This window comes from Lepeophtheirus salmonis, chromosome 6 (genome assembly GCF_016086655.4).
Source record: "Lepeophtheirus salmonis chromosome 6, UVic_Lsal_1.4, whole genome shotgun sequence".
Classification (NCBI taxonomy): domain Eukaryota; kingdom Metazoa; phylum Arthropoda; class Copepoda; order Siphonostomatoida; family Caligidae; genus Lepeophtheirus; species Lepeophtheirus salmonis.
Genome location: NC_052136.2, coordinates 10408192 through 10480280, shown reverse-complemented (window position 1 = coordinate 10480280; position 72089 = coordinate 10408192).

The window sequence follows — 72089 nt, the reverse complement described above, 5'->3', positions numbered from 1 at the left end:
ATTTATTATATTCCCCTTTCGTATCATATAATTTTTTTTTTTGGACAAAAATTTTGTAACAAAATATTGCTAGAAGAAAAAAATTTGGAAACACGACAGTGACTGTCTGGTACGGATTGTGACAAAGACACTACCTTTTCCACGATTGTGGAATAAATACTACGTTGATCAATGTCAATTTTGTTAATTGCCACAAAACACTTGGCTAACCACCAAAACAACAAACGCCTAAATGTGCATTTGAAGCTGTCTTAGGAACTCAAAGTTCGTTGTTAAACAAGGGCTACACACTGAAATTTTTCTTTATATTACTAGATGGTTTAGATGTAAAATGCTTTCTCAAGGTTAAAAGTATTTTTTCCCATGTTTTAATTATGAGCATTTTTATATGGGTTCAAACATACAAATATTATTTCATACATTAATAAAAATATTATCAAACAGGCTTTTTCTTAGAAAATGTTCATATTTTTGTTTTATAATTTATTTATTAAAATAATATTTTCATTATAAAATCCATGTTTTGTAAATAGGATTTTATTTTCCGGCTGTGACTTTTGTGTTATTTTTTTTCTTGAGAAATATCCCTTATTTTAGATTAAAAATATAATTACTACATTGAAATATGATTTGTCACTTTGAAATTGCATAGTTATCTTAAGGTGAAATTGAATTTTTATATAATTTACAAAAAATGGGTCAATCCAATTTTAAATAATATTCTTCTGAATCATTTAACTCTGATTTGCCATTTTATTAAATGAGTGAAATTTTATCACGATTCCTTTGTCAGTTAAATCTCAAACATTTCAAAAGTTAGTAAAATCAAATTTCCTTTGTTAACAAATGTGTTAAATCTGTGCAATTTGTGATGGATTCACCCAACGCTAACCTACACATGAATTGCTGGTATGTTCTTTTTTAGCCAACAAAAATATGCACAGGCCATCTTTTTTTGAAAAATAATATGTTTAGCTTGTAATGTAGTTTTTTTTTTAAACAAGGACATACTTTAAAATTCTATTTTTTAATAAAATAGAAATTTTGTTACGCTTTTTTCATTGGCGAAGTTTTTTCAAACTAAATTAGGTTAATATTTTTACCATAATGCTGTGAATTACGTTTTTTTAAAGGAACATAATATTATTGTTGGTTCTTTGATTAAATAACAACATTTTTTTGAAATGATATGTCAAAAAACAGAAGATACTATCATCTGTAAAAAAAAATCTGTTTACAGAATCCGCAATATTTAAGATTAAGTAACGGATCCTCAATGCCAATTCCCCTTAAAACCGTCACCGATTGAAGACATAGCTCGTTTTTCTAAGGGGGAGAGACAAATGGTATAAATATTATCACTCAAAAATAACAGGTTTTTTTTTATTTATCACATTAATTTTTAGTTTTAAAAAATAAAACATTTAAAATAAACTTTTTCAGTATAAAATATAAATCCCTTTATCTTTGGCAGATATGATTATATTGTCTGCTACGTTTACACAAGGTTTTTTTTTTCACATCTGAAAATATTGTCCAGTGGTACATCTCGGGAAATATATATTTTTTTAAATTTAAGGACCCTGTTATTAAGAAGTAGATACTGTGAAATTAATTTTTTTTATGCTATAAAAAAATAAGTACTAACATAAGATTTTCTGGGAATTTTCCGTTGGTATAAAACCTGGAAAAATCTCAAAAGAGTACCCCTAATTCACACTAATTGAATTTAATAAAAAAATGGTTTCCAGATAGAATATTTTAGTACAATTTTTTCTAAAAAGGGCAAAGAGATTTTTAACCTCTTCTAAAAATGTAAATGCTTAAAACTATATTACAAGCAACTTTTATGTTTAAGTCAACATCCTTGTAAAAAATATAATGCATTTTTTTTTTAAAGAAACTCAAATACAACTTATTATGATTTTAGTTTTTATTTAGAAAAAAGAAAAATAATTACATGACTTTTGCCTCTCTAAAAAAAATTAACTTTAGTCTTTCATGTTGAAACTTCAAATAAATGAACATTTTTTTAGAGCGTTTAATTAAAAAAGTTCTTTAACAAATAGACAAACGGAAATGCTGCACATAAATAAGCTTCAAAAACAAATATCAATAAAATTGCTTTCATGTATAACATGTGCATTTGATGCTTATATTATTTATCAAAATTTATTATGTACCCATTGGAGAGCAGTTTGATAGCTATAAAAAAACTGCAAAATTATTTTTATTGTTGCTATTAAATTTTTCAAAACCTAATTCTATTGTTTCTTCCCTTTTACAAAACGTAATTTAATTTTTAAAACTACTTTTTGAGGTTATAATTATTTTTTTTTTTCAATTTTGAATACTTATTGAATTCTTTAGAATCACAATTTTACACAATCAACATAAATAGTTTGATTAACAAGTGATAAATAGAATGCATTTAAATAATTAAGTATAATTAAATCATTAATCTAGTTCCACAACTTCAATTTTTTTTCTTTTCCCCCCTTCTCCCTTTCATAAACGATAAAAACAAGTAAATTTTCCATAAAATATTATCTTACTGTCAACAGTGTAATTAATATTTAGTATGTGGGCTTGTGACGTGATTTCAAAGGAGAAGGAGGCCATCATATTTATCAAGGTGGACACACAGCTTTGGATTATCTGTGGAATAATTTCATTAATATGCATTGCCGCGTAGAGCACCTCTAAGACCTAGAAGACAATGTTCTCTGTTTCGAGACACACATCATATGAAGGAGAGATGACAACATGGTAATCCAGCTTTGTCAGTCTCACTCTGAAGTGATTACTGTGTCCTCCACCACTCTCAACTTGGGTACAACTATTTATCCATTATTAAAACGGAATAAAATTCGCACATAGCAACGATGCCAAAATTACAACCAAACACCTGCACAATCAGAAAAAATTATCATGATGTTGGTTTTTTGAGGGGATGGGTATCCCCCTTATTGATCAGATGGAATTGCACCGATGGAAAGATATAGCTAGTTGGACAACACGATTAGGAGAAATTATTCTCTTGAAATCAATGCGTGTGTGTTAGAATCCCTGACACTCCTACAGGAGGAAATATACATGTGATATGTATATTGACTTCAATTACCCTGTCAGATGGATTAATTATAGAAATATAATGTAGAACTTGATTGAAGTATCCAATTATAGTGTATAATAAAAATTATTTTTGACTAAGGATCACATCTAGAGCCGTAAATTTTAAGTATTGCCTCGAGTACAAAAAAATCAGGAATTTGAATTGTGATTTCATTTTATGAGTATTTTCTAAAGCTATTATTATTATAATTCCATTCTTGTCGAGAATTTTTTTTACATAAATTAATTACTTTAATTAAAGTTATGCTTAGGTTTTGCAGAGGAAGGAGCTACAGTGTAAATACTTGTTTAATCAAAGTAGATATAAGTACCAACGTCAGAGTAAGTCTTGTCTTTGTTCCAGCTAGATTCGTACTAGAATTTGTATTTACTTCCTTTCTATGATACCTCTATGCAGCTAATCTAACAAAACGTAATGAGAGGTAAGCTTTGTTCTACATTCACAAAATTGTTAGGGTTACAAGTCATTTCTCTGTTGTTGTTGTTTTTTTTTTTTAACTTTCGCCAACTTCAATGCTTTTTTTATTTGCAACCTGAAAAGGGTTTTTTACTTACCAAAACTATTATCACTATTCTTTAATGTATGGGGGAGAGAACATCTAAGTTTAAAGTTTGACACATAGGATGATATCAAATTTCCAGGAAATCATGTAATATGTTCACGATATTTGTGTTTTTAATTAACTCTGTATAAAATGTGTGTATAAAAATAAATGGAATATGAAATAAATGTCAATCAAGTGATTAGCAAATAATCAGTGCATTAAATTGATAATCAATATTATATAAAAATCCATTTATATGATAAATTTCTTTTCATGTTATTATTCTAATCGTTTAAGAATACTAATATATATTTTTTAAGAGGTATTAAACTTTATTTTGATAAATTATAAGAAAGATGACATATAGAGATGTAAAAAAGGTTGAAATTCTAGTTAGCATAAAAATCATGCCTTAGAGAACGATATAATTTTTTTGATAATATTGTTAGTTGACAAATTGGCGGACAGAAATTGTTATAAACTACAGAGTTCCTTCTTTAAAGTAATAAGTTTGATTTTTCAAAATAAGGAGGAATTATAAATAAAAGAAGTAATTTTTTTCCAGAAACATACTATATATATATTCTTCCAAATTTAAACCCTTTTTACATATGTAATGATATTATTACATATAATGCATACTTTAAAGTTTATTATTAAAGAAAATATAAGCAGTTTTTTTTGTTCACTGCTTTTTGCTTTTGGTTGGGTTAGTCTTGATTGCTTTTACTCCAAATAAAATGGAAATAGAACAACATAGCTCAATGGAAAACACGCTTGGGAGAAATTATTCTCTTGAACTCAATCTTCGTAGGTTCTTACACTGTCGTTCCTAGAGAAGGAAGTATACTTCATGACTTCAAAGAAGATTCATGGTTCAGACGGAGTAAATTTAAGACTATATTATTTAGTTATATTTAATTAGTACAACTTAATCTGTCCAATGAAAGGAGCATTTAAGAAATGAACTTCATTAACCACAAGTTTTTGGCTGTGTGAGGTCAATAATATATATTTTGTTAAAATTCATTTAAATTATCATTATTTTGTGTTATTTTTTGCATTGAAATATCTAAAAAAAAGAGAAAACCATGGAATTGAGTTAATTATTATACTTATTACATAATAATGTATGTTTTTTGACTCAAATCTTTGTCATAAAGATAAAAACTCATAGTTTGTTGCAAAGTGAAGAATTTATTTTTTTATGAACAATAAAAGTTTAATGATAGGATATAGAGAATTATGTCTCAAAAGAAGAATTTTTGGGACATAAAGGTGACTTATATGTTTCTTGAGGTAAAATCAATCAACTAAATCCAGAAATAAAATTCGTTGACTAGTATATTTGTATTGCTATATGTTATAAAAGATCAATATTTTTATCATAATTTATAATCAAGATACTAAAATAATGATTAATTCTTTATGATATTATCACTTATAAAATTACTTATACTAATTGTTATTTATGGTTTTAATGTAAGACAATTACAATATTTTATATTCTTTTGTATGTTGTATATATAATTGGTTAGATTCCCTAAATATGACTTTAATTACATGAGCTATTAGATTATGTTACAGGATAATTATAGTGATTTATAATGAAATGTTGCTTCTTTATATAATTATAAGCTATTTTATTCTGATAAAAAAAGGGAACATATATTATCTAATAATTCAAATTTGCATTATTTTACTAAGCTGATTAAAATATAAGCCTCACAGAAGCTTGCATCTAGACATGATTAATAGAGGCTAGATACAAATAGGATTCAATATTTAATAATTCACTACACTTTCTGAGTAAACATTCGATTGATAACTAACTCTCAAACAACGAATAGTTGAATTAAACGAAATAGAATAGATTCCTGAAGACTCTGTCAGACAGAGAGATAGGATGATATTTGTTGGTTTCAGAGCTATATAAACTAAAAAAAAAAAAAAAAAAAAGAGGAGCTAATGGAGAATTTAAGAAGCCTATTTTATTCTTCTACAAAAAATTATAGAGTAGGATATGCCCTGAAATATACAACATCAGTATTTATACCTAAAACAAATTTTATCTAACTTGATACGTCATTTCAACAAAAAAAAATATTGTACCGTTTGAGATTATTTTATCGGTATGTTATTTTAGTAGATTGTACTTTTTTTTAATGTAATTTAAAATGTATAATGTTCTGATGTGATTGTGATATTTATTTCTACTGAAGTTAACTGATCTTAAAAGAAAACAAAGTAAAATAAGCGTTAAATACATACTATGAAGTCACTTGGTTATTTTTTATTCGATTTGCAAATAATTTTGTATATACATAGATGCTAAATTATGCCCAACATTTTATTCAAAAGGAAGGAAATCGAACGGATCGTTTGCCGCCGGAGACTCCTTCCTAGGAATATAAAAATAAATTATCTTACACTTAAGTATTTTCAATAGGAAAGAAAAAAGTCAAAGATTAATTGGAAAAAATTGCGTGAGCTTAATATTCAGCTGGGATACTTATGTTGTGACTCATAGCGATTTGGACAGCATACATGTAGATAATAATGTCTGTTTACAAATGGCCCTTATTTTGGGTTCGCTGGAAATGAAAGCCCAGGGGTTCAAGCACGATATGGATATGGTGATGCATCATTTTATACTAAAGTCTCTTTAGACATTCGCCAAAGGCTCAATCTGATGAAATGGACTTACAAAACAGAAATAGATAGATCAACCAAAGAAGTTAAGTCCATTGATATGTGGATAAAAAACCTCCAAATTTTAGAGAATGGAGAGTAAAAAGAAGTTCAAAATATCAGCAATTAATACCTTTAAAATAATAATTGAGGTTAAATTAAGGGGAAAAAATCGACCTAAATTATTACTATGGAGTTTCAAATCCGAATAATCTAGAAGCCAAAAAATGCCTTAAAACTAAAGAAAGGTATTGAAAACATTCAACTATATGTTTAAATTAGCGACTTGTGTGATACGTTTACCTCAAATTATCTCTGTAGATGGATGTCTTGTTAATCTTAAATTTCCTAGGCTGTGTCACCAGTGACATAGATGGTTTACCTTTAGTCACAATTGTCTTAATTGCACCGGAAAAAATTGGCAGATCTTCGGATATGAGTTTGTTCCCAACAAAAAGTTAGAGATAACTTGAAAATTAATGCTAATAATAATCCATCATGCTTATTTCCAAAAATATATAAACCAGTAGATGAGGAATATAATAAAGTACAAGACATTATACTTATGAAGCTCCTGAAGGACTATCCCAAAAAGACCCTCCTATTCCTGAAAAAAAATATTATATCGAAGACAAAATATCAGAAGTAAAAATGAGTTCTTCTTCAAGATCAAGATATGGATCAAATCCAAAAAGAACGAACATATTTACGCATGTACACCGTATGCTCATAAAAATCAAAAACTGATTAAGATGAAAAGGTACTATGAATACTGGATAAACTTGCCACGGTATTGCTAGACACAAAGAATCACGTGGAGTGAATCAAGCCCGATAGAAAAAATAAATGTGGCAAGTGAGAAACGTACCTTTTACATAGAATAGAATTCCAAAATTAAATATATTCTTGACTTATCTAATTCACGGCTACAGTGTCTTAAAAATGATTAAAAAAAATAAAAATCCATAAGTTTACACAGAGTGGTGAAATATCAGGTAATCCAGAATACATCTGTATGTAAATTTAAGAATATTTTACTCAAATTAAAAGAACCCTTGATTATACCAACAATATTATGTGAGCCATGTGCAGAAATGATGGACATAATTATTTTGAGGATGGGGGATGTGCACCTAAAAAATTGTTTTCAGTTTATCAGAATGATATTTTCTTTAAAGCATCATCTTAGGGGGAAAAAATATCCAATATGCAATAAACATGAATGCTGAAGCTAATAAATCACGCGGAGCATTTGGTCTTACCTTTAAATTTGATAAAAGCTTTGCTAATTTTTTAACGGCCTTTTTACTCCGATTTTATGAAGAAATAACTTTCTGGATTTTTACCTCAGGTGTATGTATTATTCTCATTCCTAAGAAAAGTAAGGATCCAAAATTGTTTAAGGAAAGCGTCCTTTGACTAAGCAAAACAGCCTACATTAAATCTTATATGTTTTAGGTAAACGGTTGAGCAAAGTTTTGAAGCAGTTATCACATCCACCCAGTTTGGTTCTATGAAAAACAAATTAATGTATACCTGTTTCTTTAATTACTATTAATTTTTTTAAAGCTTTTCATACATTCTTTTCAAATTCATAATTGAAATGTTATTTAAAAAAAGATTCTATTATCTATATGTAATTATATCGTCAGGATGACTGGAGTACTTCTAGTCGAAACGCAAACTTTAGTTTAGCATGAAAACAATCAGCTATATTTGATATAGAAGAAGTGTGCAATAATGGGACCTTTTTGATTTTGCTGCAACGACCCTTTAACCTAGTAATTTTTTCATTGGATGGAACAATAAATGGTTTTTCTGTCCTTTCGTCTAACCCAAAGTGTCTCTATATGATTTCCTTGGGGGAGTCCACAACAAACAACAAAGTCATTTAATATAGTTTTACGTCTGATAAAAAACTGAAATATTCAGCCAGCATCAAGGACTCATTGAAAAAGCATGGCCAAATTTTAACACGGCAGAAAACATCAAGTTATTAGAGTCTGGGATTGGGACTGATTGTGTTAGAAAAATCTAGAAAAAAATTAACTAAAAGATTGGGTGGGCTTATAGCTTTTTTCAAATTTCAATCTTAATACCTAGGACAAAATTCAGGCTTAGGACATGCATATAATTTCCAAAGCGATCTTTTGTAACGAATAAGTCCATATGATGAAGAAATTCCCACACAGATTCTCGTGATGGAGATAATGTTATTTTTAATTAATTAAAAAAAATTATAATTAGCGTTGGAGATAATTCATAATACTCTGAAATATGACGGCCTTTCTAATATACTTTTTATTGCTTTATGGAAATATCTTAACTTCTACTGGATAGGTTAACTTTTAGCATTTCTAGAGTGCTTATCTCACAATGTTTTTACTAAAAGATTCACAAATGAACCCTACAGAAGTTTTAAAAGGGTTCTGGAAAAGTTGACTACTTGCTTGCAAAGGATGCAAAGACCATCAAGGAGGGGTGTTGACATTTTCTGTTCTTTATAAATGTATCTTAAGTGTGAACTTCTTATTTCATGTTCTCTGTCAGTTATGAAGGTCCGGATGGGTGGAGTCAATTTTGCAGGCAAACAACAAATTCAAATGACCTCATCCACAAAAACGTCTTCCAACAATACAAATTAACTTTTGGGAATTATGTACCAGTTCCATGACTTGCATTACCAATACGTCTTCCATTATATTTACTCAGTAAGTTACATCTTAGAAAATCCAATAAAACTTTGACATGGTACCCCTTTGGTAAATATTTGAAGAAAAAGGCAATAAATTACTTTGTAGGAAGAGCTTGCAAGTTCTAAAATTTCCTTTCTATCTTAATCAGAAAAATGGATAAAGTATAAAATAATTTTCGGTACTGTAGAAGCAAGGGCGACATTATTTTACTGAGATAGACGCAAATGTGGCTTTTGACGGACCAAGGAAGTGACGATCAATCCTTTTCTCTTTAGATTGAGACTTTTTTTTTCAATATATTATGACATAGGTCAAATTTTAAAGAAGCATAATTTTTTTATAATTTGAAGATAGATACCTTTTATCCTTTTACTCTGGGAAAAAGGAGGGGATTGTAAACGCAGCTGATACAAGGACTCATCATATTTTATATGTGAAACGTGTTTCTTTGGAATTTTATATCTCCGGTGTTTTATCAGATGTGAAACTAAACACAAATGTATTTTGTGAACTAACTCTACTATTCCGTATTTTCAACAAGTCTTATTTTTGGATGATTGAAATATTGCTTATTTTGTATATTTTTTATTAAATTTCAGCACCTTTTTATTTTAGTGAAAATAAGTAAATATTTCCAATATGTGTTGATTTCAATCGTTTTATTTTTATCTTACTATTAAATTGAAATATAGATATGACTTGTTGGCCTGGAAAAAAAGTGATGCCCAACAAAGAACCAAAATGGTTTGGATGATGGAACAATAATATTTTAATTTCCTTGTTTTTTCCTTTTCTTTTTATCCCCAAATAAATAATAACCTACGTACATATATTGATATATACATTTGCTAAATATTATGCGTAATTGATTCATGGAAAATAATAAAAAGTTCCCCCAAATCAACCTCAAAATTAGCATTACCGTAGCTCATAGACAACAAGCTCGGAAAAAATATTCTCTTTAAATCAGTGTACGTAGATTCGAGCCCAAGGTAATTCGTAGAGAAAGATATATACTTTATGTTAATGGATTTTACACAAGATTTCTAGGTTAGATGGAGTAAATGTAATACTATAATGTTCAATTATACTTAAAAAATGTAAAACTAAATTGCTCTGAAAAAAAATTAAATTTTCTTTGGTTCTTCTTTCATCACCAGATAAAAAGAAATAACATTTGACTTATAAAGTATTAATATTAGTACTCACTTTATATGTATGAGTATTGAAAATAAACTGATATAAAACAAACATATCTATAAAAACAAATCATATTTTTTTTATATTCGTTCCTAAATATTCCGGAATACAATTGGCCAATAAATTAGAAACTTTTTTAATTATACAAATAGAAAACTTATCCTCGTCATAATTAGTAATAAATTTGCTAAAAAAAAGAATGAATTTTGGTATCTCACTATATTAGGTAGCATATTACTTTTGATTACGAGTCTACAATTCGTTTTTCCTGTATGAACTCAAATTTCAATCAGCTGATACATTCCATTTTTGAGATTTTTATTAATAGAGAAATTAAATCGAAAACTATTATAAATAAATGGAATCCTCCTCACTGTAGAACTGTAAATTCTATTGAAAATCCATGACCCTTTTTCGACGTCTTGAATGAGTTCCTTTCATGCGTGAAAAACATACTAAATTAAGGTGTATTCAATCCAAAATGAATACCATAAAAAAAGTTAGTAATGTATATATTTTTTTCCGAAAATGGTTGATCCCACATATACTATAATCACATAATGGAATTGAATTTTTTTTTTCTCAATTTGAGTTTTTCCACCTATAAAAGTACGTTAATGATTATTACATACATATCCATTGACAAAATACAATTATCAGAAAATGTAATTGTTAAAGAATGATAACTGATATAGTGAAAACATGGGTCAATTAAATACTTACGTCTTTCATTTTTATCTCAAACCCAGTCTCAAACCTTCATATTGCGTAATTGAGGCCAAATTGAGTTTTTAAGTCTAAATCCCTTTCTCAGTTGAGAAATGTAAACAACCAAATATTTTATAGATTTTAGATCAATTATGAGTTTTATATAGATCTATTCCATTTTCTGAGTTAGTAAGAAAAAACCATGTTATCCCAACCTTTTCATCCCTGAGCCTAACATATTTTTAATATATAGATATATTATTTATGTTTTACCAAATGTTCAATTCAATATTTTAATATAATCTTTCAGTGGCCTTGAATTGATTTTTTCTCAAATAGAGTTGCACCAATTCGGTATAATTAAACATTTTAGCACTATCTGACTGGCGAAATCTCTTAAAGGCAATCTATATAATATTAAAGAATATATAGCGACCATAATACAAAACCATGCACATTCAGTTCATGAGAATAACTTCTCTCAAACTAGTTTTTCACGTGGCTATCTTGATTCTCAAAAATGTGTGCATACATAGGAACTAGCCTAACATGGCCGTTTAGATAGATCCATCCTTTAATTTATACAACATTACTTAGCTTCTAAATAATCCTTTAAATAGAATGCATCAACATAATATGTAGCTTCACTTAGAAGTTTTTGGATTTATTGTTATATCCTTGTATGATCACTATTTTTGAAATATAATAATATGAAATTGTATTGTATAAAGGTGACATATCCAAGAGTTACGATAATAATTTTAATTTTCACTTTTGGGCCAATTAAAAGGTTTTGAATATATTGGTTTGAGATATTTAGACATTAATAGTTGATTATAAAGATTCTCGGAACACAATATATAACGAAAAAAGACAGCATTTTCCCTTATCCCATATTTTTTCTTTTATTTGTAAAATAATAAATAAGAGTAAATTAAGGGTATAATATATTGTTTTTAACATTTCTAAAATGTCAATATACGAATTTCAGTAAAGATATGTCTTTCTTACATTTTTTAAATTGTAAAATTTAATTTTTTACAATTATTTTTTACAAAATGTTGAAACAAAAACTCATTTCTTATCATGGATATTGTTGAATGTGTGTATTGTCAAAGAACTGATAAATTAAATTTTATTAAAATGCAAACTATGCAAGTTAGCAACGGTAAGTGCATTAAGTTTATAAAATAATAACTATCTAAGACTAAAATAGAAAAAGAGGAGAAAATTTTACGTTGATACACATACATGTATCTAAAATTCTGTGGTTGATGTTAGAAGGCAATTTAGAAATTGTAAAATGGTCAAATAAATTACCACATAAACAATAATATCTGAAAGTTGTGGTGACTAATCAATGCTTTAATTTGATTTGAATCACGACAAATATTTATTTTTATCCAACACTTTCACAGCTTGTTCTGAAATTTTTAATTTTGTGTGAGTTATCAATTTGTTTTGTTGAAGAGAGAGGATTTATTTGGAGCATATGTAAAATAAATATACCATTACAGCCATATTAAAACTAACCAAAATCTTTAAAATGCCCCTGGCAAGTTTTGAAGTATTTCCAGATTTAGAAAGATTTTATCTCACTGAGCATAGATTGAATTACACAAAAATTGATGATCCTATTAATTTTAATTGGCCTCTGTTTAAAAATCCAAAGTGCTCCTCCAAAAATAAAAGCTATGGAGTTTACCTTATGAAGCTGTTGGTAGCAGTGGAGCCTCTCAGATTTTAAGATATTAGAGCTATTCCGATTGACTGTGTAGTCCAATAGTTTTCCTTCTCTGTTCAGATTCCAAGGGTGTATCAGTCTTTGTGGAATTATGTAGGGTACAAGATGCACAACTACCCCTCATTTTCGAATAAAAACTTAAAATTTTTACACTGATTAAAGCACATTTATTAAAAATTTAAAAGCTATTACGGATCTACAGAATAATTATTGTCATTTATTTATACTTTTATTTTAAATGTTATTAAACAACTACTTATTCTTTTTAATTAATTTTTATAACCATATTGTGGCTTTGTTTTGTTTACTAATTTACTGTCTATTTTGTTAGATTTTCTGAAAATAAATTGATAAAAAAACATCTACTAGAACAAGATTTTAACTATTTTTGTATATAACTTCTCAAAATGAATAAAGTCAGAAAAAAAGTCTTATAGTGAGAAAAGAACTATTTTTTTATCCTTTATACTTTCAATTTGAAACTGTATATTATTTTATTTCAAAATAGTAATCACTTTAATATATTGTATGAGTAAAAACAAATGATATTGTTATAAAATAAACAAACAGTAATGAGGTTGGAAGGAGGGCAAATATAATTTACTGGATAGAAAAACCACTATTCTACTACCTTATAAATATTTACATAGTCCCCCTTTGGTTGATAGATAAAAAATATGCTTATTTGTTCATTAAAAGATGATGGATTTTATGTTTTGAATTTATATAAATATAGTTAAAATATCCAAAAGCAAAAAAAAACAACATTCTTTTGTTTCTTGAGTATATTATGTTCATAACTGTCCGTTTTGGGATTATTGTTTTTGTATTAAAAAAATGTTTTTTGGGAAGGAATTGTCAATTTCAATTATCTCGTACCGTACCAATGTGATATTATGACTGAAAAATTGCACTTCTTATGTTTTTAAGTATCCAGTTTATCATTAAAATACTGTGCACCGTATTTAAAGGGTATGAGATATGTTCAATGATTTAAGATTTCTCTAACTTATCAAAGATAAGACAAAATTACTTTACTTCTTCTTTTTAAACAACTATCACTTCAAATAAGGTTAAATTTTGATATTTTATGTTTGATAAAACAGAGAAACTACAAATAACTGAGCACATATTGAACCCCTTAAATATATGTCATAAAAAATTTAACAAATGCAAGTCAAACTTTAGAATCGACATAATACATCAAAACAGGGGAAAAAGGGATTTTTCAAAAGCCAGAGAAATCTGATTATGTTTTCAAGGAAACTTTTGGAAAATAACATTATTTCTAGTCATGATGTTAAAGGATGTTAATCCTTTCTCAAAAAAATTGCAACAAGGAGATAATCAATAATAAAAAACAAAAAAAGTTTAAAATAATGGATTTCTTTTTACTACACCCTACATTATTTAAATAAAGCCCCATAAAAAAGTTATTGTATCGTATTTAGAACAATAGTTCAAGAAGCTTAAATTTGAAATTTTGTTGTAAAAATTCTACTTTTTCTTGCAAAAAATTGTCTTTACCAAGCCAAAAACGACCTCAAAGGCCCTTAAACTTTACCAAATTCATTTTTGTTTTTAATTTTCTTAGGAGAAAAAATGTTTGTGCAACGGGAGAAGAATACTAACCCAAAAACAGAACAGTCTAATATACATTCATTCTAGTATTGTAAAAATGTAATAAAATTATTTTATATGATGTTTACATATCTACGTACATACGAATTTATGGAAAAGCATAAATGGAGATAGATATGCATGTAGTCTTTTTTATTTTATTAAAGAATAATAAAAAATATTACTAATATCTTGAGAGAGCTAATTATAGTAGTACATATTACATATTTTTATAATATCAAGTATAATGATTACAATCCTCTAAGATAAATTATATTTATGAATAGATTGGCGTACTACAAAATAAAAATAAACTTCTATGGATTGTTATACATGGTATGATAACATTCATCATTTTTCAAATACGTGGTAATCAGGCAAAAGAATTTGTAACGGGGTAAGGGGGGTTTCATTTGAGAGGCAAGATTTTAAAGTTTTCTTTGAAATACAGTCAGTCGTTATTATTATATGAAATTAAACTAAGTGCAATTTAGTTCCCGATTTTTCATTAGTTCAAAATATGAAAATCAGTTAATTGCTGTAATTTCTCAAATACACAACTTTTTTTTTTTAATTTACTTTCATAATTTGAAATTTGATTTTTTTTTTGACGCAAATAGGTCCACATATAATACTAGTAAAAATCTAAAATTTGTGGCATCAGATCTGGTGTTATTCAAGAATTCTGAAATACTGCAATTTGACCTGTTCAGGTAATTGAAAGCGATTTTATTAAGAAAAATGCAACATTTTTAAGACAAATGGGGACATGACCATTACGAAAATAGTCTAAAAAATTCTGACCAACAATATCCAAAACATTTTTTTAACTTGTTATAGAAATTTTTCAACATAGTTTTCTAATAATATTCCTTGCAATAGTTCCTTTTTCCCAAACATAAATTCACAATTATAATGAAATACAGATTATTGTAGCAAAAATCAATGTATATTGGTTGCAATAAAAATCAACTTTCACCAGTCCTTTTATTTCTTGAATAGGTCAAACCTTCGCTATTGCAAATTATATTTAGTCTAATGGTGGAAGATGGAGATTAATATAGTTTTTTAGGAGGTACACAAATTATAAAGTTCAAGAGCTGCTGTATTGTGATCATCATGATTCAAAATTGAATTACATTACAGCCTAAAAATTAGTTTAATTTAATACTAATAAGGTGATTTGTTTAGAGTGGTGCATTGACTATTTTGCAATAATAGTTTTGCAACTACACCGTGTAGTACAATAGTGCCGTACTAGCTCTGATACTAAAATTGATAAAGGTTATTTTTTAATTTAATTACCGAAGTGAACTCATGACTCTTGCTTAGAGTGGGAAGTGGCAGCCTAGCACAAAAATTTGATGGATTATTAAATAAAATGCAGTTTTCATTCTTCTTCTTATTTTTTTTTTGCAGTCAACACCCTTTGTTTATAGGTCAAAATTTCAGTGAATGTAAAATCAACAATTCATGAAATTTTTTATAAAATATGTTAAACTTATACAAACGGCATATCACTGTACCTATATAAATCTTTAAAAAAAAACTTAATGTAACATATGATACAAGTTTGTAATCTAAGCTATATTTTCATGAATTGTCACTTGAAAGTCATGTTTTTGTTCTGAATGATGTGTTGAGTTCAATCCCTCAGATTTATTTTCCAAAAAAATATTTTAGTATTTGAGAGAATGAGTTGTTTTAATTTAACTTTTTATCATTTGGGCATAAAAGCCCAAAATAATTTATAAAAATATTTGAATTTTCAACATTTATGTACTGGATGAGTATATTTAAATAAATTAATTGAAAAGAGCTGTTAGCTCGTCTCAATTTATTTATGGACTCTATAATATTTATTTAATCTATTTAACAATGTAATTTATTGAACCCTCTATATTTTGATCTACAAAATCAAAAAAAGCCTTATATTACCAATATATTTTGATCACAAATAATCAACTTTTTTTCATACAAAATTAGTGTCTTCTTTTTTGAAAATCAAACGAACTTGTTAGTCATTCTAAAGTAAAAATGGAAATTTGTTTTTTAAAACGATCACTTAATATTTAATCAAGTTGATTCTGCTCCTTCAAGTAAAAAAATTATTAATAATTTATGGGGAAATGACTTCCCCATTAATCAAAAAAAGGTTAGTTGAGAAAAAAATTGTTAAAAAACAGAGGCACAGGTATAAATAACTCTGTAACAAGTAACTTTTTTAATCCACAGTTTTTAGGAAATGATGTTATTTTTAATGTTATGAAATGTTTAACAAAAAATCTAAATAAGGTCGAATGAAAAATTATTAATTCAAATCTAAAATCAAGCTTGTACCACAATTTTTATTTGTTATAGTACGTTTTTACCAATCATTTATTTATAATATTCAGAAACCCTGGATAGAAGTTCTGTATTTACCGTGTCATCGGATTTAATCGAGTATTCTTTGAGGGTTTATTTTTCATAAACAGTGTTACATCATTTCAATATAATGTAACACTGCTTTCTCTGAATGTGAATCTCTTGAAAATTGTAACTCTTCTGGGTGTAGAACTGTTTTTCTCTATATAGTTTTTTGTTTAATTAGCTTAACCTTTTATTTATACATATATGGCATGTATTTATAAATATTTATAGTTCCATTTTCAAGAAGCTAACAATTATGCAGAGGATTGTTTGTTAGACCTTTCACGGACAAAATCATTCCTATAATTAGGTGTATTGTTCAATGTACATACGTAAACTACAGAAAATGTTCCAATACATATACCATTTTTTCCTTTTTATAATTCCAAATGCATACTGTTAATTTTTTTATGTTACTTTAATCACTTAGATGAATTTGCATTGATTAAGTATAATAAGTAAATATTATATTATGAGAATTACTCCAACTAACCTACAAATCTTGCATTAAGTCCAAATACATAGAGCATATTTCTTTTTCTAGGAATTACCTGGTTATGAACCAACACCCACTGAGTTTTTTAATCCTCTGGTCTAAAAATGTTAAATATTACAATGTCAAAAAATTGGTATTTCCTCATTTGCTTAAATTTAGAATTTTTTCCAAAAATTTAAGTCTAAAATAATGCATAAAAGATTTTTGTTTTTTCTCAATTTTTTTTGTCAAATTTTCAATTAATGAACAACGTTGAGGCCAACTTCGTATTAATAATAATACATCAGATCCCCAACTTGAAGAAATCAGAGTGACAGTTCCGCAAGCACCCCCCTCCCCCACCAATCCTTTGGGTACCCTTTATGACTTAACCATTATATAATAGCCTACTTCTTCCCACTTGTAAATACATTCTGGTTCCGGTGGAGTATGTCAATTATAGAGCTTCAACTTGAAATTTTACTTAGTGTAGAGAGGATTGGGACATTGCCATTTAGTTAATTATTCCTAAGTAAATTTATGTAAATTTGATATATAACAATTTGGTATGTCTAATTTCATTCATTACTAGTACCTGCGCCAAACATAAAAATTGAAACTGTTTATGACCTTTTAAAATTATTATAAAAAAATAAATTATCTTAAATTGATTTCATTTTTGTTATTGTGATGCTATTCCAAGGAGACTACAATTTAAAAACTATTTTACAATATGATAATTTTTTGTATTTGTGTATTTACAATTTATCAATCTTAAAATTTAAAAAAAATATCGATTTGTACAGTTAATCCAATAAAGTTTTTTCAAAGGTAAAATCAAATAGATAGAGATAACTTCAAACATTTCTTTCTTTCAAAGATTATAAGATAATTTATACATAGATGCAAGATCTATGTCTTTATAAATTTGGGGGAAGGGGTAAATCAATTCACTTTTAGCTCTTATTTTCGGATGCAAAACATCGTTTAAGCACTCAGTGAAAAAAAAATCTTTTTCAAACACCTATTGAAATGGTTGAAACACCATCGTAATGAATAATATATTTACCGCTATCGAAGTGGAACGGTGTAATTGTTCGTGAGTAAAATAAACAAAAAAAATCTTGACCGATTCTCTTAAAACTTTTTAGGAAGATGTGATATATTTATAGAATGAAACTATTAAATGTTGGGATTACAAAGTCACACAAAATATTAAAGTTGCATAATTAATCTTAACTCAATTCACTTAAATGAGCATTAACTTTTTGGGAAAATGTTTTTATACTCTACCCAGTGCACATTCTAAATTATTTATAATAATACTGTAGTGAGTCCCAAACAGCTGTTTTTTTGTTCATATAGTAGGTTATGGTTGAAGTTAGACTTACCAAATTTTGAGAGGTTAATAAAATAAAGAAACTTTTCTGATATGATATTTTTCTTTAATTAGCGTTTAAATTAAAAATGTGCCGGTTTCCATTACAGCTTTATCATAGTTTAAACAAAATTTGTTATCCTTTTTTTTTTTAAACAAATGTTATATAAGTTTAGCTGAGATCAAATGGATAAAAATTAAGGACAAAAAATTACTTACATTTTTGTAAGACACCTTAAGATACACTCTACGATTATGTAAAGCATGATTAACCATTTTTAATGAGTATAACCATTCCAAATATTCATTTATTTTAGCAGCTAAAAATTAAAATGACATAATTTTTTATTTAAACTCTGCAAAAAATACAAGTGAGTGCCCTACATTTGGATATGATTGTGCAAAAAGTATGTTAATACAAACGGTATTATTTATGTAATTTGTTAGTTTTCCTAAATACACTTAATTCAAACTCAATCCGTCCCAAATAGGTGAGTAACAAGACAAATACTAAATCACTAATGTATTGATAAATTTAACAACAACTTTTAAGTTTTTAATGTTTTAATATTGCTGATATTAATGCTCTGTTCACGAATGTGCTATGAGTTATTTATTACTTTTTCCATTTGTTTAGGCTTGATGCTTTTATTGTAACGTGTCTAATTTGATTATATCGTAAATCAATAGACATCACTAACAAAGTTGTAAGATTTGGTATAGGTAGGAGAAGTGCGTAAATCAATATAAATTTACATTTTGGAGGCAAACATATCAAATCTTCTTAGATTCTTAGTTTTAGTAAAACATTATCTTTAAAACCTTCGTCAATACTAATGCTTCTTAATATTCTCCCAATTCACTTCCACATTCTCCCCCAGACTTTTGATATCCTGCCCCACCGCCAAAGTAGTGGCAATCATCCCCAGTAACTCCACCCTATCGACTTTTGTATTTTCCACCCCGTGATCTACGACGTCTTCCTCTAAGGAAAATTTCCATCTCCACTTCCTGTCCAAGAACCGGGGTGCTTTTCAATTTGTACATGGCACTTTCTGCATCTTCAGAGTTCATCAAAGTCACAAAGACGTTGTCTTTTTCTGTTATGTGAATATTTGCCACGGGAGTGTTGCTTAAATCATCTTCTAGCACACTGAGGGGCCAAGTGTCTCGGACACTATAGACGAATCACTTTGTTCCTTCCTCAAACAGCTCATGAAACCCCTTATTTTTTATTACCCTTTATTGGTAGGATTGTTTACAGTTTAAAATACCTCATATCACGATTATATGAAAAAAATATCATTTATAGACAAATCCTGGCCTTTTTTATGTATGGAACATGTAATATATATTTTCTTTTAGAAACATAAGTGATAACTTAAAAATAAAAGTGGCTCAGCCATTATTTTCAGGCTTTTTATATAAATTCAGATTATTACTTCTTCCACGTCTACATATATTATTTATGTAATTTACCCATATATAATAATTATTTATTTTTGTCTTTTTTTTACCTGTACCAGTTTATTGTGGTGCTCAATTAATAGAAATACAAAAACAGTAAGAGAATCTTAGAAAATAGAAAAATGCAAAGACCATATTAATTTTCCAAGATCAATAAAACGACACAAAAAAAAAGAAACAAAATAAGTAAAAACTCTAGTTCGTTAAATTTTTTTTAAATAATTTCATGCAATGTTTAAAATAAATGAACCAGTTTCCATTTTATTTTCCTTCAATGCATACATACAGTACTGTAATTTTACGATTACTGCATGCAGGTTTACGTCACTTTTTGATATTAAAACAAAAAAAATCCTGTCGCTCTATTGGCCTCCCAAAAAGCACTTCAAATTCTTCTGGCAATGCATCATATATTGGCCACAGTGTTTTACATTCAAATAGAATGTGAGATGTTGTTTCTTGCTCTTCCCTACAAAAGTAGTAAAGTTTGTCGTTGTTTTAAAATGCTAACACTTCCAGGGATCCAGTGATCACACGGTAAGAAAACCATTTTTCAGAAGGAGTCAGCAATGGGTTCTGAAAAGTATTACAGGCTTGTCCTTCAGTTAGCTGTATGTTTCTTCTCTTTAAAACATTTTTAATCAGTGGTATTGATGATTCACTCCATATTTTTCTTATGGATATAACTTTTATCTTAGCGAGCTGCTGTCTTAAACAAAGCTCCTTGGTAAAATCAGAAGTATGCCCATTCTTCCCAATAACAACTCCAAGCACCTTTATCCTTAATTTCGCATGCAGGGAATATATTGAATTGATGTCATTATTATTTTATTTTAGTTTGGATTTTTCTATATTAATTTTTAAACTTATCAAAATCTCGAACCATGACAGAAGCCTATATACTTCAAAGATGGATGCCATCGTTAAAACTCTTCCAGCTGCTATGATTGCTGATGTCTCATCTGCATAAGCATAAATGGATTCACAAACACTAATCCTTGTTTTTTTCCGACACTTCGTTATCCCTCATTTGTAACAATAAGGGATCCCCAGCAACTATAAAAATAATTACTGTTATGGGATCCCCTTGCTTATATCCACGTTCTACCTGGAAAGATCTTAGTATATGTCCTGACCCATAAGTTGTATTGGAGTTTACGGGCATTGTATCAACAGCTCTTATCATGAATTCTCCAACTCATTTCCCTTTCAATGTTCTTATAATGTAAGTATACGAGAGATAGTCAAAAGCCTTTTCAAAGCCAATTGTCTATAATAGTACAATTGGCAAAATTATCGAATGCAGTCTGTAAGTTTGCAACAATATCTTCCATTCTCTGACCAGCTATAAATACACGCTGGGAATTATGTATGTTATCTTACAGTGTCTTTTTAAGTCTTTACATAATTACATATGAAAACACTTTGTACGAAGTGTTCTGAAGTGTGACTGGCCTCAAATTCTTAAAGAATCTTACATCTTTTCCTTTTTTGGGTCTTGTAATAAGTAGAGCATCGTTTATATGGGATGGACAGGAACCCATCATTAGTATCCACTCAAATAGTTCCTTTAGAATCGGGGCAAGTTCATCAGCATAAAGTTGATATATTTCAAAAACTAAAGTCAATTTCTTTCTCTGAGAAGTGTTTCTCAGTTTCCCAAACAGACAATGGTATGCATTCTGGAGGTTCAATTCGAATATAATCGGCAAAGCTGGCATTATTCAATACACACTTTTTGCATTTAATAACTAACACAAAGGCCCAGCATTTGTATAATTCTTGGTAGTACTTAACCAGTGTTTATTCCCTTAATTTAAAAATCTTCTCCGATCTTATTTATAATTTAAAATTAATTTATATCATTAATTTAACTAACCATTAGTGAAGAGGCTAAAAATAAGCTTGAAGACAAAACATTTTTAATAACATGATAAACAGTTAAACTATTATAAAATTATGCCATTCACATTTTTTATCATTTTTGGATCCATTTTGCACCCATTAATATCAATTTATTTGCAATAAGTATTTGTGTGAATATAAGACATCGATAAAAAATAAATCTTTAGTTTAAAATATTCTAAATAACATGAAAATGGGGTTTCCACAATATTTCTAAAAATTTTAAACGTATACGTTGCATATGCATTTCTTTAAAATATTCAATACTTTATTTAAATTTTGGGAATTAAATTAGTATCCATAAGTATTTGATGAGTTACGTATAATGAATAAAATAACAGTTCCAATTTTATATTTTTGAGGCAACTGTTCCATGGTTCATTTCTCACATTGAAAAGGTTCCAAACGTGTATGTAATATAAAGTAGAATTTGCTGCTCTTTGCGTTTCATTATCAAGAACATTTCCATTTGACTTTCCTGATGGTGCATACACCAACTGAACCTCTATTAAATTTCCGTGATGCAAATCTCTAATTTATTGAAAATTTAATTTTTTTATCTATTACAGGGGCGACCCTCTGTATGTATGCCCTTAATCGCCGTTGTTAAATAAACTTTATGTTCTTTACTAAAAATTTTGTACTCTATCTTACTTATTATTCTGCTAGCACAGCAGGCTACAATTTTTGGATGATCCAGCCTTCTTTGATATATGTATAAACTTTTTTACTTTTATAATATGACATTCTATTGATATTTGCACTTATAATAATAATTGTCTTTCTCATGGGTCAATTTTATTCTTGTATATAGATTGATCTTTTGTATCCTCTAGACTATTAGCTGACTTAGAACTTAGATTTATTTCTCATCGCTCTTCATCTCTTTTTTATCTTCTCCCTGAACAAAATTGCATATTATTCCAAAATATTTTGTCATGAAACTGGGATTTGGTGGTGCTACTTTCATTGTCAACTTCGGTATAAACATTCCCCAAACTGTTCACAGACTGAATACTTATGTTCCTTTCTGCACACTCATCCCTATTTTCCGACAAATGTTCATCTCATTCTCTATGATTTGTGCAGATTTAAGCTAACTCAAGTCTCCACCTCCAACAGGAAGTTGATTTTCTGTTTGTATAAAGAAATCCCGATATTTCATCTACTTTCCCATCATAGCTTAATCACTATAAATTTCCCATGATCAAATAATATGACTAATCATTGTTTTTCCTCGATGATCCAACTCCTCCAACAAGCATAAATATTTAACCAAATTAACAAACGTTTATTTGTAATGAGGAACCAATTTATTCTAATTGATCACCTCCTTCTAATAGTCTCTTCTGAACCCCGAACTGTAATCATTTGTATCCATATCCATTGTTATGGGTGCTTATTTTATCTTACATTTAATTAAAAGTTTTTTAGCTTAGAGAAACAATGCATAAGTTTGATATCTGTATAATAGGACACATCATTATTAATTTACATTTTTAAATATGTGCATGGTAATAGCTATCATATTTTTATTACTATTCTAGATACTTTAACAAACCTTTAATTGGTCAAAATAAAAAAAGGAAAGATAAAAATAATATTGAATGTTGAAATGTATAAAGTATTCGTTAAAAAAGCATATAATAACAAATAAACATAAAAATAATTAAATAAAACCTTCAAACTTAAGGCATAACAATGATTTTTAATATAATATTAAAACTAATAATAATAAATATTATCAAAAACTCAATATAACATTATTTTACAATATTTATAAATCCTTTAGTCTCTTTTTTCCATTCTATTATCATCTGGTATAACACAATCAAGATTTTACAATAAAACCACTAATTTTTCTATTATTCTTGCAATTTTAAAAAAAGTTAAAAGATCATCTCTATCAAGCTTATATGCAAAATGTATTCTCTATTATACAGAGTGGATCCTATGTATAAACTTGTATAACTTATAAAGGGGTCTAGATATTATTGTAAAAATTTCCATGGTAAAAATGTTATTCGTTATGAACAAAGTTTGTTGTGAACATTAATAATTAGTATTTGTAATTTTTAGGGGTTGTTTGATAATAGTTTTTGAATTTTTTGGAAAAAAACAAAAACTCCAAAAATTACTATTATTTGGGAAAAAAAATTAAATTAAATTTGTCTGAAAAAAGCTTTAAAAATTAAACTTTTTGCAAAAAAATTACAAAAATCTATAGTTATTACACAAAATAAATTTTTGGGAAAAAAATTCTAAAATTAAATTTCAAATATTAAATGTTCCGAGAAAAATTTAAAAATCCATAACTATTCAAAGACAATTAAATTTCTTGGAAAAAATATAAATAACTTTAAAAAAATTAAATTATTTATTATTCCAGAAAAAATTAAAAAATCCTTTATTGGGGGGGCTACAGCCATTCCATTCCTCCCTCTGCGGATGCCCTATATTTAGAAACGCTATTAGAAAATTTAAAGTACACATGATTGTTTTTGACTCCATTCTACCCTCTTGCCTTACAAAACGGAATACCTTTGAAATTGTTTCCAAAATTTCATTAAAATTGAGACATTTCCTTTAAAAACATCATAATATAAATCAATATACTTACACAGACCGTGTGAGGTTCAAATTTTGATTAATTTAATTTAAAATGAAATAAAAATATCAAGAATGAATAGAATTGATTAAAAATATATTTCGAGCAACATCAAGTATCCCAAAAATATTTATGTTTGAAATTTAATATGTGTGTCTTATACTTTATGAGATATTTGTCTTTTCCTGCAAGCCATAACTTTGTATTGAATAATTATTTCGATTCGAGATAGACTCTTGAGTAATGCCCCAGTAAATTATAGTTGTATGCTCTCCTTTTTATATATTATATCGATTAAAGTATTCCAGACAACAGATGAACATAAATTAATTAATAATTGTGATTTTAGATTGAAAAAGTCAATAAAAAAATATAATTTGCACAGTTTCAGCGAAGTTGAAAAATATTTAGAAGTAGCTGAACGGCTTCAAAATTTTTAAAAATACCTATTTTTTTTCGAAAAAAAATTACTTCTTCATTGATTATCGTGAAAACAATTTACAATACAGCATTTTATAATATTTTTAAGATGACGTAATTTACTCGATGCCATAATTCTGCAATTTTGAGAAAAAAAAATCGTTATCTGAATTATAATGCAAAATAGTTGAAGAGATAACTAATTCATATATTAATTATTGCGTGCAATGTTTTTATATTTTCCTTCTGCAAAATATGAATCTTTATTTGAATTGTATTTGGCCTTAATTTGGGATGTTAAATGACAATTTAACATCCATTTGGTATGGAACTCTACTTGTATTATATTTATACGACGAAAATATTGAGGAGGGAGAAGAACTAGGGTCTACCCAATCAAATTTAAAATAAGGAAGAAAAACTTTAATTACTCCAAAAGTTACCATCAGCTCTTGATCGCACAAAAAGTGTCAAATCGAAAAGCTGTTTTTATTTTAGCAAAATCAGTAAAGACTATGAGCAGAAACATTAATGAGTTTGCTTTCAACCAATGTACTATTCGTAGTAAGAGAATTTAATACCGATAAAAAAATTAAAAAACATCAAGAAAAATTTTCGATGTATAATTGTGATGGAATTTTACAACATGTAATTTTTCTTAAGGTTGGATAAAAATTAATAATTATGTCCATTTCTAAAAAGTATAATGTGGGTTTATTGTAAGACTTGTTGTATCTCGAACTTCAATGTTACTTACTTTTCAAGTAAATACAAAATATGTTATGCATGTTACAACAAAAAATAAAGAGATACAATGTTATTTCATGTCTCAACATTAAATTTCATTTTATAATTATATTTAAAAGTATTAATATTATACCTTTTTTTCTGATAATGATGGATAAACATTTTAAATAAATTACAAGGCTTCTATATTTTTGCCATGGTGCCTTAGTGGTTTGGGGGTTCTAGCCTGTAGAAAATACAAATTTCAAGAACATAAGAAAAGTCGTATTCATAATAATAATTTGAAGCTTTATTTAATTAATATAACTGATTCAGTTTGTAATGCTTATAATTTGATGTTGGATATGATGAAGGTACATGACTCCTACAATGTTCCACTCCATATTTAGATTAATGCAAATATTCAAATTTTATGGAACTTTCTACTAGTAAAGTCCTTTCTTTTCTCTATGCTATCAGAATATTAATGGAGTCCCAAAGTAAAGCAGTGAATTGCCAAAGATTAAAAACTTGTAAGATATGATAATCTTCTTATCTTAGACAAAAATACAATCAATTATTTCAGTGTTGAATGGTCCCTCCATGGTTATTGTTAGATTGCCCGTATTCAATAAATTTGGAACATATTAAGACAACTGACACAGAAAAATTAGAAATATTGAAGTTATAAGTCATACGAATGTTTTTGGCTCCAATTTCATTTTCAATGTATTTTATTATAAAATGAGCCCAAACCCTTAAACAACATTTTCCATTGACGTCTGTCACTTATTTTGTTCATGGTTTCAACTGAATAGGAAGGCATTGTTCTTACTACTTCGAAAATACCGAACTCTTATCTATGAAGAAAAAAATTCGTTTATTGATTATTTTTTTAATTGATTGATTAATACGCCAAGCACTTCAATTTAGTTTTAAAGGTAAAACAGTGATACATTCAATAAATCAACACTGATAGCATTAGGCAACAAAGTTCAGGTCTTGGAATAACTGCGGACTAAAACTCACATTTATTATTGTTGTTTGAGTCAAAGGAAAAGCAAATAAACGCTAATGACTTACATCCAATTATTATATCAGACTGTACCAAAATGACAAAAGTTGGAAATTTGGTATAGCCAAATATTTATTATTTTGGATTTTATTCTTCTAAACAAGAAATTGACCATGAGACGTCCAAAAAAAATGGTCCTCAATATCTGCGTTTTGATTTGAAAATTTGAAAAATATATTTAAAAAAAAAAACGAAATTTGAGGTAGTTTCTTTACAACTATCGGTTTGAATCAAGTTACATGATTTTTATTAAGCCAACTATTATAGCTTAAAAATATATTTTTAAATAATATTTCAACAAATTTTCTCTAACATCCTCTAGTTATGAGTATTTTAGTTTCAAATATGTTACCAATAAGCTTTTATACATCATTTCTTTATTTCTAGTGGTGATTTATTTTTATTTATGTATTGTTTTATTTTTATCTTCTATAAGTTTAATGTTTTTCATTTGTTATGAATATTTAATTCTTTTATTTTTCGATAACTTTTTAAAAAGAAACTATGAATCAATAATTGCATTTAATTATTTTTTTGTTTCATTATGGGAAAAATTAAACACAATTTTTATTCTGCTCTGATATACCCTCTCTTATCCACAAATTTGAGCTGAAGCGTTGGTTACCTCTTTTTTAACACATTCACAACTTCGTATATGGCATGATATTCTGAAAAGTCGAAGCAGTGGAGAGACAAAACTAATCAGTTGACTTTGAGGAATGACCGTAATGAAAGATCCTGTGGCGTTGTTCCAATCCTGGATATTAATAATTGAAATAACATCCTATTTGAGGTGAGGTGAACAGTATGGCCTTCCACTGTTATCTCCCAAATCACAGTCATCTATTATATCTCTTATTTTTGATATCCTGAATTGTCTATCTTTTTACTTAGAACTTCTCAAATTTTATAGCAACACTTTTTTTTTTAAGTCTATATTTTTTTCATTTTGTGAATTAACTGTGATTGACGTAACGTTATGTGATGCACCCCATAAAGTATTTAAATCTTTTTTAATTTTGAAGTACATATGGGTGTAAAAATTTACAATGAACTCGATTATAACGCGACTATCGACTATAATGTGAAACAATGACAATTTCCAATTTATATTGTTATTCATCTGCAATTCCTAAGATAATCATTTTTGTTATGTGATAAGCATACAATTGATCATGAGACAAATCATCAACGACACTTTAAATATTTCACACAGGGGTAAACTTGTATATATAGTTAAATTTGAAGTTTTGAATGTTACTACAAATAATTTTCCCAAGTTTTCCTATTTATAATACATAAACGCATGATAAAATTATATATTTATATAATTTAGGAAAACTGAAAACGAGTTAGCTCGTTTTTGGGACCATTGAGCTCAGTTACTACGTTAGCTGTTATCTATATTTCTGCCTAATAATGAAAATACGAATATTTATCATCAAAAATGGTTTTATTGTTTTTCAAAGTATTCTCCAGCATGATTTATAAGCTTTTGTATGTGCTCAACCCAATTGGTGATGCTCTTTTTCCACTGCGATGGAGACACCTCCAAAACATGATTTTTAAACGCTTCAACAGCATCTTCTGGTGACAAAAATTGTTGACCACGCATTATTTTCTTGAAGCGCAGGAATAAAAAGAAGTCATTGGTGGCAAGTACGATTGCCAGGTCTGTATGGTGGATAACCCATCAATTCGACGTTTTGACTAGTCAAAAAGGCACTAGTTTGAGCCGATGTATGAGAGCTCGCATTTTCGTGGTGAACAATGATTTGTCTTCTCTTCTTCGTTTTTCAAATTTCTTTGAAGACTTCAGGCACAGAAATTGTGATGTACCACTCAGAATTGACCTACGATGCTCATGTGGAACAGTTACCACATGACCAGTTTTGCCGAAGAAACATTCGACCATTTGCTTCGAAGTGCTTCTTACACGAACAACTTTCGTTGGATTTGGCTCGTCTTGGAAGATCCACATGTTCGATTGTTGCTTTGTTTCGGACTCATACGCATAGATCCATGATTCGTCACCTGTGATTATACTATAAACGTCGTTTGAAGCCCCGTGAGCTTATTATTCAACATTTCTTTGCACTAATCGACACGAACATTCTTGGGGGCGATTGTCAAATTGTACAGGATCCAACGAGAACAAACCTGTTTTGCCAACAAAAGTACCTACAATATCGAATGTATGCTGGTGGAAGAAATGCCCAAGGATGCATCTATCTCACGTATGTCACATGACGATCTTTGCATTATCCCTTCACGTACGTCATCAATGTTCTCTGGCACAACCGCCGTTTTGGACGTTTACAGAATTTGTCTTTGAGCGAGCGTCGGCCACGATTGAATTCATTAAACCAGTATGTTTAAGTGTTATAGGATTGTGCTTCATTGCCATACAACGATTGAAGTTCACCAATGCACTCTTGTCGTGATAATCCACGTCAAAAGTTGTGAAAAAAATGATTGCACGAAAATGCTCAGGACTTAATTATATTTTTTGCCAAATTATTTTTTTCAAATCACTATAAACAACACCAATGATGGTCGTAGTCAAAACATTCTCAGTACGATTATGGTACAAAAATGTCAAACTTACCAAAGGAAATGTCTAATTGCACCAGACAACACTTAGTGTAGCTTAGGCCAGAAATATATATAGTAACCTACGAATGTGACATAGCGGTAATTTATTCGTATGAAGTTCACACACTATTAGAACAAGACTATGGACCAAAAGCTTCTCTATTAGTTGCACTCTACTACCTTTACTATCAAGCTCTACGCAAGAAGATAGACAATTCGGGATATAAAAAATAAGATATTTGATTTGGGAAATATCCCACTGAATTGATGTAATTTCTTTTACTTGGCTCACTTAACGCATTAAACCAAAATTTCTAGATTAGTATTAGTAATGATGTATTTTACTAACTAAAATTAAAAAACATGTTCTCGAAGAAGTGCAAGTTTACACTAATAATATTTACCACATATTTCTTAAAAAAGGAATTTTAATTGTTTATTGCCATATAACAATATAGTTTAATATTCTCATTTCAAAACGCTTAATGTAGGCCCTGTATAATTTATTCAAAATTAAAAATATTTCATAAGGTGTGTTTTTATTATAGGTAAAACATTAGGCAATATTTTTTTATTTAGGGGGGAGGGTGTCAGATGCACCCTAGTGTACGGATATACTGTTCAACTACTCTCAATCGGTATGATACTTCAATTATTAATATCAAGGATTTGAACAATAATGCAACTGAGCCTTTTGTCACGGTAGTCATTCCTCAAAATCAACAAATTAGTTCTAGCCAAAAAAAAAGAAATTTTATCTTCATAATGAAAGAAAAATATTAAAGCATAAATAAAAACAAATCAACCATAGAAATTAAAAGTAAATAAATAAAAGATCGTATTTTTAAGAGTTTCATTGACAGTTTTTGTGATCCAAAATTATAAATTAATAAAATAAGGTGTACGAAAAGTATGTCTGATAATAATATATTAGACACTTGGTATCAAAAAACTATATTTAAAATGTAAAAATGAAGAGAAACGTCAAAATAAATGTGGATTATACGCGGTACCCAAAGAGAATATTAATTTATTGGCAGAATAATTGAAACTAAAATACTAATCCTTTGAGGCAAGTTAGAGAAACATTGTGAACATATTGTTACAAAATATATGTTTAATATATAATACTTAATAAAATAATATTACTGTAAAAAGATTCAAATAGATAATTTTCAAGAAACAACATCGAATTTTTTTCCTTTTTTTCGACATTGTACTGATTTTCAAAAAAAAAAAAAAAACGCGTCTATGAAGAACTTTTTTTGGACGTATGATGGTTATTTTCTTGTTTAAAGGAATAAAATACAAAATAAAAAATATGTGGGGATACCAAATTCCTAACTTTTGTCATTACGATGCACCCTAATGCCTATGTACTTCCCTTTCATTTTGTTTAATGTCAAGCAAAGTAGCAGTAATGTAAGCAGGGTCCTTGCCAAACCTAATCTAAAGTCACGTATAAAATATATTAAAAAATGAAATAAGTTGTTCTAAATGGAGTTTTGACTTGCTCAAATCTGAACGTTATTCAAAGGGGCCAAACTTGAGGGTCCCTTAAACGGGCCCTTGTGCCTTCACAAGACTAAAATTTTACACAAGTTTTTGTAGTTTTTTGGGATCGACCAAAAATGATGAAAATAGACGGCACAAGGGTGTGTAGACTTGACATGAATTCCCTTCTGGTAGACTCTTTATGTATATTATCCATATTTCGGAAGGTTACTGACTGGTGCTTTAAGATAAACGCAAACTGTATTATTCTTTGTTCACTTTGATCAATGGGCTTTTAAAACCAAATGTAGATCAAATATTGCATCAACAAACGATTAATCAGGATACAATTGATATAATTTATAAATGTTCCAACACAATACTTTTTGTACATTTCGTGTGAAAAGCAAAATATATCAATAAAGTTTATTTATTATTATAAGCAAACGTTTTATATTGAAAACATATATGGTTGGTCCAATCAATGAAATCCATTAAAAGTTTTTTCCTCAACAACTCCAAATTTAATGAAATATGGCTTACATATAAATTTTTGCATTAAATCTCTTTAATATTTACTTGAAAATAAGATAATTAGTTCCGTAGATATAGAATCTTTTATTTTTGTAAGTTACAAATAGCTATGATATTTACAAAACTTCAAATACTCATATAATCTTAATCTGTAGTACAATTTCAGTTAATAAATTTTAATGATTTATTTCTATCTTGGTTTTATAACAGGATAGTTTTGGTCCTTTTCTTTATAGTATGGTCTTTTCTACGTCATATTTTCCAGTTGTAATATAAGTTTTATATATTAAAACAGTGAAGATATAATACAATTGAAAAAAATATTAATTTTGAGTTAAGATTATTATATTTTATAAAAATAAATATCCTTTTAAGACACTTTATTTTACTATCGGAAAAACATTAAAAATAATGCAGTTATAAATTTAAAAAATTGGACACTTATAAAGAAATTAACAATGTCAATAAAAGTTGTTAACTTTGTACATTAAATCGGTGAAAAAAAATCCCAATGTGATATAAATGAACCCTTCGTAACTTCCCTTCAATTCCTAATATCAGAACTTTCCCGGGATGATTCGCCATTTTACCATAAAAATTAATATTTTAGCAATTTAAAATTTAATCTATTCTTTGTATTTGTTATACCTATAGGATAATTTAAGGAATCAGTAAAAAGTTAAATATTTTTTTACCATTATATTTTATACCTGTCAATCTATAACTTAAAGTACTAATTGCTGAAAATAATATTTAATTTATATACTATAAAGAATATATTACTTCTAAAAGAATCAACTGTTATCAGGCAAGATATGTTTTACACAGAAAAAGTCATCTTTATTTTTGATTATCATTGTTGGGTAAATAAATTGTAATAACTTATATAAACATTTTTTGAACTTGATAATTTATTCTAGAAATTAATTAATAACTCTGAGACAATAGAAGTAAAGCTCCCTAAAGAATTGGTACTGGAAGTATATGGTAAATTAAGAATTTGTTATAGAAAGTAGAGTAAAAAATAATTCACATAAAATGTGATAAAAGTTTTTCATTTTTATGGGGTGGATAAGCATTACAAGAAATTATAGTAGGATAAAATAAGTATTTTTGTCTTTTCTTCTTTACGAAGAAAACTGTTACTAACACACATATTTCATATAGTATTCTCTGATGAAATTCATAATACGGGGTGGTCCATTGAAATTTGAACATTTACTTAACTATTCAATAATCTATATATTAAAGGTGAATCTCTGTGAGTTCGTGTGTTTGTCTTCCAATTACGGGCATGAAGGCCATAAAATAGCACTTTCTTAGTACTTCACTGAGAAATTTAACTTAACTCGAGCCCAGCAGTTTATCTGGACAACCCGTGGACTGTGGTGTATTTTAGGATATTAGAAGGGTTCCTTGGTGCCTTATAATGCGGTTATGGTTGAGTTTGAACTGTATCTTGGTGTAGTACTTCACCTGTACAACCAGAAAGACCGTGTGTATTTTGGGATATTAAGAGGCTTTCTTTATGTTTGGGGAGGCGGCTGCGAGACTACAAGTTCACTTATGACAATATGATAAAGCAACTATTTCTTCATTATGTGAAAGAAGAGTGCTTCGATAATGCTCTAGTATTAGTATATTCATACTCATAAAACCAACCTGAGAATAATTCTCAAAATTTATGGACTATATTTTTCATTTTATATTAAGCAGAAGAGGCCTTTATTTTTTAAAGTTCTTAATGTCCCGGGAAGCACCTGTCCACCTACTCTAGTAATTAATGTAAGTTGTATTATTTAAATTAATTGGTATTTGGATTTATTAACGCATTCTCCATAGTTATATAAAAAAAGAGCTCTTTAGCTTACATAAAAGTAGAGAAAATGACACGAGAACGTGATTGACAAATTATCATTCACTTACTCCAAGAAGTTAAGCATCTCCAGGACCACCGTCTACGCCATCAGCAAATACGAAACGTTGGAAGGGGCTCTATCAAAAAGGGCAAACTGAATGCGGATGAGTTAACGAAGACAATCTAGGCCTATCCCCTTTATCCCATGATGGCATATTCAAGAGATCTCGGGGTTTCACACCAAACTGGCCTGAGAGCTTTCAAAAAAGTGAGTGGAAAGAGCTTAGTGAGAGTGGAGAGGCCACTTTTGACACTAGCAATGAAAGAAACTTATCTCTTCCGTTGTAAGATTCCTCGACTATTTCTTTTGGGTGTATGTCGAGGGGAAGGCATGAGGTGCCCGTCGTCCAAACACAGAGGCCCTCAAAGCCAATGTCAGGTAGCACTGGGACGCCAGGAGAGAGGAATTCATCCATAGTGTGTGAAAGGCTTTCCACTGTTGCCTGGAAGCCATAATATCCGCCTAGGGCGGCTACATCAATGATGGAGTGAGCTCCAACACAAATTTATTTATAGTATTTTTTTTTTAATTCCATTGTCAATTAATAGATTATATCTTGTTGAAGTGTAAAATTGAAAGTATTCAGATATTAATGGACCATTCCGTATGATGTAATCTCACATGTATCCAAGATCTGAAATGCAGATATGTGAGTAAGAATATCAAAATTTGTTTATTTGAAAATTCGATGCACTATTAAAGGAAATCCAATGGAAGTTTTAATAAGTTGGCGTACAAATATGATCCACCAAAAATATCACACGGATATTTCATTAAATAAACACTCAAGGGAAATAAAAGAGGATTAACTATGAATAGCTAATTAACTTTCTGTAATAAGTTTTGTACTCTTTTATGATAGTTTGATCCAATATATATACACTGCTTTATATATACGTGTAAAGCTCTACTGACATTCATTGGTGATAAATCATTCATTGAATGTTGATTATGAGACTTTCTTACATTCAATGTACGTTATTAACTACGAAGTTAAAGAAGTACCCTACATTATGCAACAAAGAAGAAGAAAAAATTAGCTTGGTATTAACTGCTGTTATTCTACATAGGGTTAAAAAAATATTCCAAACTATTTCATTGTTTACACTAAGTAAAATACTACAAACAATGACTAAAAAAAATTCTCAGAAAAAAAATTAACAAATACAGTTAAATATATAAACTCAGTTACAAAACACTGACCTTGTTATTGTATTCCCTTAATTGAAGTATTTTAAGAGCATACTTTTTGGTCTATTAGAGAGTGCTAAAGAGAATTTGAGTTGTTTTTGTGGCAAGGTTCAATATAGCACCCAACTTTTAGCATCAATTTCATACTCCATTGAGCATTCATTGTCTTCATCTTACACAGTAAATACATATTCACATAATTGCAGTTGCATACTTTAAAGAAGAAAACGAAAAGGCATTTTTCAGAAAATAAATACATATAATAAAATGTGCAAATACTTACTATAATAAATATTTACTTTTTATTATTGTTTAATGTAAAAGTTTTTTTGTATCAATTTCATTTCCGTATTCATGACAAACAATTATACGATTTATTATTAGCTTGCGTGCTCTTTTCAAGCCACCTATTCATTGATATCAAAACATTATGTTTAAATAAATCAACTATTCCTAACAGTCGTGCGTCTTTTTATTGGAGTTGACGCACAGGGTATATTGGTATTCTATAATATTTTGCAAGTTTCTACACGTTGTGCTATAGTTATTTCATAAAGTAACTATATACAAATTGGTCTAAAAGTTAGTCAACATTAAAATTAATATCACAGCTAAAGTACTGGAAATAAGTTTTATTGTAAAATTGGTAATAAAAATGTATTTTTTTAACCTTGCAAAAAAACAAAACATGATCTCCGTATAACTTTTACATTGTATAAATAAAAATATGTGATGTTAAATAGATAAAAGACTGAATAACTACTATTAAGTACTAGTTGATATATTTTTATATAATGATAAGTTTATTGTTCCTAAAATCAAGTCTTTATTTAATAAAAAAAAAACTGTTTTCATTTTATTAGCACAGCCCTAGTTGGTAAACTCAACTACGTAACTTAATATACCCTCTTGATATTATTTTGATCAAGATTGACGAGTTTAATAACCTTTATGAAAATTAAAATGTATATTAAAATAAGGAACTTGACCTTTCTTTACGACAAATATTTTGTTACATACTCGTATGATCCTGTTCATTGCACGGACGCATAAGGGGGGAGGGACGCATTTGCACTTAAAATGCTTGTGGTGTATACTGTATAGTCTATGTTTTAGTCTGTCAAATAATTTAAAAATTCAAATAAATAATATAATTTATATTTGTCTACTTAAATCGAATGTAAAAGTACTTAATTTATTCCAGAAAAATAGGATGAAGATTCTTAAGTTATTTTTTCATAACCATGATAGATGAACATAATGACATCTTGTATACAGGCTGGACAAGCTAAACCTAGAATAACTTTAACGGATAATTATGAAACTTGTATGGGTTACGTGGTTAAAATTTTAATACTTGCGACAAGCTAAAAGTGTTAGCTATCGAATTTAACAACAAGGTTTTTTGAGTATCTTGTCATTCAAGCATGGAAAAAGTTAGCAGAATTCCCATCATCGAAGCTCGCCGTGTGGGACACTCTGCTCAGGAGGTAACTTCCTTCTTCAAATATCCAAAATCAACAGTTTATGACGTGATTAAGGTCATTGATGATGAGAAAAAAGACTCAGAATGCATCTTATTCAACTAGATCTGATAGAATCTGGACTAAAAGTTTCATAACTGGCTTGAAATGCCAATCTAGATCCAGATACGCCAATTGCTAAGCTGGCCAAGGATCGTAACATGAACAAAGGGACCATCACAAATGCCGTAAGGATTGACCTCGGTTACTTGTCGAGGATCATAGCCTCAAAGCATCTGCTAATGGAGTAGAACCAGTTAGACAGAGTCAGCAAAGGTAAATTCTTATTAATCAAATGAAGTCTAAAGGTGTTTTCGAGCGTTGTTTTTTTCGGGCGAGAAAATCTTCACCACTGACACCAACCATAACCGTAGAAACGAGAGATAGATCTGTTTGGACCCTGAGGAGGTCCAACCAGTCATGAAAACAAAGAATCTGGCTTCTGTTATGGTCCTGGCGGGCATCAGCCCTGAAGGACAAGTTGTCCCCCTCCCTACTTCTCTCAAAAGGGCCAGAAGGAGACCAAGAAGGTCTACAAGGGCGTTCTCAAGGAAGAATGAAGTTAATAATGGGAAGCCATATAAATTCCTGCAAGACTCAGCACCTACTCATAAGGCAATGCCTTAATTGTGGCATTGAAGGCTTACATCGTCAATTCAATGAAGGACCTGCATCTGCATAAGGTAGCAAGGTTTTACAAGGCATTCAGATGCCGTGTAGAGATCGTGATCGAGAACAAAGGCTTGCATTATGAATAATCATTTAAAATTTAATGTGGCATTCAAATGAATAAAAAATAATCTTTTTATCTCTTATACATGTCTCATAATTTGCCATTAAAGTTATTCCGGATTAACTTTGTCTACCCGTATCATTATGTTCATGTAACGTGGTTTTTTGTAATTCAAATATTTGTTTATACAAATCTCAAGTCTTTGAACATTTAAATCAATTAGTTTGTAGTTATTTTCCAATTATTGAAACTACGTATAGTTTTATATATATTATTGAATAAATCAATTATCTTATTAAACTTCCAAATTTTATTCTAAAAATAGACTAGGCGAAGAAAACTAGTCAAGTTTTTTACAAATTGAATTTATGCAAAAGTACGCCTATTGATTCAATATAAATTGATTAAAATTATTCATAAAAAAATATTCAATTTCATTATATTGACTGTATTAACTTACTACTATAGTATGTCAATCCACTAATGATCGGCAAATAAATTTGTTTAGGATTATTGCAAAATATATAATAAATAAATCATCCATATCAAAGCTAAAAGTCAAGTAGTATAAAAATACTCATGTGGTCGTTGAACGTTAAATTTAATTAGCTACAAGATAATTTTTGTCCGCAATAGGGCGCTGAGGTTGTCATGAGTTTAACCACTAACTAATTACTCCACAAATTTACCCTTTTAGTTGAATTTACACATATCATTAAATGTTATTACCTTTTAATTTTCAATTATGTATATTTATTGGTTTAAATAATAATAATAAATGTGAGTGATTGATGTTTTGTAAAAAAAAAGGAGGAATATTTCATTATATTTGACCTTGAAAGATAAAACTAAATTAGAAAGACGCGAAATAAGATTAGATCCAAAACGTTTACATAAATTATGAGCTTATTTCTTAATCCCCAAATTTGCATGTTCAATTTTTAAATACAATTAGATTTAATGTAATGACGTAGTTAAATCTACAGCCCGCTCAGGAGAAATTATACCTTTGAACTATTTGTGCGCAGCTTCGAGATTCTTCTTTTCAAAATATCATCTGATTTATTCCTCCAAACATAATATTCGAAACATGAGAGTAGATAAAAATATTGTAAAATGTTTAAAATCACTTAAGAAGAAAACATAAAAATAGTCATTAACACCCAAAGAAATACATTAATTACGACATCGACAAAACGAAACGACAAATAATGGAGGATGGAAAAAAACCGATAGACCTGGCTAAAGATCTTATAAGCTAGCTACCACGCCACTGAACACCACCACGAATAAAGGAGCTAGTGCCAATTCTCATAAATAATTATTTTTCAACACTATAGTCAAAACATTTAAAATAACCTCAATTGTCTGTCAACGTCTTTATTATTGACCCCATAGTCATATAAAATACACATAATTTACTTGATGACTGCGTCCGCTTTTAAGTGAGACCAATTCATCGGTGGTATAGCCACCGACTAATTTTCTTTTTTTTTTGCTCTATTCTGAGTGAATCCCTAATTTTCAGTTCCACGTTTTCCCTTACATTTACCACTCCATCACATTTATAAAAAAGATGAAAAGAGAACTCCGTGAGATAGTTGCAGAAACCTCTGTTTGATCTTTATTTCACTTGTTGTTGAACTTTATGTGGGTAGCTTTGATACTGGGTCGTTTCTATAAAAGGAAATATACTTAATGTATATGGATTTCAATGGAAAAAAAAAATGGGTTCTTGTATAAATAATGTTATCTATTTTTTTCATCAGAACCTTTATAATATTTTAGATATTAGAAGGGTTCTTAAATCAATACACTCTGTCCCTCATGTTGTACATGCAATATGCTAAAAATGCCATTTTAATGCCGGTATGGCCTTGAAGACCAAAAATATTTTGTAAAGATACATCATTTTAAGCATTTACATTCATAAACATTAGTTTGTTGTAGATTTTATTGTATAAGTCAATAGTTAGTATATTTGAAAGTTAAAAAAAATCTTATTAAAAATTTAGCTAATATTATAAAAAATGTTTTTATTCATCAAAAAACCTTCACGATAATGTGCAACAGAAAAAGTGGGCATTAAAACATTTGAAGTTTTGTTTATATTTTGTTAAATTATATCAACTGATTTGGAAAAATGCTGAGCTTGCTACAGATTTTTTTTTACTCTCTATTCTACATTTATTATAAAAATTCTTAGGTATTTATCTAAAAAAAGGTTATCATTAAAATAATGAGGGCTGACTGTTTAGGGTGGAGCTTATTTTTTATTTATTTGATAAATAATGAGGTTTGAAGTTCGTAATATTTTTCTTTTTAAATTAAAGATATCGTATATAAATTTTGAATAGTTTTTAAAAATATTAAAAGGTAGTTTTTACAAAGTATTGAAATTTTACGATTAAAATAAAAAGTGTTTTGACCTGAATATCAACTAAGCTCTTGGAGTTACAACAAATCTTATAATACAAGAATCTTAGCTAAATACATTTTAAATCGAACATATTTTATAGCTTTTCACTAAAGCTTGGTGCTTATTGGTAATTAAGATCAAATACTGCACTAAACTATATTTTTAGCTAAATGTCTATCTGTCTGCTCGAAAAAAAAAATGATTTACAATTTGTGTGTTAGAAGTGTAGACTTTGTTTCATTTTCTTTGATTTTTAGTAGCCAAATCTTTCAAGTTTTTGTAATTTAATTTATTGAATGTAAAGAACAGCCTTTCTGAAATTTCATTTCTCAAATATTGCTTGGCCTTGACAAAACATCTTTTTGATTATGAATTTATTGAACTGTCAAATAGAGCGAATCCAACAAGTTCTTTACAAAAGTACTATGATGTGACTATACTAATAAAAGAATATTTAAAAATAGATGTTATTAAATTCAGATCAAAGTTAGGCTTTAGGCTTGAGGAACAGATTTCAAGGCTAGAAGATACACTCTCACTATCAATACAAAAAATTTGGGGCAATCTTTGAACCGTTATGTTTGTGAATTTGAATTGAAATCGAACCATCCGAATTTTAGGCATTTTTATAGATATCAGGAATACTGTATAGCTTCAGTTGACGTAAACTTTACACCACGTGAAGGCACATCACCAAGTAATATAATTAACAGGTTGAGGAATTCTATATGAGTTTTTTTATGAATGTATACTATAGTTTCATTGTAACAAAAAGGTTATGATACTTATTATACAGAAAAATTTAATTGATCAATACTTGAATATAAATAAATTTTTGTTAATTAAAAATATAAGATAGAAAATACTACTTATTTAATTACCAAATATATAATTAACAAATTTAATAGTTAATGCAAAGATTTACATAGCTTAAAATAGGGAATAAAGTTGTTTCAAAGGGATTACGAGTAGTCGAAAAATTTGTAAATAAATGGAAAATTTGTATTCAACGAGAACCCTTGTCATTAAGTCATATAATTTGTTTTTAGGGATTTGTTTTAACAACGTCAAAATTTTGCTTTTTATGTTCATGGTAACTCTAATTTCTTAAAAATAATAGTAACTAACATTAAACATTTACTTTAACATAGTATGAGAATATCTATTTAGAATATTAATATTTATGTGAATGGCTGGATTTCATTTATAGTTCAGGTCAAGATATCTCCAAAATAAACCAAAAATTTCCTGTAAATAATTATGTATATATATACTGTAAATTTCATTAGGAGTTTAAAAAATAAAATCTACTGATAAATTATAAAAATTAATCAGTGGGGTCAATATCAAGGTCAAATTTCATGATGTAACAAAAGTTTGGTTAACACTTAAATTTGCAAATTTTTACTATTCAAATCTACATTGTGGAACATCAAAATATATTTGGAGTTTGAAAGTAAAAATATACGTGTTCTAAATTTATTCAAATTTAGTGGTGTTGCCCAAAAAATTACTTTTTTGGGCAATTTGATATGGAAATTAAATGTGTCAAAAGACTCCGATATTTAAATTAATGCCTTTTGTCCCCAATAAAACGTATTCTTGAATATTTCACACGTATGTTCTAAAAACAATTATTAATTATGTATTTTTTAATACAAAATATTGCAAAAAAATATGCTAATCATGGAAATATCATTTAAAAAATATTTAAAAAAAAAGTCTTTTAAAATATTAAATATTTTCTGCAAAACTGTCAAATTTAAAAACTTTAAAATATGACAATCGATATTTAGAGTTATTTGTATTTTTTTCAGGTGATCCCCAATTTAAAAATTATGAAAATTACTGTTAAAGATAAATTGGGCTTTATTAATATTCTAGGATAATTATTGTAAATGTGGGTATTCTAACTTTCGTTTCAAAATGGAAAAATACCTTGCGCTACCTAGGCAAAAATTAATCTTATTCACATATACTTTTGAAACCAAATCTAATGAGCAAATACTAAATGCTTGTTTCTTCAAATATCAAACATAACTAATCAATAGAATTGTCTAAAAAAGGGATTCCCAGCGAAGAACCATAACTCCAATATCTCGTCAGTTAATAACTACAATTTATATTTTTATAATAAAATATATTTTTAAGTTCGGTCATTAAGGTTCAAATACCATCAGTGGACATGATTTTTCTAATCATGTTACATTTTTTTCTTCGAAATAATCAACTTTCCGATTTCTAACCCGCCGAAAATCTCTTTTTTTTCTTTTGGACAACTCAAATAATTACCTGAGGCAGTACAAAAAAACACTTATTTAGTACAAGCTCAAGAAATATGATAATTCATAAAATTAACCGATCTTTTGAACAAAATAGAGAAATTCTTCGCGTTTTTTAAAGCAATTTGTGAAATTTTTCTCCTCCCTATCAATGTTTAATGTAGATAGTGTGTTGAAGTTTTAGTTAAAAACAACATTATTAATTTGCTTTTCATTTGATGGACAAGTAATTTTATCAAATATATATTACTTTATTTTTATTATTGATTACTTTACTCATCAAGGATGGTTTGTGTATTGTACATTTAGAATAATTCTTCTTTAATGTTACTTAGAATTTATTTTAATATAATAACTTAATAACGACAGATTGGAAATTACATTGAATTAAGTATGTATTGCCTTGGTCATAAGAAAATGAGTGATTAATTAACTACAGTTATTTTTCAATCGTGGAGTAGGAAGTTTAAATTCAATGAGATTAATTTTTTTTTAAATGATATTTTATATGATTTATTTTACACTTTGTTTAGAAAAATGAAATTATACCTATAAATATATCTATTGTACTTTAGTAAATAAAATAAAAATTACATTGAATAAGAATAATTTGAATAAGTGTTCTCTATGTTAGTATTCTATCTACATGTAATACTCATCAGATAAAGTACATATTATATAATATTTCAGTTATTTGGTTAGATACAGGGTTTGGCAGAATTTTATAACTGTTTTTTTTTTTAATTTTTTGCGATTATTTAGTAAATTTCACCTCACAGAATTGGTAATATATTTAATATGTTCAGTTTCACCATGAAACAGCAAGAGGACAAACGTAAAGTTGTTGCAGAATGGCTTGAGGCTGGCATTGCTGCTAAGCAACCATAAAAGTGACAAAATATGCCAGTAGCACCGTATATAACGTCTGCAAGCGAGTGAAGGCGGGTAAATGGCTTTCCTACTCCTCATGTGGCTCACACAAATTGGCCACTTCCTGTCTTGGCTCAAGAGGTTTATCAAAGTAAATCCTGGTATCTTTTGTTAGGAGGAGGTATATCAGTAAGAGGAAGTTGGTCAGAGCAATCAAGGACTACCTTGGATTAAAGTCCTACATCCATTTAAGACGTCAGGTTGAAATAGATAAGAGACTCTGCCTAATTCGTAAGTCGAATACTGGCAAGATACATCTACTTAGTAATGAGTCAAACTCCACTTTGCGGCTGCCTAAAACCCAAATAATGAATGTTGGCAGACAGAGGACAGAGTTATTACTCGTCTTGTGATGAAGACCAAATTCTCATCCCAAATACTGGTTTTTGGCTGTAAAACCAGTGACGTCAATGGCATGCCAGCTCACATTTTTGATAAAAGTCTCAAGTTGACCTCTTCAGTGTCCTTGGACCTTCTTAAGAATATTGTGATGATGATTTATCAGGAAACCACATACTCTCCAGACACAAGGTTCATGTCGATTTAAGAGTCAGCGACTTGTTATGTTACCAAAACAGTCATGTATTAACTTGACATCCAACTCCACGTCGTTACCAAGGCTGATGAGTGGTCTTCCATCAGCCTTGACCTTAACCTTGCAATTTTAGGGGATTTTTTTCAGAGCTGAGAAAGAAAGATAAACGAATATCGCCATAGCTACTTCAAATCCCTGAAGAAGAACATGTCCCGCTTCAACAAGAAATATGTAATAAAGGTATGTTCAGCCTTTATATCCGGTCCATAGTTGGTGATCAATGCCAAGGATGATCAAATTGAATGAAGCAGCAGGTAATTGGTCAATTTAGATTTCATATTTGATAATTTTTTTCTTAAAATCCAATTTACTATTATTTAAACTTAATTGTAAATATTGTTCAGATACTTCTGTACACCCCTGCAGTTCCTACAAGTCTCAAACCACAATAATATAAAATTGAAGGGGCAATTGAAACCGTTAAACCAAGCATAATATTATAAAATATATCATAAAATAAACTGTTGACGAAGTTAATGTTTATAACTATAGAAAATATGGCCTAAAATGCTCATCTGAGCAGTGTTTTTTATAAAGTAATACTTAATCACAAGTATGTGTGTTTTCATGAAACACAGACAGTGACATTGATAAAAAACAAGAAATAATTAATCTTGGATTTGAAGCATGAATAAACATTCAATACATAACAAATTTTTTATTGCATACTTTTTTTATGGCAGTTAATATAAATATTTGATCTAACGTCTTCATAAATAATATTTTAAATATGATATATTATTTAACCGATTTAATATCAAAATGTTCAATGACATCTAAGCATAAGAATTGACACATTCTTTGAAATACCGTATAAAATACAGTATATAAATTATATATAACATAATGAAAGTATGAAACAAACATGTTATATTAGACCATTAAGTTCAAATCATCTTACACTGCCATTATGTATCAAAAGTTTTAATATAACATGCAGTAATGAGAATTTTATCAATACAATTTGATATAAAAATCTAAGAAATATAAATATAAAACAATGATTTCATGTTAAGAAATTAGTTGCGTGTAATATTCTTATTCTTACATATAGGGGTAATTCAACTGGGTTCTCCAAAATTTTATATAAGTAAAAAAGGGTGTGTTAATCACAACATGTGGTAAGAGCATGAAGTTTGAGATACCTTCTTAGAAAGTGTCAAATTTAATAAATAAAAGTAGAAGTGTAAGTAATTTACTTTTATAAATATAAACTAAATTTTTATCAGTTGTTATTCTCCAATTCTTGCCTCTAACACATCTGTTGACTTATATATAATCTGTCTTATAAGTGTTTGTAATGTTGATTTGTTCAACTTGAATTATATTTTGTTTAGCAGTCATCATATTTGTAGTATAATCAAAATTAGAACTTACCTCGAGAATAAGCATGTTGACATTTAACTTAGACACTCATCTCTTTTCATTATTTATTTTTACAGCTCTAAATAAAAAAGTGTAAATTTTCCATGGAATGGCACATATACTTATGCATTATCCAGACTAATGCTATTAATTTTTCAAGACCAATAGTGATTATTTGAGATAAAAATATTAAATATTCAGAAAATGGTTTTTTCGAATTATATATTAAATGTTAAATAATCATAAAAACATATTTACTTTATGAATAAAGATAGGATAGATACATTTTTGTCAGACCCGAGTCAATTCCGAACTTTAAATCTAAATACTCGGGTAAATTTTGGGTACTCAAACTTTAGGATCCAAAACCAAAATTACACAGATATTTGTTTTTAATGATTTAAGCATTTTACCCAAAGTTAAAAAAATAAGTTCAGGACTATGGTTACAATTTTACTGATTAATCATGACAAAACAACAAACATCTAATGTTATTACCTTCATTGTATCTCGCAATCTCTTATCTGAAACTAAACAGAAAAAGGACAAAAATCAGTTGGTAAATGGACATTTCTTCCAACAATGAAAATATTATTAAGGTGTTCACAGCTAAATAAAAACTAATTCGTATCCAACCCCTCAATTTTAAAATAATGACTAGAGGAATATAAGAATGAACTTCGACGGCTGACAACCAAACACAGTGTACATTTTTGGGTTTGTGGGCACAAAGTTACCTCGCTAACACAAAAATATACAGTGCATTTTATTATCAACTAATTGAACAATAGATCCATTGTTTAGAAAAATGATCTAACTACCAACTGATTTTCACCCTTTTTCCTGTTAATTTTTGTGGTAAAATTTAAGTAATGCTATATAACTAACAACAAAAGAGAAAACGCTGTTTAGAATAACCAAGCAATGCAAATTATTTATGTAAATGATGCTCGAATCCCTAATCAACATAAATAAAGTCTTTATTTTTTCTATATCTATTATTAAGTATTGAGCCACTGGATCTTAATCTTGTTATAGAAATTAAACCCTACCAGTTTCATATAAATATTCACCAAACTTGTCTTAATTGGTCAATTGGAGCGTGGCATCACAAATCAAATATGTTTTAACCACTGCCAAACACCTGAGATTGACTCACCGAATCCCTAGGGTCCGATCAAAACCAGATTAAGAACCACTGTATTAAGCAACACTACAATCTTTATAAGATCTGAAAAATACCTCTGATATTTTTTGTGATCCATAAAAGTTCAGTTACCCAAAGCCGATTTGGGTCTTGAATATCGGATCTCCACGGATAATAGCAGTTTACTTAAATTGTACCGGGTATTTCCGATCCGACTACAATATCTGTCCTATCTCTACTTACCCAGCCCCAAAATTTACCTCAATTGTGGACCTTTTTTCATACCCAATATATATAAAACTATTTATTTCTACACATAAGAAAATAAATGAATATAACTAACTATTCATTAATATACAATAGGTAACATTTATGTGACAATTTCTAAAAAATATTGCAATCAGTATATTACTGGTTGGGACCTTACTACCACAGAGATATTTGTTGTCCATACAATCAAAGCTTTCGTAATTAAGTTTTCTGGCAAATTCAATTTATGAATCATTTGTAGAACTTAAATATAAATAAATGTATTTCTAATCAAAGCCAATCTATTCTCAATTGACTAATAATATTATTTTCTGCAAATAGGGGAGACTGGAAAAACATCAACACAAAAAGATTTTCTAGATATTTGAATTATTTTTAAACTACAAAAACAAAACTTATTTTAAGTTAAGTTTAAATGAAAGATCTAATGATTTATCGTTGGTCTACTAAATTGACCGAGTATAGACAATTTGAGAAAAAGTAGTTGTTGACTATATTTTGCTATTTTTACTGATTACATTTATTGGAAAAAAACATTTACTTATATAAAAATATAATCAATCTCAAAAGTTATGAAGTCATCTTGCAAACCAAATCATATCTATTTTGAAAGTTTCCTTTCGTTTCAGTGTTATGAATATAAGAAACTCAAGATGTGTTAAATCGGTTTTACATATTTTAGTTTTTATAATTTTGTGAAATAGCCATAAAATTAATCAATGTCAAAATTGGAAATCTATTACAAAATTATGGTCACACCGACTACCAATAAAAAATGACTTTTTACACTACACCAGAAGGAATGAAAATTTCAAATGTTCCAGGGAATCATTCTTGGTTATATTTTTCAAATCTCAGCTTCTTTGTTTTAGTGATAAATAACGAAAAATATGCAGTGGCTGTAATGTTTTTTTTATTATTGACTTTTTAATTAACCCAAATTCCTTATTTTTTAGCGCTCAACTAACAAAAACATAAATAAATATTTTGGTTTAAAATTAATTTCCCTTTTTTTGTCCTCTTTATCAATGTTACTTATGTTAAAACCTTTCCAAAAAATAAACTTACATGAAATCAAGCTTGTTACAACTATGTGCTTAGTTTATTTCTTGAACATGTTATATTTATTTATATAGATAAAAATCCTCGGGAGTCATATTTTTTAACTCAATCTTTTGGAAAAATTATAGAATAAATATTTTTCTATAATATACGCTATGATATTTTCCATCACTATGTATTACGAATAAGTTATTAAGGTCTAGAAAAGAGTGTCGTTTTCTGTCATTTTTCAGTCTAAAATGGGGAAAACGAAGTAGAATTTTTTTTTTAATACTATCTTTTTATTTACTCGAATCTTTACGGTAGATAATGTTAATTCCTTTAGAATAGCAGAAGCAGCCGAGAAGGAGATGAGTGACAAAATTATGGATGAGAGTGATTCAAACAGAAGACTTAAAAATGTTCCCAAATAAAAAAATACTTAGCTCCTGGGATAAAAAGCCCAAAAAATATTTTAGAATATAATCATTCGGGTTTTCAATCAGAAGTCAAAACAGAGGATTTTTTCCCCCTAATATGGCATGAAAGGATTTAGTCAATGGAAAATATTAAGAATTTCATTATGAAAAAGTTTGAAGCTAACAAGGTGGCCGGCCCAGAGCTTTTTACCATGTGCTCGAAATAAATTACGCCCTTTCTGTATAAAATGGGGTGTACGATGGAAAAGACGGGTAAAATGCCTTAATTATAAACAAAACAAAGAATATCTTTGATTCCTAAAAAAGGAGATAGGACGGACATCAATCATTGGAGGCCTATTACTGTATTGAATGCATCCTACAGAATTTTATGTGAAGTTTTGGCTGTACAATGGATACCGAATTAAATAAAAATTTTGGAATGGATTAGAATGGCTTCTTTAAGAAAATGAAAATTTTCGATGTTTCACAAAAACATCCAAGCAGCTATCGAATCGACAGTACTAGAAAAAAAATGGAGCTATTTTTGGAGTTGACTTCAGTAAGGCATTCGATTCGATAAATTATTGTTAATATTATTTTTAGCTATTAAAAGACTTCTCCCCCAAAAGTGTTTTTAATGCTGTGAGGGCACTTTTACATTATGGTTCAGCTACTATTTCGTTAAATGGAATAGAAAGTGAACGGATTCATCTAAAAAGAAGCTGCAGACAGGCCCCAACTGTGCTTCTTTTATTCATTGAATCCATGCAATCATTAATGATACACATTATAAAAAAAGTATGGTGGGATTGGTGTTTATTTTAATGACACACAGCATTTTATCAATTCTTATACGGATCATGTCACTTTAACAGTTGAAGCTAATTCAGAGTGGCGGCTTCTTAAATAATCAATATCCTACTGGACTTCTCTGAAAAGTATGCAAAAAGATCTGGTTTAAGACTCAACAGGAAAAAGACCTCCATTCTTGTTTTGGGTACTTAGAAACCAAATTAAAATCGAAAAGTAAGAAATGGTGAAGTCAAAAATAATATTGATACCTTAGGCATGATTTGGGAGTAAAAAGGAGCTCATATTTTGAATTGGCGTTCTATAAATTGTGTTATTTACCGAAAACTCTCTTGTTGGAGAAATTTGAATCTTGGTAGAAGAATTGATCTATATAACACAAATACAACTTCCCAAGTTATATACAAAGCCTCTGCTTCGCCTCAACTTTCTATGAGGGTAATGAAGGAGGAACTAGAGTGGGTTAAAAATTTATTTAATTAATGTTATTTTACCCCCATAAAAAGTCCTAAATCCCTTATTGGAGCTTGAATTGTACTACTAGTGAATATAATTCCAAAAATATATATCAAGATTTTTTTTCGATATGTTCAGGGAACCAGACGTTGAATGGAGGAGACAGCTTTCATCCAGGAAGTTCTACAATAGACTCATGATACTGACCTCACGAACTGAAGATTGCTCTTCACTCTCCGGTATGTCACTAGAATACACTGCTTGTATGAATAAGGCTATTTTGTGTTTTTATTTTCCATTTTTTGAAAATTCTTATATGAAGCAATAACTTTAAGTTATAATGTTTATTTATGTATATTTATTTACGTAATTGTTTTGTAGATATAAAACGAACGGGGAATAGAAAAAAATGACCTAAAGAATATTGATAACAAATATATCAAACAAAAAAAAGTACCATCCAAATTACGGATACAATATCAAGAAGAAACAGAGCTACAAGAAATTTCAATACGAGAAATAAAGAATTACAATTATGATATCATAAAAATGGAAAACATACTTCTAAAATATTTAGGGTCAATAATAATAAAAACTTGTCCAGCAGCCTAATGAGAGTGAGGATAGATTCATTCTTGAGAACGTAACTACAAAACACCATTATTCTCACTGATTTGGGCCAACGTAGGAAAATCTATTGCACTTCGTCAGTCTCAAACTTGCCTCACCTTTTTTCTGGCTTTCACAAATCTTAATCATTAACATACAATATAATCACAACACACACAATTAATAAAATCAGAATATATAATCGTATGCGTAAATGCTTAATAATGGGAGGTCTGTTATGTTTCTGTTACACCATGGTGAGACGCCTCAGGAGTGAGTTTACTGGGATTCGCTGTTGACATTTATAATCCAACAATGTTGTCACTTTTAGCCAAACATGGGTTACAATACCTTAAATATTGGTTGTTTTTGTTACTAAAATGGTTGTGATTTGAAATTTAGTTAAAATTGAAATTTATGAAATTTTTGAATTAGTGGTTCTTCTATCCGGCTTGGTAACTCTGTCATTCATCCACCACCAGTGGGGAATTCCCTACAAGTTAAGATTTACTGGTCTAGAAGCATTAAAGACTTGATCAAAAGTCAAAGATTTCCTCTTCAGGACTTCAAAATTTTTAATTTGAAATATTTAATTACTTGAAAGACAGATATTAAAATCCAAATACAAAAATAGACATTCATATCGAAGAAAAACTAATAACTGCAACAATATAGAAAATCAAATTGTATATTTTTTAACAGAAGAAATTTAGTAATGATGGCAAATATACAGAACTAAAAATACCACAAATTACATAAATCATATTTTGGGGGAAATAATATAAGATGGTAGTCAAAGACACATGTATATTTTCTTCAAATAAAAATAACTGGGTATGAACACCAATTTTAAGAAATAAAAATGAACACTTTTTGATCAGGAGATGCCGATTTCTAAATTGCTTATGAACTACAAGGTAGCGACAGGATCAATTTAAATAGAGAATCTAGGAACATACAAAGTGGATGGATGCAGGTGTTGAAAGTGTGACAAACGAAAAAATAAAGTTTTAGTCATATTCATGGATGCTAATTACCAAACACATAACTCTTAGGGCATTTGAAAAAGACCAAAGAAATATGTATTAACAAAAGCATATCTAAAATGGAGTTCTTTTAGAAAGCCAAAAAGATGAATTAGGAAGTAATTTTTTAATTAACCCCCAAAGGATGAAGATTCAGTTATTTCATTATTTTCTGAGATATTAACAAATTCTGGAATTAATTATCGAGATTTCAATGAATATTTTTCATAACTAATCAATTCTCTATAACAGAGGTCACTATTTTTTTTACTGTGGGCCCGATAACGGAAAGAATAACGAACGTGTCTCCATAATCATTATTTTTAATACTGGAAAACCAGAAAGAGTAGCTCCTAAAAAATGTACAAAAAAACTAAGTATAGCATTAAATGCTCATTATGGGGAGAAGTATAGGAACAAAAACAAAATATTAAAATAACCAAAATATTTATATACTAAAAACTTATAAAAGAAGCGATATTATAGTAAAAATATAATTACATGAAATATTGTTTGCAAAAGATCATAATCTTACAAACTAAACAGCAACAAAGGTTAATGTGATTTGTGAAACTGACGTTTGGCTTTAAAGACATCATCAAAGTTTGGTTAGAAATCGCTGCATCCAATACAAAGAATTGCTTTCAAATGTGCATTAGTCAATCTCGTATGATTTGCTTACTTTAAAATAACTCTTTTATAAAAATGTTTTATCATATTTATAAGTTGTTCAAAAAATTGATACCTTACTAGCAGTTAAGTAATTTAGTTTTGGAAATTTATCATCAGGTAACTTGCTGAAAAATGCAACAGGTTTTTCTTTTATCTGCCATTCTTTCTGTCGCATTATCAAGATTAATCGAAAGGATTCTAGAACAGAAATATCCCCAGGAATCTTGATCGAGAGTCTCAGCAACTATCACAGAGGAAAAACAACCCAATAAAAATAATACATTTTATAACATGCCTTTTTTTAATCTAAAATTGAATCTAAAATTTCTGGAAAATATGATAGCAATTCCTGAAATATGAATGAAAAATAATATATACATTGCTCTAAATTAATTTAGAAAACATATTTTCCGAATTTTTAATTAATTACGATAACCAATAATTAACATATTCAGTATTTTTTTATTCTGGTTTTGAAAAATAAAACTTTGTTGTTCTGTATAAATAAATTTAAAAGAATTAAAATATAATTTCGGTTCAAATTTTTTCAAATGTTTCCAAAATATATACATTTTCTTTCAAACCAGAGAAAATTGCTTACTAGTTGGTAAACAAAAATAGAGAAAAGATTACTTGAGGTTTGTACATTCATTTTTTTTCCCCCTCATTTTTTCAAATTTATTTAACACTAGCATTGATCAAATATGTGTTTTATTACATGATTTTCAATCTTTAAAAATTTACAAGATATATTTTTTTAAGAAAATAGTACAATTATTTTGTTAGATTATTTTTTAATTTATATAAACAATTTTATAACTTCTTTCTGATGAAGTACTTTAATTGATTTTGATTGTTTCACACTTTCATGTCATAAGCATGGCATTTATCTTAAACTTATTAAGGCATAGCTACATCGTTTCTCAAGCGTTCCAAATTTCGGGCAATGCAATAAAAAAAACATATTCTTGAAAAATAAGACTTTAAAGAAATTTTAAAATTTAAAAAAATAGAAATGCATAGCTCAGTGGACAATTTTTAAGCTTTTTAGCCTTAAATAAATTAGATTCTGAACCTAATGTGCATGAGTTCGACGTTCTGTTGCTCCACAAAAAGAAATATGGACATAATAAGGTTTGTTTAAAATGAAACCTACAACACATGTGAGATTTATTCAAGTTGACAATCCGAGCAATGTTTTTGTATTTTCCAAAGGTGCTATTATTATTTTCTAATTATTGAGGAGAAAACATCAATGGATAATGTAATCCCAAGTCTGTGTACACATGAAGGACGAAAAGTCATTGGCTAGGGAGTTATAAGTGTAGATCAGACACAGATGAGTATGGAGGGTCAAGATGGGAATAAATGAGAGATTCTCAAATTATATTGGAAATACAGTAAATTCCTATCATAGGTTGGAGTAATGAGTAATCTACGTTTACTGTCGAAACTAAATTTTGCCAAAAAAAGGTTGGCCAAAATATCTTTGCAGAATCGTCAATTAATTATTATACATAACTGAAAAAATATAAGTTTCTTATAAGATTTTCATCTTTTTGTTTTACAAAAGTATTCCACTTAAAACAATAAATGAAAAATTATTTAAAGAGAAACAAAAAAAAACTATTGAATATTAAAATACCAAAGTTCAGTTAATTCTATTTATGAAAAATTAACTATCTTACATGATCTTTAAAACTGTGTAAAACACATCTTTATTTGTGTACTGTCCATTTAAAATAAAAACAAAACTTTTTTGATATATTAAACTTATTTTATTGCCTTATGGAAAAGGGAAATTATAATACTGAACCATGAATAAAGGAAATGCATCTTTAATTCCTTAATAAACCATGTACTTATACGTAATTTTTTATAAAAGTTTGTCAAATACTACAGATCAAAATAAAACTTTCTCAAGCTTAATAGCATATTTTTCTAACAAAATATATGTACATAGTCAAGAAAAAAGTAAGAAAATGTTATTTTTTTACCATTAAGATCTCTAAGGTACTTTTTGTTTTTTTGTAAGTGGACTTTAAATTTCAATAAATCAATACAAATTAAAAACTACAGTATAAATACCTTGGCACGAACACGATTGAATAGTTGATAAATATGTCGAGTATTAACTGACATAATTAAGATACACAAAAACAAGGAACCAAAAGTATTAATTATTTTGAAAATGATAAAATGACACGATAATGTCTGATAATTTGAAGGATTATCGTTAGATGAAAGCGTCAATCACAATCATAAAGAAAGAGATCTTATATTCGAAAGGTTTTGCATGATTTTTTGAATATTATTGCATATCCTGCATGTTATAAACTTGTACAATGAAAGAAATCAAGACTATTCAAAATATGTGTATGCCAATTTTGAGCCTCTCTTTTTTTTTTTTTTTTTTTTTTGGATGGGCTTTATTTCACAAAAATATAGATATCAAACATTTATAAAAACATGAAAAAATAATTTAAGAGAGAATGTAAACATAAAAATCCTAAATTTTTTTTCTAGTTTTAAATTATCCCCTAAATTACAGCCCCCCATCCCATTTGTATTCCTTTAAAACATAGAACACCAAAAAACAATTTTTATAAAAATTTCAAAAAAAAATTGAGAGAACTAAAACAAACACGTATTGATGGAAATTACTTTCTAAAATCAACAATACACATATATACACCCTATTAACATACACATAAAGCCTCAACTAATAAAAAAAGATCTGGAGAAAAATCATAATAATAATTTAAAAACACCCTAAAGACGTTACTCATCTCACCATGAAGGAAAATATTGGACCAAATCATAGGCAAAGACCCAACCCAAGGAAAAAGTGGCATATTTTGCTACAGATGCAATAATTACCTTACTTATTTCCCCAAATAGTAGTTTATTGCCGGAAGTAACTTGACTTGCTATAAGAACTTATGAACTGAATAATGCATAATTTACTGCACGAACATTCCTTCAATCTAAAAAAAAAACATACGAAAAAAAAGGTTTTAAATTAGATGTGTTGTTTGCCATTCACAATAAGCGTTCCAGTCATAGCAAACCTGTCTAGCACTTTGTGGAGTTTCTAAATAGTAAGTCCCGACCAATAGGTATGCAAGTGGTGTTACTTCTTGTTACGTAAAGAGGAAATAACCCCTTAGTGATTAAGTACTCTATTATAAGCTAAAATATTTTTGTAGGCGGTGGCATTACAATCCAATCCCTAATCGTGGTTGCTTCTTTATAATATTTCCTGAAAAACTCAGTGGACAATCCACTAAACAGATGTCTAGAAGTTTCTAAGCTAGACTAATAAAATTACGTACTTGTAGTCTCTCTCTATATCTTCGACTCACAATTTATTTGTTTAAAGGGTTGTTGTAGCCATCCTGTAGCAGAACCATTTTTCTATTTAGTCCATGGAAGTGTTGTAAAATATTTTTTTGAGTTTTTGAGTAAATATTCCACCGGTTTACAACCTGAACCAAGGAAGCGTTTACACATTAAATCAGTCGGGATATCTCCAATTATTTTTCAATAGCTTTCTTGCATATACTCGAAATAGTTATGGTTTCTAACGCCATGGACCACGGGATTGGGGGTTATAAAACTTTGTATGATACGGGTTAATTAATATAATAATTATTTTAATATGTAAGAAGGCTGTTGGAGTGGGATCTGTGGTGCTATCTACGATTGTTTAATTACTGAAAGTCCTGATGTCTTAAAGAATTAATCTGCGTTTAATCTATAGTTAAAGTTTAGGTGTCTGTCTACGCCCAGCACAGAAAGAATAGAGTCCACAATTTATATGTATTAATTGGCAATTTGCTTCCAGTAAGCACTGACAATACCAGGAGACTTAAACAGCTCTCAGGACGAATGAAAATTATTTCTTTGTTGTATGGATTTTCCCCGTATTCCTTCTAAAATTGTCTTTCAAGCATTTTGATCAGAAATCCAAACAACTTCTGAGTCTAATCAATCACGTGAAGTTTAAAGGTTTCCCCACAATTTCTTTAGTTTTTAAAGCTATTTTGAACGATAAAATTTGAGTATACTGGCGGTTCTTTGAAAGACAAGTTCGCCTTGAATCACATATATATTTTCCCTAGATGATCTGAATGTTATGAATCTTTTCTGTATCTTTTCTGAATAATTAGTATATCTAATTAAGTGAACTACTCGTGGTATTGGTACAGCATTCCATATTTTCACCCTGTCTAAGATATTTATATGATACTCATCATACCACGATGTAATACTAGAAATACATTGTAGGACTCTCTCTGCTTTAGTGTTGAGGTTGATTATTCAATACTCTTTCTTTATGGATACTCCATAAAGATTTCATTTACTGGATAACTTCAATGACGGAAAACATCTATTTCAAGGTTCTTCTAGTGAAACACTTCAGGCTTGCTTATATTGACAACTAGACACAGAAATTAGAGTTGAATTGAGTAAGGGATCCAATATTTTGTTTCTAGGTGGGACAACTAAGCATGCGGTAATATCAAATGCTAAATATGAGTAATATATCTTTCTGCCTGATAATTTCTCGTGAAATTACCCATATATTCAGTGAAGGAAATAAATATCAAAAAATCAATTACTTATTATCTCTATTATATCTGTTGCTTTCCTTGCAATGACTTAGCAAAGGTTTTCAGTCGTAATTTGTTTTTATATCATACTATACTTTGACAAAAAGAAATAAAGATATTATTTTTATTTCTTATGGAAGTTTTTTTATGCTCTCGGCCCCATATAAAGTACTAAGAAACAATTCACTATTACATATTAGGAAAATAAATCTATATATTACAATCCCAATAAAAAGAAAAATTACCAAGGGTTTTTTTTTGCCAAAATAACTATTTGGAAATAGAAAGTTGTTATTTTTTTTCATATTTTATACCTAGTGCAGCCCTGCTCTTAAAGCAAACAGCTATAAAATAAGCCTGCATGAAGAAAAATGTATATTTGCCCTCGGTAAATAGTAGGTATTGATGTTAAATAATTCCAATTATCAAAAAGCCTAAGAGTCCTAAAAGAGGATTATGCTATATTTGGAATCGTTTTAATGGTTAAATGGGTTTATGTTTGCAAATGTATCAGGTACGAACAAATATTTCTTTTCTTTTACCATATTTATTTTTGAACATCTTATAATTTGTTACCTTTATTTTGTCGAATGACCTTTTCTTCCAAAAGGAACAAGGAAAAAAATAGCCTAAAGCTTGTAAATAATAAGGCAATTCATCTTAACTATGGAATTATTAACCATAAGTTGTTGGGAATTGTTTTGTATTTATTTACTATATTTTAATTGGTCAAATGGTTTTGCAACGATAAAGTATGAGTAAAAAAAAATCAACATGGTTACCTACAAAATTTCAAGGATAATTGGAGAAGAGCAGCTTAGTTGTCATGACGTTTGATTAGATCAGCTACAATCAGCTGTAAAAAGGGAGAGAGGGAGGGAAAAGGAAATATACAAGAACATTGAGAAGAATTACTCAAATGTCGCTCCAAAATTCTACTCTGTGTCCCAAAAGGACATACACTTATAACTCCACAACAAATCATCCGTCTTTATTGAGCACCTACGAATGTTCAATCAGATTTTGAGTATTGTTGCATATGGTGCAGAAATAAGTTAACTACTCAGTTGCCAAATAATAATGACAACAACTAATGAAAAGAAAATCCATTCTTCAGATTACCAATTCCAAATTAATTGGACAGTTAAAAAATAGACACGATTTATATTACTAGTTATAGTTTATAATTACTCTATCGGATCTAGTATTTGGTTTTGAAGTCAATAAAGACAACTTAGATTTCCTTCTTGGAGCGAACGTTAATCCAACTTACTCACAATGATTTCAATAAAATAATTCCTATTTCTCTTCATAATTGTAATTTCTTACATATTAGTACAAGCTAATTCTATTTCAAGCTATCAACGTTAAGAAAAATTATAAAAATTAAAGAAAAAAAATTGATAGCTCTGGACAAAATACAATGTAAATCTTTGTTTTGTAAGATGAGGCTGTGCTTATGTATGTATATATATATATATAATTTAATACATCTTATAACTAAAGTTGTAACAAATATGATCTAAAATACGTGCCAAATATTTTTGTAATTGCCAATCTGAAGAGTGTTTTTGTATATTTTCAGGAGCTGTTATCATTATTTTTTAATGATTGATAATAATACCTAGTAAAAAGTTATTTCAAGTGGCTCTGCTTATGAAAGGCCTGAGAGTAAGACTGATGATTTGTTGAGGAATTATACGAGGGTAATTTAAAAAGTACTCACAAAGTTCGAGAGAGGGCACTACTGGCACGTACCGAGTTTATGTTTAGTTAGTAGCATCTCTTGGAAGAACACACACCAATTTTCAGTCAGATCGGTTTATTTCTATCTGTTTTGCATTCGTTGTAGTCGAGGAAGTAGAGTGATTTTCAAAAACACTATTTTCTTTCATTTTAAGGCCACAACTGCTGAGGTGTTAGCTGGTGCATTGTCATCACAGAAAATGATTTCTTTGTTGGCCAATCTTGGGTGTTTTCCTTGCAGCTCGGTTTTCAAACGGTCCAATAACGATGAATAATATGCAGCTCATTTATTTTGACCCTTTTCCAGATAGTCAATGAGAAGTATTCCTTTTGAATACAAAAGCCAGTCGCCATAACCATTCTGGTCAATACCTCTATTCAAACGAATGCCGAACAGAATGTAATATACTGAACAGGCTAAAAGTTGGTAAGTGTTCTTCCAAGAGATGCTTCTAACTAAACATAACCTCGATACCGACCAGTAGTGCCATCTCTTTGACTTTGCAAGGACTTTTAAAATGACCCACGTATGTGTAAGTCCTTCAAGGACTTCGAGTAAAATTGAGGATTGACATAAGAGGAATTCCTTTCATTATATGTCCTTGCTAGATATGTAATGTAATTTGTGTGATTTCCCCGTTTCCTTCCCTCTTAGTTGATTACAGTTGTTTTAGTAAAACATCATGACCGCAAAGCTGTTATTCTTCCAAATACTTTTCCAATTTCAGGGGTAACAAGTTATTTTTTGTTACTTTTTTTCATACTGGTAAGTCATATAATTTATAACACTGCTTTTAATTATTTATGCTATAGCCAGAATGTTTGTCTTTCGGGAATTGACAATTTATTTACATTAAATTTAAATGTAAAAAGTTGGCAAATATTATCTAAGGACATAGGCTGGAAAACATAGGCATCTATTATGCGACTATATCAACAATAAAATAATACAAATAAAAAAATATTATTTTAATTTACCTACATCATTCATTTGATTGTTCATGGCAGTCAACCATCTCTTTTAACTCTCAAAGGTATGTATCTGGTAAAATGAGTTGCATACAATTTGTTTGGTAGTTTAAAACATTTCTTGAAACTCAATTTGCTTCATTACTAGCTATTCTTATGTAAGTGAGAATGCATAAATATATAATTTTCCAATATAAGTTTTCCTAAAAATGGCAATATTTTAATTGAAATATTTTATGTTGACAATTGGAAAAATATAGTTTATCTTATTCAATCATAAAATTTAAAATATATGTCTAAAAACAATATAAGGTTATATTCATATTTTAGTGAAAACTACATTGAAAAGTATTTTCTTTGATTTAATATCGAACAAATAAATAAAATTTTATATCTATTTTCGCATTTTCTGTGTGAAAGGGTTACAAGGACATTTCAAAGCATTATGATGCCCTTGCGGCAACTGTCCAAAGTATACTAAACAATCACAAATGTATGTGTGTAACCGTTGCTCAAGGTAGTTTTCTCATAATATCCAGGCTTTTCTTTTTCCAAAAATTACAAGTCATCGAAAGTGAAAGGATCCGCTCAGAATATTTTAAAAAATCTTCTATGACAATATATATTCATTATTATATAATTACCATATAATTTATCTTGTTATATGATCTCAAGTAAAATAAACCTCTTTAAAATAAAATAATTTCTTAAAATAATACTTAAACATTCAATTTTTTGTATAATATAAATAAATTTATTTAATTCTTCTTTATTTGCTATGTTTAATTATCACAGAATTTTATAAATTTCAACACATAAGCTAGATAAACTTCTGCTATAAAATAAATAATTAAAATTTAATATTTATGCTTACAATTATATTTTGCATCATAAAAACAATTGAAACCCTTCACAAAGATATTACAATTGCATTTCTTGACTTTTACTATTAAAAGGTAAATATATATCTTTGGTTTAAAAATCTATGACAATGATCCAACTAGATTATTTTCTCACCTCCTAAACTATTCTAGATCACAACTAAGGATACAGTTGCAAGACAAAATTAAAAATTTCAAGTTCTAAAAATCAAAATACAGACAGATAATGGGGGAATAATGTAGAAATCAACTAAAAGTATACAATGTTTATTAAATTACCTATAATTTTTATTTTTTAAATCTAATAATTATCAACAACGTTTTAACTCTATAAATATAAAGATGAGTCTTTTATCTACCGAATAAGAATTGTTTAACTGATAAATGTAATTGACTTAAACAAATTAAAGATAATTGTCACTTCTTTAATATTTAATATCCTTTTATTTTATTACATATATAATAAATTAACGAACTTGAAACTATTTATTTAGATTTGTAACATTTTTTTGTCTATTACATCCATTTTGCATTCGTTAATTTCAAATGTTCTCAAAAAATACTTTATGAATTCATGGTATAGATAAAAAATAAATTATTTTCTTAAATTTAATTAAACATTATTATTTATGGGATTTCAACATGACTCCAAAATTTATTACAGTTAAACAAGTACAATTTTATTTTTGATTATAATATTAATTTACATAATACATTTTGGGAACGAAATACAAACTCATCAATTTTGATGAGATTGTGTGGGATGTATTAAATAAAAATTTATATAATTAAAAATAACGTCGTTGAAAATATGACGACTTATTAACAGTACGATGACAGATTTTCTTGGTCTTTTAGAACTACGTCCTTTCAGCTGTTTAAATATCATCCACAATTGGGATCATAAATCATGAAAACATTGAATTTGTGTCTATTTAGACAAATAATACTTTTAAATTTTAATTATCTAGCTATAATTTATTTTTATCTTTGTTTTTTTCTTCACTCCAATACTTTTGAATAGGAGGAAAAGATTGGACCAAATAGAAAAAAGACTGGAGGGGTGGGGGGGGGCAAGAAAAACCTATTAGGAAAGCAGTTATCAGAACCGATCCAATATAAGACGGGTTGCAAATTTTGTTGATGTGAGTGAGTATGCTCGCCATTGATCTGTTTTATTCAATAGTTTACTAGTTATTGACAATAATTATTAATCACTACTGATAGAACTTATTCATATACTTTGTGCTATGTTGGTCTTATTTAGTAGTGAAGAATGCTTTCTTGTACAGTTTCGGTTCGGTCCATTTCAGCCATGAATATAATTCCTTAAAACTATAAAGTTCTGTCCTTGATGAGTTAACTAAACTATATATTTTTTTTAAATCAGTTCTAGTACTGGGAGTCCAAAGGACCACTCCCAAAAACTGATACACCCCTTCATAAGACTGAATTGGATCGAATTAATAAGGACTACAACAATACTGCATAATTGTACTTGTACCAAATATTATTATTTTTCTTTCTTTCCTTAAACTCAATTTTTTCTCAACAGAAATCACAACTGAATTAAACGCAAACAAATTAAATAAACTCCTCATGTTTAATTGAAATATTAAATAGCAGAGCTGTGTTGCAAACCACTAAATATTTTGTATAGGTTCCATTGAAAAATAAAAAAAAGTATTTACTGCATACATAATAGTTAGATTTATTTATGATGAGTTTCTTCATCTAAAATAAAATCGAACTTGTATTTTATTTGATTTTTTCATCGAGTTTAAATGCCTTGAAAAGAATTAATTTTGCATTAATCCATTAATAAAATAGTATTTTAGACAGTTAAAATAAATTCAAACAGCATAATTTATGCTTATTTATTTATTAAGGAAATATAATTAGTTAATAAATAAGTATATTTGGTGCATATATAGCATAGTTTATATATGTAAATAATCGTGTATTGCCTTACCTATTTATTTAATTTATATGAACAAGTTGTTCATAGCGGAATAAAAATGATTTACAAAAAAAACCATTTTTGGTTTAATTAAATGTGCTGGATGCATCAACTTCTTTCTTTTTTGTTAGATAGTTTCAAAATAAAAAATAGCTATTTCTCTAAATAGCTCTTACAATGTCGTTTTATAGGCCAGTTGTATGTTAATAAATGTTTATACAGGGTGGCCTATTCAAATCTAAATACTTTAAATTCAAACTTCAACAATATATAATGAAACCCCCAAACAACGTCCTACTTTCAAAAGATGTACCAAGCAATTGTTCTCAAAAAACATTGGCTTGTTCCAAAAATAAGAGCAATGTATTTTTAAAGATTTTTTAAAATTGTTAGGACGAAAAGAAAATGACTCTTTTCCTACAGAAGATGAATTTCTAGATTTTGATGTGGTGGAAATAGCAATTATGAAGTTAGGTATATAGTCCAATATAAAACTGTCATATCTGCTTATAATATAATGCTTAAACTTGATTGCTTCACGGAAAAGGGAGTCTTCAATATTCAATAATTTGAAATCTACAGGCTTGCCTGACATTTTGGCAATACTGGATCCAAAGCTCAGGGATTCAAAAAAAAATCTCATTTTTTCCCTCAACCTCATTTTTTTTAGTCAGCTAGTTTATCAAAAGCATCCCATCTATCTACAGGAGTTTTAGTGAAAAATTATTTTTCACCAGGGCTTTTCGAGTCAGATACCAATGGTATTTATATAATGGTAGACATTGACCTTTCAGGCGAGGTCTTGAGACTTTTGCAATATATGGCCCAACTAGGACCATATCTTCTTTTCAAATATAGTATCTGGAATAAAATAACCAAACATCATAATTTTAGGAAATCTAATTTTTACTCTATAAATTGGAAGTGACACGCTAAATTATAACAATTCACGAGATTTTAAAAATAAACACAGCCTCGAGGGAGTTATTTTGCAGGTTGCATTGTTGCAGGTAAAAAGATTAAGATTCTCCCTGAAAATGATTCATATGCTAGCAGCTATATTAGAATACTCTTCTTCTAAACTTAGCTCTTTGTGTGGAGAAGATTATTTCGAGATAGAAGAAAGAGATCCTTTTTCCCCCGAACACTTTTCCTTAAAGTGTTGGACTATTTACATGAAACTCTACGTTCTATCTCTAAAAATGAGTTATCAACTATGGCTCTATTTTATGCGGATGACTAAACTGTTTATTGCACGGGATCTTTGAAATTCTCCATTAGATCAACTCTTCTTGGAGTCTCAATAAAAAAAGAGGATGGAGCAATTTGCATAAACATTAATGCAGAGAGAGTCCTAGAATCTATATCTAGTACTACATCGTGGTACGATAGGCCCCATATTAATATATTAGATAGGGTAAAAAAATGAAATGCGGTCCCAATGGGCAGAGTAGTCCACTTACTAAGGTATACCGTTAATTCAGAGAAAATTAAAGACAAAATAAAGATCATCCAGGAAAAATTTATTTGGTGTTCAAAGCGAGCTTATCTTTCAAAAAGCCACCGGTATGCTCCAATTTCATCGTTGCATATGTCTAAAATATATAGAACCCGTGTGGAAATCTTTAAACTTTCAATGCCTGATTAGACTCAGAAGCTGTTTGGATTTTGGGACAAAATACTTCAAAGACAAATTTAAAAAGAACACGGGGTTTCCACTTATCAAAAGAATTTTCATGGGTCCTACTGCGTTGTTCAAGTCTTCAAGTCTGGTTACTGCTTACTGGAAGAAAATTACCTATTCATGGTAATCAAACGTGGACTTCGTTCTTCCTATGCTGAGAGTAGACAACCCATTGAACTTCAACCACAGGTTGAACACTACAGATGAATTCTTCAAGCCATAAGGACTTTCAGCAATTACACATTTATGGTGCAAATCAACAGATGCCACACCAATGACCTTCTTGCGTATTCAAAGAATAAAAAAAATTATTAATCCGTATAATACAAAGTTTTATAGCCCCCCTCTCATCCCGTTTTACATGCCGTTAAAAACCATAGCTATTTCAAGTATCTACAAGAAAGCCATCGAAAGCCAATTTGAAGGTTCTCCGACTGATTTGGTTCGTAAACGCTTCTTTCGATTATGTTTTAAACAGTCGGAAGATGTTCCAAAAAACATAACAAAAATATTTTGCAACCCTTTTATGGACTCACAAGAAAAGTGATTCTGTTACAGGAGGGCTAATTCTACCATTTTTACAAATAAATCGAGATTCAAAGAAACAGAGAGAGATGGCACATTCTGTAAGTCCAGTTTAGAGACTTCAAAATATCAGTTCCGGGATTGCCCAAGTGTGGTTAACATTGTTCACATGACCACTGAGTTTTAGAGGAAATATTACAATTCAGAAATAAAGCTTGGGGATTGCCTGGCAATGTCACCACCTAAACATAGATTTCACACCAAATTATTAATGCTTAATAACAAAGGTTCTATTATTCTAACGCTGCAGGAAGTAAGAACTCTTGCACACCTACTAGTCTGGACAGTATCCTCTTAAGATCCCACGAAGTGCTGGAGAGGTTCCATAGTACTTGAATTGTCTTAGAGTTTTGCTTTTTAGTTGAATTGTTTCGCAGATTTTCGTTATGATGTTTTTCTCTTTTTTCATTTACCCGTGCTCGTTTTTTTTGTTTTTTTTGTTCGTATGAACGATGAACGACAAATGATTGTCACTAGTTTTAAATTAATTAATTGATTTTATTTTGTGATTAATAGGGGACAATAATTACAAAAACCTTTCAAAAATTCCAAAAAACTTTTCTGAGCTCTGTTTATTGATGGACAACGTGGATCGTTATGTTTTATTCAATACATTTTATTATCACTTTATGGAACTTTAATCAATCCAACACATACATCTCTATTAAGGGGTTGTTAAAATGCCATTGTTTTTATTTTGATGATTTGAATATCGGGCTATGATTAAATATTGCAATTTTGTCCGTAGAAACAATTGATGACCTTTTATTTTGCTATAAAATAATTTCTTTCTATTTAAATTTGTTCTGGAAGTTATACATCACAGCATTGAATTATCAAGATTTTATAAGATAGGCCCAAAAGTTTTATAAAATCAATTTTAGATATTGTATGTATATAATAATTAATTTTAGTAAAATCATGAGCTACCAGACACCATCGATAACATGTCCTTCTTGCTCCGATTCATATACATAACTTATCTACTCAATGTTTGAGCTCTAATGAAATCTTCTCTTCTTTCTTGTTTGAATACATGTTTACTTGCCTCACTAACTAGCTGAACTCAACGTTCTATATTTTGGGTGTAAGAGGACCATTGAGCCAATTCTATGGGGCAGCCCAAAAAATCTCCTCCAAGTACATCGTTTGTCTGTTTGCAAGTATGAGGAGGCTCATCAAATTCATTGATGTCATTCGTATTTAACAAGCCTGTAAAGTTTCTTGAATCAAAATTTTTTATAGACTAATTCCATACCTGCAATGAATTTCGCTAATCGAATCATCACATTTAGATATTCCTCTGGTTCTAATATCAAAGATTTTCCCAATAGAAATTCATTTTTCCTCCAAATCTTTACTGGAAAGCATTGTCTGCAGAACAACATCCAGATGTGCATATCAGGATTATCTTTCCACGAAGTTCTTCATTATGTCAATAACTTTCTTTGTCTGACTACGTAAAAATTACAATTATTAAATTTTTTTTTTATTATTCCATAAAAGATGAGTTTGTTTAAATATTAAGCCAATTTGGTAAAGACACTCTTACAATAAATTGAACAATCAGTCTGAAATTTTTAAGAAGCTTACCTGTTAGGTTGTGATGATTAATCCAAATCCTACAGAATCTCCGGGCTGTTGTAAACCATCTAAAGTTACAAACTTGACCAATTTGAAGGTAGGTTAGTCTGTTGGGTAATAAACCAGTCATATTTACTTTATAAATAATATATCCATATTATTGATCAGTACTTTATTCATTATCTGTTTCTTGTTTAAGCTAAATAAATATATCCAGACCATTTGTTCTTTGAAAGCGTCTTCCCGTCTAGTTCTTGGATAAGATGCCTTAACTGAAGCTCATTTTTTGTGAAGACTGCATTTGATCTATACCCATTTTCCTCCAATCTTCCTCTCTATTCATTGGATAACACATCCTTGCCATTCTGCGTTTGTGTATGTGCTATCACCTCCAATAGCCTGAAACGTAATGTCGAGGTTTCTTTCATTTAACCAATCAAATATGTTATTGGTTAACATTTCTGCTGGCGTCATTGGTTCATGCTTTTAAGGTAGAAAATGAAAAAAGTACTTTCCGCCTAACTCACTTGTATATAAATATACAAATTTATTCTCAAGTTTTTTAATCAGTCTTGACATTAAAAATGCATATTACCTCATCCAATAACTTTATTTTTAATTAACACAAGTCAATAGTAGTTATAAAATACATTTTTAGGAAATATGCCACCACTTCTAATCTAATGAATGATTTGTTAAAAGTTGAAAAAGATGTGATTATATTTACCTACAGATAAGAAAGCAAATTAAGTGGAAAAACATTAATTTAACAACAATAGAAATAAGCAAATATAAGAAGAACTAAAGTATAATTATTATTTGCAACTATAGAACGATAAAATTTAATAATACATATTAACAAAATTCTTATTAAAAGAACGTCATCGGCCTTTCCTTATTCAATCTTAATTTTTACTCTTCTGAAGATGTTTTTTTTTTCTTCATATAAAAACATAATTTAAATCAATATAACATTCATTTTTGATTTATATTTTCAAACATAAACATAGACTTACAACACTGGACCAGATTTGGTGTTGGGATAATATTGCTGTATCATGGGTTAATCATATTCTGCGATGTACTTCTTACAATGAAACGGAGAGCCAAATATGAACGCAGAAGGGGTTGTAACTTATTCGTCTTCCAAAAACCATAGGATGAAAACGATTATTTGATCCAAAAAACAAGGCAGTCTTAGCATGGTCGACAATGGGACACAATGGCGTCCTTTACTTCTATCCTGGCAAAAGAGGGCATCATGCAAAGGAACCAGCAAAATACAAAAGGGGTTTATTTTTCATATTATCTGATTGTATTATTCATGTATGTGTGGGTGTGTGTGTGCATGTATTTAGTATTTGTGATATTTCTGTTTGTTTTATTAATTTGTGTTTCATTTTATCATCTATTGGATGAGCACTGTGATAACATTTTTGTGCATAAATTTACAAATTACGTATGATTTTTTAAATTGTACTCTGTACCACAAAATTTAATAAATAATATTTTGTGGAAAAAGGGGGGTAAAACATTCATTTTATTTTTTGAAAGAGAACCCCACTCTTTTGCGATCTTAAAACTGACATCTAAAGGTTTGGGGCCAATGCTATAAAAAAGTGGTGAAACTAACACCACGTGTTTCATATTTTTATAAATATTGATGGGTTCTCAACAAAATTTTTGTCTTTTACGAGCAGAAAGGCTTTTCTGTTTATTATTTTACAGATAACTGCTCAACTATAGTTCATTCATTATTTTAACTGAATTTTACTAAAAGAATAAAATATTCCATATTTCACGGAAAAAAAACAATTAATTAACGTCATTTGTAGTATTGTAAAAATAATATATTGAGTGTAAAATTGATCATATAGCCAAATAAATCTACTTTAGTTTAAAAACTTGTTTTGTCACATTGTTTGGGTATAAAAATGAGTTTCTACAATTATCAAACGTATACAGAATATGACGTTATTGTGTTTTGTACACGTTTCATAGATGTACACAACACGACGTTTTTGGGATTCCATGAAGTTAACAAATTATAATTTTTAAACCTTAGGGTATCTTTTTCAAATGGAAGAGATAATGTGATTTAAAATATTTGCAGAGAAAGAATACATAGAATAATAAACTTGCAAACACGCTTACTAATTATAAAACTTTCAAAATTTATTTCTAGAAGCATTATCTCTATTATAAAAAAAATTACGGAACTTCTTCATCTGTAATATAAGATTCAACGTTTATAGTATGAATTTTTTGTCGAAATGAAGATATTTTGTTTCAAAGAAGTAGTCATAAAATGTCCAAAAAGATAATTGGTGCAAAAAATTTTAAAAAATCAATAAAAACAAAACGAAATTTTTAATTCTCCAAAGAAAAGCCTTAAGCACGGTCCAGATTTTAATAAAACCCACCTTATCTTTAAGAATCCCATTTAAGCACATGTTTCAGAAGCAAAGATACAGAAGACAAGGGACCGTAAATGTCCTCCACCCCTTGTCTAAGATTATTATTATCACTTATTCTTGCTTCAAAATGAAGTAAAAATTTAAATATGTAAATATTGTATTATCAATAAATTTAATAAAGGACCTTATACCTATAATTATATTTTCTTCTTTAGAAAAGTAAAATCTTGGGATAATACTTTAATAATTCTTAAAAAATTTACTCGATTAAAATTATAATTTAATGTAAATTGATTTGTATTAAAAATGATCCAATCTAATCTCAATTTATTAATATCACAGGATATTGATATATTTGAAAGAAGAGCTGTTTTCTAAGAAGTTGTCAAAATAGGAAATCATTTTTTCATCAAAAGTATACTAAAAGAATAATCGAATCAATATCTCCATAAATTATATTTGAAAGGATTAATTTTGTCAACATAGTTCGTAAATATGTCATGTATACAGTATAAATTTCAAACTAATTAGTTTTAAGTCAGAAAGAATATATTGCCCATCATTTATACAAAGGTTATGGTAATTAATCTAAAAGAAAATCATTACATCCGGAAGTTGCGTTTTCTATATCAACATAGATAGTTTATGTTGTACTTTTTATGTATGAGACTCCTTTGAGAATTTGTATGGTAACAAATTAGTGTTGGATTCGATTATTACTCAAATTTACTGAATTTGACAATTTTAAGACAACTGTTTCTATGCGCTCAAAATCTTTTTGTATAAAACTTGACTTTACTAAAAATAGTATTATCTCATACATTGCTACTGTTGCGATAATCGACTACTAACACTTATAAAACGGTACAATACAAAATTTATTTTGGAGTCAGTTTTTTGTAAAGCAATTATATCATTAAGAAAAATTTTGCCGATGACGTAATTTTGTGCTCAAAATTGTATATTATAAAACAAGGCAATAATGAAAATTTTCTTTTATATCGTCTCCAAATTTTTGAACTAGTCCTTTTCCCTCTAACCCAGACAAAAATCCTGTGGGAGCCTCTGTAATTGCACTTAACAATATCTATATTTTTACTAGAATAGGTATCCAAATAACGATACTAACTTTGGAAACCAAATTTATACAAAAATAATATTATCCTTACTACACTTAATTGAGCACAAAGAATCTAAACCCCGAACATTCGAGTAATGATTAGTTATATTTTTAATATTGCTGAAAAGGATAGTATAAAACAATAGACACTGATTTCTCAATAACAGCAAGAACCACTTTACAATAGTTATAATTATTTATTTTATACTAATATCCTTTTCATTTGTAAGTACAACTAAATTTATAATTACAAGGCAACATATTTTTCTTACTTTAAGTAACAGGAAAATGGATTTTAAACCATTTTTAAAGAAAAAGCAGAGTTTGCAGATTAGAAAAGGCAAACACTTGGTCAAAGTTATTTATTTTATAATAAGTAATGTTTTCCCTTTAGTATTACTAATTTATATGTATAGTATTGATTTATTTTCTTCCCCCAAAAAAAAAAAGTTACCAAATGTTAACAACAACCTTAGTTATGTAATACCCTAAAATCTTGCCTCTGCCTTCTCCTCACACTTTAACAAAAATATGACTATATAGCTATAAATTACCCCCGGGTTCTACCTAAGTCCAATCTTCCAATACTTGTAGTTTCCGGGTTGTAAAAGTACTTAATCCCGTTATTGTGTTCAAAAAAGCTTTATCCTTAAATTTTATATCACGACTAAAATACTCACTAGTTTCTATATTAATAAAGCAAAGTTATTTTCTCTGTCAGTGTGTTTGTCAAGGCATCACTTTGTAATGTGCAGTAAATATTTAAAAACTGAGTCCCTACCTGGCGTAAGAAGTAACAATTTATCGATGTACGTGTGTAGTTATAACTCAGAGCATCATATTAAAAAAGAAAAGTAAAGCATCTAATATAGGGAAGAGTCGCCGTGTAATCAAATACACTTATAAATAAAAATATAAATTGGAGCTATCTTTTTATAGAAGAATAAGACAAAAATGATATTGATGAGATGGTCTGCACTTATTGATCTACTTATATTACCTTTTGTTTTTGTCAGATATATACTTTTTTTACTAATTTTCCTCTTTAGCAAACATCTATGCAGTTAACAAAAAATTGAAACTTGGATTTGTGGTTCTCACCTTGTATTAGGGAATGAGAGGTAGTAATTCTACATTTTTGGGAATTTTCAGTCCGTTTCATCAAGAATTTTTCACCGTCGAATACATGTCATGGCAACGAGGCTACATTCTCTTCCATATCTTCCAATCAAAAGTAGATGATATTTATAAAATGTTAAACTTTTACACTCAAGTGTATCTTTAAAACATATTAAAGTATTTTTTTAAAACTAAATACCTTCCAATTGAAAATAGAATAGGAATTTATAGAAAAATTGTAATTTATTTATCATAGTGCTCATTATCTAACTTCATTTATTTAATTCACAAAAATATTGCCGAATATTTTCAATTAATAATATAGAATATTATATAAGATACTTCCATTTCTTATTTAACTTTTGCTAAATTTAGTTTTTTTCATATACATTAATTGAGTCATTATAATATATTTTATATAGTATAATTATATATCATAATATTCTATTAGTTTTATGTAATAATGAAACAACAAAAACCTAGATCATACAAAAATATATTTTAAATAAATAGAATATTGATAATATTAACATAATTTATAATATGTAATGTTTCTTATATTTAATATATATTTTCTTTTTTAATCAGAGATATCTTCTGATGATGCTGTACGACTCGTATAAACTATTATTTCCGCTATTCATAATTATTTATCAAGTAATAAGCAATTGCATGGGAGCAATGCATTTTTTAGTATGATTGAAAACGACGTTATTTGTCATTTCTTGACTTCCAAGTTTCAGGCTCAGCATGAAAGAAGGTATTTGCTATGGTAAAATATGTGAAAAAATTAAAGGTGTTAATCGTAAAAAAAAAGTTAAATAATTTAATATTAATTATACTTTCCTTTATTTTTTTAGTCTACTTAATTCACTGTTGGAATATTTAGTGAATTGATTAACCCTTTTCCAATTATAATTGCTTCTTTATAGGATACTTTTCGGTCAAAATTTATTTAATTTAAAAACAAAGGCCTGGGACTTTTTTTGTAACAGCTTATCCAATAGCTGAATGTATAGACAATAAACAATGCTTTCATTTTTGTGTTTCTTTTACACAGTACAACTATAATTCAACGTAATTATAATCTATTCAATACAAACTTCAATCACATTAAATATACAACTTAACAAATAGGGAGAAATGGGGTTTCTTGTACTTCTTCATTGCTATAAAATATGCTGAATTTTAGTTACAATAAAGTTTATATTTGTCGTTCCAACGGGATAGAAATAGAAATGAAATCTTTCGGTCTTAAAATTAAGTTGAAACTTTGAAAAACATTCCTGGGTTAAGTGGTCCCATAAAATACTCAAAGTTTTATGCACAAATTGAAAGTGATTGGATCTCTTTATATCCAACCCCACTTAAGAAAAAGGCCCTTTCTACGATAAACTTCACCTGATAACAACAAAAGGGAGATGTTTTAACCAATATAAGAAAAAATCAAAGTTTATTTCCTGTGGCTCCTCAACACATAGATTGTTTTGTATTTTAATTGTAGTCATTGTAACTTTCTTTCAATCAGCCTTATATCACATTATTTTTGCCATCATTAATTCTCAAATTATTTTGTTCTTCGTTCCTTTTACGTAACTAAAAATACTATCTCGCTGGCTAAATCAATTTTTGTTAAAATTTCATTTCTTTCCAATTCCTCATTAAACGTAAAAAAGCTGTTTTCAATAAAAACTTCAACCGTTTAATCTAAAGTTCTTCTAATTGATGAATTTGGCATCTAGTCAATTTGCATTCCCATCAACAGACTCTTGCCACTTCATTGCTTATAAAACTTTATTTTAAAATTTCACTATTAATGCCATCATTTTCCAACCAAAAGATACCCATATCTTTTGTGATTTGGAGTAATTTAAATGGACTTTTGTCTTTCATTATCTTTAAATCTTACTTATTTTTCTCCTCTAGGTTTATCTTAAGTAACTCTTACCATACATATCCCTCCTTAGAAAAATTATTTACATCCAAATGTATAAAAGAGTCTTCCGATAATCCCTGAAAGATGTCATCCCACACTCCCGAAATTTCTTGATACAATGTATGGTACATAGCTCCTGCTTTAATAAAATGGATGTTTACCTTCAAGAAAAAAAATCACAGGTTCATCCCTTGCTTTACAAGTTTATGTTATTTCTTTAAAAAATCAATATTATAATCTTTCATAATATAAACAGCTTTAAAATCATTAGTTAGGACCGAATAATAATCTACTTTTTCGATCTTTTCCAGCTTCCAAGAAAATCTTTTAGAAATTTGAATATTAAGTTAAATTAAAGTCATACAAACAGAGAACACACTGACTAAAACCAATTTAAATAATAATTTCGACCAGTTAAGCATAAAATATTTTTTTCTAATTTGGAGTGAAGCAATTCATATTATTTGTACCATTGATCTAACCAGTGTAGGGGTATGTTACAAATGTGCTCTCACCAAATGTTTTATATTGCAGTTCTCTACTTGTTATGAGGTATATTTGGCATGGTTCTTACCAATTCCAGAGACTGACTTTGGAGCACGGAGAAGTTCCAAATCTTAATAAAATAAGAGAAA